At 43.9% G+C, this 72,089-nt stretch overlaps 1 protein-coding gene across 1 annotated transcript; it reads left to right on the forward strand.

Annotated features, from left to right (window-relative positions):
• Positions 1–14,317: 14,317 nt before the first annotated feature.
• On the forward strand, positions 14,318–47,853 carry EBPL (EBP like). Its single transcript, XM_075850062.1, has 4 exons — positions 14,318–14,634; positions 17,892–17,961; positions 39,283–39,421; positions 47,513–47,853. The coding sequence occupies exons 1-4, from the start codon at positions 14,446–14,448 to the stop codon at positions 47,751–47,753; spliced, it is 639 nt and encodes a 212-aa protein (XP_075706177.1). The 5' UTR covers positions 14,318–14,445; the 3' UTR covers positions 47,754–47,853.
• The last annotated feature ends 24,236 nt before the right edge of the window (positions 47,854–72,089 follow it).

Consider the following 72,089-nt stretch of genomic DNA (forward strand, 5'->3'; position numbering starts at 1 on the left):
CAAGAGGAGTGTTCTTAACAAAACCTCCAAACGTCTCCACATGCTCGCTAAATTAATCTGTGTGTATGAGGAGACGTGGAAGCCTGATCACTCAGAAATGAAGAGTGATTCCCGAAATCTTCACTGCCAGTGTTGTGCCAACAATGTGAAGCAGGTTTGTGATTTGCAGACACAACTGGCAGAGAATGCCCAATGTAGAGATCAGCAAATTTGCATGCTGGAATCGCAGGTGATAGACTTGAGAAATCACAGTGATGATATTGATGCACAGCTGACTGGGTCTTATGCTGTGATCAATGTATTTAAGGTTAAGGCAGCATCTACGGATGCCATCATTGCCAAGTTGAATGATGAGCTTGCTACTAGGTCACAATTGGCTGCCAGTATGCAAAACATCATAAAAGATTTCTCAAAAATGTTACCGGCTTTGTCTTTTTCAAGGCCTGATTCTGCTGTAAATTTGCCCTCTACAGGGCAAAAAGGGGGGAGTAGTAAGAGTGATGGATCAGATGTCACAAATCGTGATCCCATCCGGAATCCTGAAGGTAACATTGTTACGAAAGTGTTACGCAGATGTAAGCGTACGATATTTAGAAGTGCGTCCCTAGCCATGCAAAACTTTAAGAGATCATGCACTGCTGACTGCCCTAAGTCCAGCAGAGCATGTACTGTTAAATGTTTTGCATGTGCCGGATCAGGCCACATTGCGAAGTACTGCGGGTCTTTGGGTACTAAGAAATGTGGTCCTGTTAAATGCTTTAAATGTGGTCAGATGGGACATATTGCAAGGAACTGCCACGGCATAGCAACCATGGAAAGCCCAGTGAAATGGCACTAGAAAATGGCCACGTCAGAGCAAAACGTGGGTTTAGACAAAATGGCTGCATAAGAGTCTCCTTACAGCCTTATGTGCTCCGCCACGTGCTCAAGGGTCTAAATGACCAACCACAACTAGGGAGGAGTTTAGGAAGTTGGCCATAAATTCCATGTTCAGTCTGGTGTTATGTCTGTAATGTGTGTTTATGGTCTGTTGTGTTTGTCCCCAGTTGTCCGTTTGTTTTCATTTGTGTTTTTATTTTTTGGTTCTTTCACATATTCTATTGTGGTATATTCCTGGTTATCAGTAATATGTATTTATACTATATGGGTGTTGCCTGTATTTATAATGCATAATTAGAAAACCACTCCAGGAAAACAACTGGAGAATCAACCATTGGATAGTGGTGTATTTGCGCCCAATGTTTTAATTGCTCTCTATTAGGATAACGTTGAAGTTGTTATTATACTGTGAACTCAGGTTGGGCGGTGCGAACAGGTAACATAAGTTCACGGTGTAGTGTTTTATGTTATTCTGTGCACCTAGACCTGGGGGGTTCAGACAGGTAACACAACTTCATCTGAGGCCTAATGCGAGTGCAATTAAATACAGCGAATAACAGTATGGCTGATTCTTTTGTGTTTAACTGGAGTTAGGAAACTTTGGACAGGGGGAGGTAACCCTGGCATTACACCCATATCTTGATTTTAAGATAATGGGTTTGGTAAGACGGGGATATAGTTCTACAAACCTGAGAATTGTGAGGAACCACAAAAACAGTGCTTCATCCACAGCTCCCCTCGGATATCCTGACCTACACCAGTGTTGGGATACCGAGGGGTCCTGTGATATGAAGGCTAATCCAATGCCCTCCTCAAGACATGGGTCAAGGATATTGGTGCTGGTATCTAATGCAGAATGCCACGCGACTAACTGCTCTGAAAGAGGCATACTTCTCCCAGAAGCATACTGTACCCTTAATCCCGTATTAGGCGTTGATGTGTCAGATCAGAAGGGAAGAACTCCGGTGACACCTGAAAAAAGGCTCAACATCCGTCCAGACACCCCTGTGAGACTCCAGACGATTCCTCTTGGGTTTGGCATCGAACGAAGAAATCTCCTGCTAGACTTCAATGAGGAAGAGGATGTCGTGGAGAAACTGAAAGATTCCCAACACCAAGCCACTATTCAGTTGCATGGACGCGGAAGTGTCTTGGTGGGAGAGCTTGTTCGGATATAGTCCCAAGGCCACTTCCTTCTTCAACTTGCTCATCCACCCAGTGATAATCCTTCTCACTCTTGTGGCGATTATGTACGTTGGACTGTTCTGCGTGTACCGACGAATGAAAGGACTGGTTGACCAAATACAACGAGGTCAAGCAGAAAGCCACGAATACATTCGTAGACGGGGGTCTAAGGACATAGTGATACAGTCCTGCGACCCAGAATTGTTTATTTTTATATGTGTATATATATTTGTAAAGTGTAAATCTTAATCAATGGGTCGTACAAAATTTTCAAGGTGTACATATAGACATTCTAGGTGTTGATATGTGTCCGCAACATAGGCATACTCAGTGAGGACGTGCCCGTCCCACAGCGAGTGAGTATGTACATGGAGGCGGGCATATATTTACAGCCTGTAGTCACCTCATTTACATGTGTACCTTGCACGTGTTTATGGAGGGGTAGTGTGAGATGCTGATTGAGCATGAATCTCTATATGTACATATACCTATGGTTGGTGGGGGAATATTTTTGTATGTTTGGTTATTTTTCACTTTGTTTGTATGATTGGGTAGTGTGTAGGTACCCTTAGGGACAGGTAAGGTATTCACACACCCTTGTAGGTATTTGCCACCTCAACCTGAGAACTGGTATAGTCAATATGATGATGGATTGAATGTCAGAGGGGAAATGGAAGGCGATGCTCCACCCCACAGTAGATTCCTGGGTACCAAGACCTCACCTCCTCCTCGGGGATGATAACCTGCCATGATGAAGACCTGGATATTGGCCCATAAAGATTGTTTCATCTTCAATCAAGATGCTGGGAAAAGTTGGAAAAGTAATGGATCACGTACAAAAGGTTGTTGAAAGGCGGGCTAAGCCATTCCAAGGCTGACCATATGAGGGCACAAGTAGCCTTACACGGGTCGGCATGCTAAAATTGGATCGGCCACTGGAAAAACCTGCTGACGCCACTTAAGAGGAAGAAACTCCAAGCAAGAAAGAACAAGAAATCTGCGGTTTATGGACTTTGAGGTTTTCAAATGAGCTTTGAGGCTTCGTTCTATGGACTGTGAGTTTATTTCAACCCCGTTCTATGGACTCTGAAGGTTTCTTCGTTCTATGAACTATGAAGGTTTCATTTCAACTTCGTCTGATGAGCTTCGAGGCTTCGTTCTATGGACTATGAAGGTTTCTTCGTTCTATGGACTATGAAGGTTTCATTTCAACTTCGTCTTATGAGCTTCGAGGCTTCGTTCTATGGACTGTGAGTTTTATCTCAACTTCGTTCTATGGACTAGGAGATTTAATTTCATCTTCATTCTGTGAACTTTGAGGTTTCGTTTCTTTGGACACTAGACTTCAGAGTCAGAGGACTGGCGGGAAGGTGTCCTTGAGGAGATAGCTGATGTCGAATATCTAGGTCTAATAGTATACTTCCTTCCATCTCAGACCATTACCAGTAACCGGGGAGGTTGAGGGGGTTGAGGGGGTAAATAGAACCCCACAAACACTTCCCCAAATTGCATTGTCGAGTCCCCGACAACAGGGGGATTGTAAAGGGAAGTGTCCATATATATGTATATATATATATATATATATATATATATATATATATATATATATATATATACAGTGTATGTGTATATATACATATACACATATATATAATATATGTGTATGTATAGTACATATAATGTATCATGAGCCAGGGCTGTAACAACAACAGCCCTGGTCATGAATACGGTTGGAAGCAGAGCAGGACAATTAGCATGTCCCTGCTTTGTTAGGAAACCATGGAGACAAGGGATAGTTATCCCCTGTCTCCATTTCAAGTCTCCTGCGCGCACGGACTGTCTCGTGCGGGCTCTCATGAGTCGGCTGGTGATACATTATCACCATGCCAACCCATGCTAGCCTGGGGCAAGCGCCACACTCCCCGCTGCGAGCGTACCGACAGGGTTAAATAGCCCTGCGTCGGTACGCTCAGAAGCCGAGCTCAGGAGCCGAAGCCAGCTGAAGACGATCAGCTGAGAGCTGCCTGCCTGCCTCCCACACCACCGACGGCTCACCTCTCTCTCTCCTCCAAAGACCTGGGCTCTTGCTTCTGCTGCTCCACAAAGTCACGCTAAGTATCAAGTGTAGCAGCAGCTACACTTAACCCTGTCTCTCCCTGTCTACTCCTGCTGTAACCCTTGCTTCCCTGAGTTAACCCCTTGATACAGTCCCTACTGTCCCAGAGTTAACCCTTGCTTCCCTGAGTTAACCCCTTGCTCTCTCTGAGTAAGTTAACCCCTTGTTCTCCCTAAGTTAACCCTTGCTTCCCTGAGTCCCTGAGTTAACCCCTTGCTCTCCCTGAGTAAGTTAACCCCTTGTTCTCCCTAAGTTAACCCTTGCTTCCCTGAGTCCCTGAGTTAACCCCTTGCTGTCCCTGAGTTAACCCTTGTTGTCCCAGAGTCCCTAAGTTAACCCTTGCTGTCCCAGAGTCCCTGAGTTAACCCCTTGCTGTCCCAGAGTCCCTGAGTTAACCCTTGTTGTCCCTGAGTTAACCCTTGTTGTCCCTGAGTTAACCCTTGCTGTCCCAGAGTCCCTGAGTTAACCCTTGCTGTCCCAGAGTCCCTGAGTTAACCCTTGCTGTCCCAGAGTCCCTGAGTTAACCCTTGCTGTCTGTTTTACACAGTAACCCATTCCCCTTGTTCCTCCTTATCCCGTATTAACCCTTAGTGTATAGGGAAAGTTATATTAGGAGGGAGTGGGATAGAGATAGAGAGCGTGTGAGAATCACAAGTAACTTATGTGTATTGTGTTGTAACGTAACTGTATTCTGTGTATGTTTAGGTAAGTGGGTGGCGGTATAATATTGTGATACCGTGTTTATACTGAACTGTGATTAGTTACTGTAATATATATATGAGAGTGATTACTGTATGTTAATAAATATAACTTTTATTTACTATACGGTCTTATTCCCTTGAGTAGCCGCTAAAGCAATTAGATCGACGTTCGTATAAGGAAAAGGTAGGGGAACTAGGCATAACCCTAGTGACCCTGATTATAAAGGCGGTAGTAATAGTGGGTGCCACTAACCAGTGAATCCCGCTATTACCCCACCTCCTTTAACACTGCCATAAACTAACTCGAAAGGGGAATACCCTGTAGACGCTTGGGGTACCTCCCGGTCAGCAAACATATAGTAAGGTAAAAGACAATCCCAGTCCTTTCCATCCTGGGCCACCACTTTTCTAAGCATCCCCTTTAAGGTTTTATTGAACCTCTCCACCAACCCGTCTGTTTGGGGACGGTAGACTGATGTACACAAGTGCGTTATTTTCAAAAGTTTACATAACTCTTTTGTAACTTTTGACATGAAGGGTGTCCCTTGGTCTGTGAGTATCTCTTTGGGAATCCCTGTCCGGGTAAACATAGAGAACAACTCTTTGGCAATGGTCTTAGCGGACACCTTCCTTAGTGGGATAGCCTCTGGATAGCGGGTAGGGTAATCAAGGATCACCAGAATATGCTGGTGTCCCCAGGCGGACTTCACCAGAGGTCCTACCAGATCCATTGCAATCCTCTCAAAGGGGGGTTCAATAATCGGTAGAGGCACGATTGTTCCACCACTTGACCCCCTACTTCACTGACTCTATATAGTAGGTCCCTTTCCACGGCAAAATGGGGAAATATTTTCTCAGCCCGGGGTCTTGGGGTACCCCATTTATTACTTTTACATTTTCCCTGGCATGGGTTAATGTAGGGTCTCTGAGTTGAGCAGTGCCAAAGTTATCTCTGGAGACTGGCAAGTCAGGGAGACCAATTTCAGCAGGGTCTTCCTCAACATCTCCTTAAAAAACCTCTAAGGGAGAACTCTCCGTTTCACCCAGGGTCACCCCTACTGCTTGCTCATTGTCAGGCTCTCCCACTGAGATAGTGTCAACCACATTCACATTTATATAGGTCAAACATTTTTCAATCCTTTCCCACATTTGCCCAAACAAAGAAAAGTCTCATCCCACAATTATATTATGCATTAATGTTTTTACAACCCCTACTTCATGGGTTACATTTCCACATGGAGTTTCAAAAGACACCACAGCAGTGGGATAATCTTTTGTATCTCTATGTATGCAGACCACTCCCATCCGCCTGTTTTGCAGTTTTCGGGTGTCCACCAGACTGGCATGGACAAGAGTCACCAGACTACCAGAGTCCAACAGCCTCCACAGAGTGTCCCTCTATCATCAACTGGCAGGTTTGTCGCTCTGTGTTTGGAGAGAACAGGGCAGAGTAGGCGGGTCTAGCAAAGAGTGATGGTCTCCGCCCACTATCACACTCCATAGCCTCATCCACTATGGGACAATTGGCAGCCATATGGCCCAGGCCTTGACAACGCCAGCACACAATGATTTTTACATTCATAGACCTTTTAGGGCTAACTGGCCTTACGGGCCTGGCTAACACCTCTGTCGCAGTCCTTCCTTTACGGGCCCCCTTTAGATTAGGAACAGTCTTACCCAGTTCAGAGGTCTTCTGGTTCCTTGGGGTTGGCCGAGTAACAGAGAAATCCTGGAGATAATCCTCCGTATTCAGGTATCTCTCCACGATGGCGACTAGCTGATCCACATCTTTGGGCTCAGTTTGGCCGACACAGCGTTGTATCCGGATGGGCAGGGCTCTGAAAAATCTGTCCAGGACCACTCTTTCGATGACCTGTCCAGCAGTGATGACATCTGGCGGCAGCCACTTTTTAGCCAGGTGGATTAGGTCGGACATCTGGGACCTTGCTGGTTTATCCAGGTGGAAAGTCCAGGTGTGTACCCACTGGGCTCTAACCGCAGGTGTCACTCCCAAGCGAGACAGAATTTCAGCCTTCAACTTTGGGTATTGCTTGGCCTTTTGCTCATTTAAGTCGAAGTAGGCTTTTTGGGGCTCTCCAGTGAGAAACGGAGCAACTGTATCCACCCACCGATCTGCTGAAAGTCTCTCTCTCTCTGCAGCCCTTTCAAAAATACTGAGGAATGCTTCCACATCATCCTCTGGTGTCATTTTCTGGAGCGAGGCTTGCACTCTCCTTGCAACACCTGCAGCTTCTGCCTGGACTTGAGGTTTTTCAGCCAGCACCTTTATCTGCTCCACCAGATTTTTATTAATCACCTGCTGCTCTCTGAAGGCAGCTTGTGTAGACTCTAGAAGCACACGATTTGTTTCCTTCTGGTTAGTTTTAGTCATTGGCTGCAGTGCATTAGCCTGTTGCGGCTGAACATTTGCTTAGATCAGCTGTTTATCAACTTCCTCCATATCTGCAGTATTTGACTTTTTAACTAGCACAGCCGATTTAACCCAGGACATCAAACTGACAAGATTCTTGTGCCAATGCTGATCTTACTGTGCCCGCATTCTCGCACCATTTGTAAGGGGGCAGCCCACTGGATCGCTGTCTCCTGGGGTAGACAGGCACTTTTGGCACAGTAAGAACAGACTACAGTCCAGTCACAGTGTGGTACTACTGGCCTCAGACAGTTTTATTAGGTAAAAAAGACGTAGCAGAAAACAAATGAATGCATAAAGTAAATCCTAGGCCGTCTGGTCACTAACTAAACATGCAGTTCCTAACTACACAGAGCTGAGTCTAGAGCTCCAACTCCCAAACACAACACCACAGTTGCTTTACTCACATCCAGCTTTCCAAGGAGCCGAGAGAGAGACTGTGAACTCTGCCTCTGTTTTAAAGCACACCTCAGCTGTGCAGGTAATTAGCCACAATGCAATACCTGAAGTGGCTGGTGGAATAGGAACCCTCGCAACTCTCCCTATTCCAACAACCAGGCCCTTTTACACAGGTTTTCCAGAAAACCCTTGAGCAAGGAAAACACATTTTCCTTCTAGCTCAATTCCCTGGCTGTTTTAAAATGTATAGGACAGGAACCTGGGTGACATGTACACTCCGTCCACTACTTTTCCCCTGGTCCTGTCACAGTAGATAACAACAGTGTTTTTTTTAATTTTGAAAAACGATAATTTTTTAGCAAGTTATGAGCAATTTTAGATTTATGCTAATTAGTTTGTTAATGACCAACTGGGCGTGTGTTTACTTTTTACCAACTGGGCGTTATACACAGGAGTGTATCAGACTGACCAATCAGTGACCAATCAGCATCATACACTTCTCATTGTTCCAGCCCAGCTTCTTTCACTGCACAATCATGCTGTAACAATGGGCTGGAACAATGAGAAGTGTATGATGCTGATTGGTCACTGATTGGTCAGCGTCATACACTTCTCTTTACAACGCCCAGTTGGTAAAAAGTAAAAACACGCCCAGTTGGTCATTAACAAACTAATTAGCATGAATCTAAAATTGCTCATAACTTGCTAAAAAATAAAAACCACTGCTGTTATCTACATTACAGCGCTGATCAGATTATGTAGGAGATAGGGCATTTATAATCTGGTGACAGAGCCTCTTTAATACAGGTTAAACACAGGGGCCGGAGGGAACACTTCGGACAGGCCATTTAGTGTTATCTCGGTATTTGGTTACGTTTCTGCATGTCTTGGGATCAGAGAACAAATGCTCCCTTATGTCAGCCTCTCACAGATACACTCACAGATTCGTGTCTACTCACACACCTATTCCTATAACACATACAACTCATAGACAAATGGTGTTCATGGTTCCCAAATAGTCAAAAGAGACAATACCTGGACGGCATCTAAAACAAGAGAGAAGTGCACAGTAAGAAAAACATTTCTTACTCACCGGTTCTGTGTGCAGTTCTCCGTTATCTTAGCTGTCATCCACCTTTGATTGTCGCCTTCGATCTTGTGTTGAGATCCCGGACAGGAGCCCCCGAGTAATATCGCTGCAGAATTTACTTTGTCCGTTAACTTTGGACATGATCTACATTTGTCTATGAGTTCCAAATTAATGAATGCTCTCTCACTGGTGGATCTGAGAGAGGCCGGCCGGCCGGCTGGAGAGACCATGACACGCAACGTCAGTGCTCAAACAGTCTCTGCCCTAGGGGGCAGATCCATCTTTTTTTTTAGGAAAATGAGAGTAGGCGGTACCCTCAACTTGCACATAAACATTCTACATATGGTATCATACAGAATCCCCATCTCCTCTTTAGTATATATCTTTAGCCATAAGAAATACAATGTCATCACGTTTTCTCACGTTGCCTTTGTAACAGCTGAATACAAAGTCACATACCAGAAGACTTACAATAGAATAGCCACCAACCCCCTCCGTAGGCTGTTGTTTCAGCAGATCTGTGAGCAGAAGTGACAACTGTCCATAGCAGTACATATTAAGCACTTTTAGGTTCACACATATAAAGATATTAAAATATTTTTGACAGGGCCATGTCAATAATTCTACAGGGTGGGCCATTTATATGGATACACCTAAATAAAATGGGAATGGTTGGTGATATTAACTTGCTGTTTGTGGCACATTAGTATATGGGAGGGGGGGAACTTTTCAAGCTGGGTGTTGACCATTTTGAAGTCAGCCATTTTGTATCCAACTTTAGTTTTTTTCAATGGGAAGAGGGTCATGTGACACATCAAACTTATCGAGAATTTCACAAGAAAAACAATGGTGTGCTTGGTTTTAACGTTACTTTATTCTTTCATGAGTTATTTACAGGTTTCTGACCACTTATAAAATGTGTTCAAAGTGCTGCCCCATTGTGTTGGATTGTCAATGCAACCCTCTTCTCCCACTCTTCACACTCTTCTCCAGCTCCCCCATAAACATGCACGCTCAGATCTGTCTAGAATGCATGTCTATTTTAGTAGGGACATGAGGATAAGCAACTGCCTGGCACATATACTGCCGCTTATCTTAATGAAAAAAAAGAATCGAATGGGTTAAAAATGAACTGGTCTGATCCTTCCTGTTCCTGATGAGAGATAACGGAGGACTGTTGGGTTGGGTATTCCCATCAAAAACAGGATCCGCTGCAAAAATGCAATATGTGGCAGATTTTATATCGGAATAAGCAAGTGTACACATCCATACTCACTAAAACATTTGTATCCTGAGTCACAGGACATTTGTAACGCCCCAAAAACTGCAACGAAAAACGCCTTTCAATGCAAATCTGTACAAACTCTAGCTCCTTTAGATTAAGTTCACGAGAAAGACCCATGAAGCAAGGTGACTGTTGGCACATATGCACATTCTCGATTTTCCTACTCTATGGGGGGTGTAGAGGTAGAAGTTGCACCTGGGCGCTGATGCGTGAAGGGTGCACAAAGGCAATCTGTCACATGAGAGGAAACTAGTTTTATGAATGGCACATGGTAGGTAGGGGGCTCTCTTATGGTATACTCCCGTGTCAAATAGGTTTTTTCCTTGATTATTGCAAAATTGCAGCAAAAAACATGATTTGAACGCATCATGTGAATTGACCCCAGGAGCTTCCTGTTACGCCTCTTTTTATCACGGTTATAAATTGCATTATAGGGGAGATCAGCTATGTGCTAAGGGTTTGGTTTGAGTCAGTCACAAGATAATCTGACTTGTGTAAACAAAGGCAATGGCGGGCACCGCATGCTTAGTGCAAAATAATGCAGAACAATGTATACAAAATATCCCAAGAGCGGAATGCGACCGTGTGTATAAAGGTCACATGCACACCAATATAAATGCAAAAGTAGACAAAGTTTATTTAAGTCATAAGTACAAAAAACATATATACCTCCCACATAAGACTATCCTAGAGAAGGATAAACCTCTTGTATAAGCGCATCCTGTCACAAAATACAAAAGGTATAAACCTAGCTACTTAGAATATAGTATATATCAATGTACAATCAGCATAACTGCCAACTCCCGAGACAGTCCTGGCAAATTACTGTACCATTTAATTGTATCTGCATCTTCATATACCATGACAGAGCAGAAAACTATCCGCTTCCTGCTCTGCCATTCACTCTTCCTGGAGCGGAATCCCCGGCCAGAGCATCGGCAACAATCAGGCCGGGGATTCCAGCACTCCAGGAGGAGCCCCTAACTTCACTGTCCATATATGGACAGTGACGGCATCAGGGGTTCCTCTAAGAGTGGAATGAGCCTGGCTAGAGCTTTGCCAATGTTATGGCCAGGGAGTCTACTCATAGAGGAAACCCCTGACGACGTCACTGTCTATATATGGACAATGAGGTCCGGGGCTCCTACTGCAGCGGAATCCCCGACCAGAGTGTTGCCGGCGCTCTGACCTGGGATTTTGCTCATAGAGGACACCCCTGATGATGTCACTGTCCATATATGGACAGTGAATTCAGGGTCCCTTCCTAGAGAGAAATCCCTGACCAGAGCGTCGGCAATGCTATGGCTGGGGATTCCCCTCCCAGGGGGAGCCATATCTACAGGAGAGGGGGGCTGTGTGCTATGTGGCACCAGCTGCAGAGGGGGCTGTGTGGCACCAGCTACAGAGGGGGCTTTGTGGCAGTATCTACAGAGGGCACTGTGGCACTATCCACAGAGTGCTCTGTGTCACTATCTAAAAAGGGGATGAGTGTCACTATCTACAGAGGGCACAGTGACACTATCTACAAGGGGGCCATGTGGCATTATCTACAGGAAGCAGTGTGTAGCACTATCTACTGGGGGCAGTGTGGAGCACCAGCTACAAGGGGCACTGAGTCTGGCACTATCTATGCTGGTTTTTACTCTACCAGTAGTGGTCAGCACATATCGCCAAGCCCTAGTGAGACATCACCTGCCTATAAACAACTGGATAACCAGAGAGAGATATTGGCCACCATAGTAGTAGTTGTCAGCCAAACTAGTGCAGAGATTTTTGTCCGTTTATTTGTATGTAGAAATTCTGGAAAGAAAGCCACGACCACTAGCCACGCCTACCAGTTAAGCCACCCCCCCTACGACACACGCACTAAAGACGCCACAACCTAAGTGTCCCTGGAAAAATTTTCAAATGTTGGCAACTTTGCATCCGGTACAGTGTGAGTATATAAAAAAAGCAGCAGACTGTGTGAATAAAGATTAACACATCCCTGTGTTACAAGTGTCCATCTGGTACCCCACATGTATTGACGCTTCTGCAGCTTGCTCAGAGGTCAACACTTAGGCTACCTGCACACGTTGTGTAATTTGTTGCAGAAAAAGCGCATCTAAACCACAGGTAATTCCGCAGGTAAAATCTGCACCAAATAGTGCATTTTTTTATGTGTTTTTAGGTGCGTTTTTTACAATATGATGCGGAAATATGTGAGGCTTTATGCTGCGGATTTTGGTGCATTTTTTTAATAAACTTGTCAGATACAATTCGCAGGCAGAAACGCAATTTGAATTGACATGTGGCAGATTTTAAAATACGCAACACAGGTCAAATGACGTGCGGAAAAATTCTGCAACGTGTACATGAGATTACTTGGAATCTCATTTACTTTGTTGGTACTGAGTTACTACCACAAGAAAATATGCGCAGCAAATCGCATGTAATACACATTATGTGCATTTGGCCTCAGGGTGCATTTATATGAGACTTTTTGGCAGCGTGTTAAAAAAACGCATCAAAAATCGCTGAGATGTTGGCTGTTATTATTTGGCACTTTGGCTGGCTATGAATAATTTGCTCTATATAAACTGAGATGGTGCATCCATACATAATACAGGTTCTTCTCAATGAATTAGAATATCATCAAAAAGTTAATTTATTTCAGTAATTCAATTCAAAAAGTGAAACTCATATATTATATAGATTCATTACACACAGAGTGATCTATTTCCAGCATTTTTTTCATTTAATGTTGAAGATTACGGCTAACAGTTAATGAAAACCCCAAATTTAGTGTCTCAGAAAATTATAATATTAAATAAGCCAAATTTCAAAAATGATTTTTAATACCGAAATGTTGGCCTACTGAAAACTATGTACGGTATTTGCACTCAATACTTGGTCGGGGCTCCGACTCTGCATGAATTACTGCATCAATGCCGCGTGGCATGGAGGCGATCAGCCTGTGGCACTGCTTCGGTGTTATGGAAGCCCAGGTTGTATGATAGCGGCCTTCAGGTCGACTGCATCGTTGGGTCTCTCATCTTCCTCTTGACAATACCCTATATATTCTCTATGGGGTTTAGGTATAGTGAGTTTGCTGGAAAATGAAATCGGCATCTCCATAAAGCTTGTCAGCAGAGGGAAGCATGAAGTAATCTAAAATTTCCTGCTAGACGGCTGCGTTGACTCTGGACTTCATATAACACAGTGGACCAACACCAGCAGATGACATGGCTCCCAAAACCATCACTGACTGTGGAAACTTCACACTGGACCGCAAGACACTTGGATTGATTCCTCTCCACTCTTCCTCCAGACTCTGGGAGCTTGATTTCCAAATGAAATGCAAAATTTATTTTCATCTGAAAACAGGACTTTGGACCACTGAGCAGAAGACCAGTCCTTTTTCTCCTTAGCCCAGGTAAGACGCTTCTGACGTTGTCTCTGGGTCATGAGTGGCTTGACACAAGGTATGCGACAGTTGTAGCCCATGTCCTGGATATTTCTCTGTATGGTGGTTCCTGAAGCACTGACACCAGCCGCAGTCCACTCTTTGTGAATCTCCCCCAGATTCTTAAATGGCCTTTTCTTGACAATCCTTTCAAGACTGCGGCTATCCCTGTTGCTTGTGCACCTTTTTCTACCACACTTTTTCCTTCCTCTCAACTTTCCATTAATATGCTTGGATACAGCACTGTGAACAGACAGCTTCTTTAGCAATGTCCTTATGTGGCTTACCCGCCTTGTGGAGGGTGTCAATGACTGTCTTCTGGACAACTGTCAAGTCAGTGGTCTTCCCCATGATTGTGTAGCCTATTGAACCAAACTCTTGGTCCATTTAAAGGCTTAGGAAACCTTTGCATGTGTTTTGTGTTGAATAGCTGATTAGAGTGTGACCCCATGAGTCTACAATCTTCAACTTTTACACAATATTCTAATTTTCTGAGATACTAAATGTTGTACTGTTAGCCATAATCATCAACATTAAAAGAAAAAATGCTGGAAATAGATCACTCTGTGTGTAATGAATCTATATAATATATGAGTTTCACTTTTTGAATTGAATTACTGAAATATATAAACTTTTTGATGATATTCTAATTCATTGAGAAGAAACTCTATGTGGCAGCCTTGAGGCTTTGCTCTTTACCCCCTCTCTACCACAATCACAGTACAGTGCCGGGAGTGGCCTATGTCCGGGCAGGGTGACTGGGGGAGGATTGCACATGGGGAGATCCTGCAGGCAGCCACTCAAGTCTGGGAGAGGGTTGGGGGATTGTGTTCTCTGTAACGCAGCCCCCTCCCACCACACTATGTTCAAGGCTTTACCTGCTGTGGAGGAGGAAAACAGCAAGATCAGTAGCCATGGCAGCTGCACATGAGGGAGAAGGGGCATCGTTGGTGAGCACAGTCACTGTGTACTCCCTGGCAGCCTGCGCTGCTCAGCTGGCACTGGGTTATGCGTTGGCGCAGCGCCTGGGGAAGAGGTGCTCTGGCACTGACAGGTGGGTGCTGGTCTGGCTCTTCTATGATGCCATTGTGCACTTCACTCTGGTGAGTAGTATTACGTGTGTACAGGACAATACTTGTGTACAGTATAATCTATATATCATGTGTAGAGGTAATATTTGTGTACAGTATAATCTATATATCATATGTAGAGGTAATACATGTGTACAGTATAATCTATATATCATGTGTAGAGGTTATACATGTGTACAGTATAATCTATATATCATGTGTAGAGGTAATACTTGTGTACAGTATAATCTATATATCATGTGTAGAGGTAATACATGTGTACAGTATAATCTGTATATCATGTGTAGAGGTAATATTTGTGTACAGTATAATCTGTATATCATGTGTATAGGTAATACATGTGTACAGTATAATCTATATATCATGTGTATAGGTAATACATGTGTACAGTATAATCTATATATCATGTGTAGAGGTTATACATGTGTACAGTATAATCTATATATCATGTGTAGAGGTAATACTTGTGTACAGTATAATCTATATATCATGTGTAGAGGTAATACATGTGTACAGTATAATCTGTATATCATGTGTAGAGGTAATATTTGTGTACAGTATAATCTGTATATCATGTGTAGAGGTAATACATGTATGTACAGTATAATCTATAAATCATGTGTAGAGGTTGTACATATGTACAGTATAATCTATATATTATGTGTACAGGTAATACATGTGTACAGCATAATCCATATATCATGTGTATAGGTAATACATGTGTACAGTATAATCCATATATCATGTGTACAGGTAATACATGTGTACAGTATAATCTATATATCATGTGTACAGGTAATACATGTGTACAGTATAATCTATATATCATGTGTAGAGGTAATACATGTGTACAGTATAATCTATATATCATGTGTAGAGGTAATACTTGTGTACAGTATAATCTATATATCATGTGTAGAGGTAATATTTGTGTACAGTATAATCTATATATCATATGTAGAGGTAATACATGTGTACAGTATAATCTATATATCATGTGTAGAGGTTATACATGTGTACAGTATAATCTATATATCATGTGTAGAGGTAATACTTGTGTACAGTATAATCTATATATCATGTGTAGAGGTAATACATGTGTACAGTATAATCTGTATATCATGTGTAGAGGTAATATTTGTGTACAGTATAATCTGTATATCATGTGTAGAGGTAATACATGTATGTACAGTATAATCTATAAATCATGTGTAGAGGTTGTACATATGTACAGTATAATCTATATATTATGTGTACAGGTAATACATGTGTACAGCATAATCCATATATCATGTGTATAGGTAATACATGTGTACAGTATAATCCATATATCATGTGTACAGGTAATACATGTGTACAGTATAATCTATATATCATGTGTACAGGTAATACATGTGTACAGTATAATCTATATATCATGTGTAGAGGTAATACATGTGTACAGTATAATCTATATATCATGTGTAGAGGTAATACTTGTGTACAGTATAATCTATATATCATGTGCACAGGTAATACATGTGTACAGTATAATCCATATATCATGTGTATAGGTAATACATGTGTACAGTATAATCTATATATCATGTGTAGAGGTAATACATGTGTACAGTATAATCCATATATCATGTGTACAGGTAATACACGTGTACAGTATAATCTATATATCATGTGTAGAGGTAATACATGTGTACGGTATAATCTATATATCATGTGTACAGGTAATACATGTGTACAGCATAATCCATATATCATGTGTAGAGGTATTACATGTATACAGTATAATCCATATATCATGTGTAGAGGTAATACATGTGTACAGTATAATCCATATATCATGTGTATAGGTAATACATGTGTACAGTATAATCTATATATCATGTGTAGAGGTAATACATGTGTACAGTATAATCTATATATCATGTGTAGAGGTAATACATGTGTAAAGTATAATCTATATATCATGTGTAGACGTAATACATGTGTACAGTATGATCTATATATTATGTGTAGAAGTAATACATGTGTACAGTATAATCTATATATCATGTGTAGAGGTAATACATGTGTAAAGTATAATCTATATATTATGTGTAGAAGTAATACATGTGTACAGTATAATTTATATATCATGTGTAGACGTAATACATGTGTACAGTACAATCTACGGTATATATCATGTGTAGAGATAATACATATGTACAGTATAATCTATATATTATGTGTAGAGGTAATACATGTGTACAGTATAATCTACATATCATGTGTAGAGGTAATACATGTGTACAGTATAATCTATATATTATGTGTAGAGGTAATACATGTGTACAGTATAATCTATATATTATGTGTAGAGGTAATACATGTGTACAGTATAATCTATATATTATGTGTAGAGGTAATACATGTGTATAACCTATAGATCATTTGTAGAGGTAATACATGTGTACAATATAATCCATATATCATGTGTACAGTATAATCTATATATCATGTGTACAGTATAATCTATATATCATGTGTACAGGTAATACATGTGTACAATATAATCCATATATGATGTGTACAGGTAATACATGTGTACAGTATAATCTATATATAATGTGTAGAGGTAATCCATGTGTACGGTATAATCTGTATATCATGTGTAGAGGTAATACATGTGTACAGTATAATCTATATATCATGTACAGAGGTTAGATGGATAAATAGGGGGAATCTCATTTAAATTAGATAGACCGATCGATCAATAGATATCTGCAGCTCTGTACAGTTGGGATATGTATATAGAGCCACATGTCAATTGCTCTTGTTTCATCACTGTATTAGTTTTTATTTATCTTCCTTACGTTTAGTCCCGGAACCAAGACTGCTGCGATACAGTTGTGTGTATTTATTTACACGTGTGCGTCCATACAGGGAGACTATGGATCTACTGTATAAATTGAAGTCTTTGTATGCAGAAAGTCTGTAGGCAGTGACGTGTGTGTTACCAAACACAGTCATATTATGGTGGCACAGTGGTAGAATGTGGGCATCGCTGTCACTAGAAATGCACTGGGCAGGTCAGTGCTTGTGTTGCAGTCGGTTCTTCTGACCCTAAAAATGATATTCATTCATGTTCAAATGTTGAGCTGACAAGCCGCAGGGATGTAGATATAAATGTTGTAAGTAGCTCTTTTATGGGATGTTTTTTTTCGGTTTAGGGCAGTAGAGAATTGTAATGTATGTACAACACTAATCCGCATATAACTTGTCTGTACTTCCAGGAGGGCCCCTTCGTTTACCTTTCCCTAGTGGGGACAGTTGCCACGTCTGATGGGGCTTTGGCTTCTCTTTGTAAGTATTAATCTAGGTAATGCATGCCACATTTATCACACCCATCCAACTAGTTGTATCAGATAGAGCCAGCAGGAATAGATAGGGGAGGACACTAGGGAGTCAGACGGCTTATTGTCCACTCTGGATTAAATTTTAATATGGCCTTTTGTCAAACATGTAAGAATTGCATTGCTCATTCTTAGTATAAATCCAATGCACATATCTATGGGCAGTGGCGGATTAAGTAGACCATAGGCCCTGGGCTATTACCCAAACTTGGGCCCCTCTTCTCCACCGTCACCCAGCCGCGCCGTAACTATTGCTTACACTACCTTTTTGCGCAAGCATTAACAAATGGGTGTTACGATTCCCCTTTCACAGGGTTGTGTCCCTACACACTAACAGTGTCACACTGTATAGGGACACATCCTCCTGACAAGGGGAATGGTAGCACCAATTTTTCTATCAGTCCTGAACGGCACAAAGACTTTATGTGGAATACAAGGATTTCCTATAATAAACATGTCAGGCGAGGGGACAGATTCTCTACAAATCCAGTGACTCACAGGTGACAACTTCTCAGATGCTAGTAGTTTTTTTTCCTGTTTTTTTCTCCATCCGGTCCAGACGACTTCTCCCGGCCATGACCCATTTCTGCAGCCCCTAAATATCATATCATCATGCACTGCGCCCCTGAATATAATTGTGTCACACACTGTAAAGTAAAGCACCACATACACAGTGCCTCCTGTAAATAGCGCCAACCCCCCATGTAGATAGCACCACACCCCCACTGTAGATAGCGCCACACACACCTGTAGATAGCGACACACACACACACCTCTAGATAGCGCCACACCCCCTATAGATAGCTACACACACACACACACACACACACACACACACCTATAGATAGCGCCACCCGCCCTATAGATAGCGCCACACACAGCCCCCTGTAGATAGCATCACACAGCCTCTATAGATAGAGCCACACAGCCCACTATAGATAGAGCCACACAGCCCCCTATAGACAGAGCCACACAGCACTCCTCCCTTGTATATAGTGTCACACAGCGCTCTCTTCCTTATCTATAGTTCCACACAGCGCCCCCCTTGTATATAGTGCTACACAGCGTCGCTACACTGCAGCCCTGGGATGACATTTTATCCCATATGACTGCTGCAGTCTGAGATTGGCTGCAGCGGTCACATGGGGTGAAACGTCATCCCAGGAGGCCGGCCCGGACGAAGAAACAGAATTCTGGGCAAGTATAAGATTTTTATTTTTTCTAAATTGCGTTTTTACATAACATCTGTTATTTGTTGCGGGTTTTACCTCCCCATTGAATTAAATGGGGAAGACCCAAAAAACAAATAAGCAGTGTTTTTTTTCCACTTATCATTTACGCAGCGTATGGATGAGAATTGTCCACATCTAATCTACTCTGCTGCTACTGTATTAGGGCTTGTCCAGACTTAACGGAATTGCTGCGTATTTTCCCCCCGGAAAATACACAGAATACAGTAGTGGCAAAGTGAGTGAGATTTAACAAATCTCATCCAGACGCTGCGTAAAATCTCCAACCAGAAATGTTGTCCTGCGGTGCATATTTTTCGTGCCGCAGCATGTCAATTCCTGCTGCGGATAGTGGGCTGAATTGCTGCGTTTTTCAGAGGAAACGTCACCATCCTACAACATTGTGAAAAATGCAGCAAAATACGCACCATTTTCTGCAGCGGAATTTCTGCTAGTTTCTGCGGAATTGCTACAGAAATAAATATATTATATATACACACACACTATATATATATATATATATATATAGAAGATCCAAACATAGGAGCAGCACTGTGTCAATAGCCAGAAACGGTTGGTGCTAGCTTCAAAATATCAAGGAGTGACGAGCTCCTCATGCATATATCCAAGAAAAAGAGACTGGAAGCAGCACTCAGCAAAAAAATGTGAATTTATTCACCCAACACAGCAACGTTTCACTTCCTCCATGCTTGAAAATGCTTCCATGGAGGAAGTGAAACGTTGCTGTGTTGGGTGAATAAATTCACATTTTTTTGCTGAGTGCTGCTTCCAGTCTCTTTTTCTTGGATATATATATATATATATATACACACACATACATACACTATATATACACATACATACACTATATATATATATATATATATATATACATACACACACACTATATATATATATATACATACATACATACACACACTATATATACACATACACACACTATATATACATACATACATACAGTGAAGGAAATAAGTATTTGATCCCTTGCTGATTTTGTAAGTTTGCCCACTGTCAAAGACATGAACAGTCTAGAATTTTTATGCTAGGTTAATTTTACCAGTGAGAGATAGATTATTTAAAAAAACAAACAGAAAATCACATTGTCAAAATTATATATATTTATTTGCATCGTGCACAGAGAAATAAGTATTTGATCCCTTTGGCAAACCAGACTTAATACTTGGTGGCAAAACCTTTGTTGGCAAGCACAGCAGTCAGACGTTTTTTGTAGTTGATGATGAGGTTTGCACACATGTTAGATGGAATTTTGGCCCACTCCTCTTTGCAGATCATCTGTAAATCATTAAGATTTCGAGGCTGTCGCTTGGCAACTCGGATCTTCAGCTCCCTCCATAAGTTTTCGATGGGATTAAGGTCTGGAGACTGGCTAGGCCACTCCATGACCTTAATGTGCTTCTTTTTAAGCCACTCCTTTGTTGCCTTGGCTGTATGTTTCGGGTCATTGTCATGCTGGAAGACCCAGCCACGAGCCATTTTTAATGTCCTGGTGGAGGGAAGGAGGTTGTCACTCAGGATTTGATGGTACATGGCTCCATCCATTCTCCCATTGATGCGGTGAAGTAGTCCTGTGCCCTTAGCAGAGAAACACCCCCAAAACATAATGTTTCCACCTCCATGCTTGACAGTGGGGACGGTATTCTTTGGGTCATAGGCAGCATTTCTCTTCCTCCAAACACGGCGAGTAGAGTTAATGCCAAAGAGCTCAATTTTAGTCTCATCTAACCACAGCACCTTCTCCCAATCACTCTCAGAATCATCCAAATGTTCATTTGCAAACTTCAGACGGGCCTGTACATGTGCCTTCTTGAGCAGGGGGACCTTGCAGGCACTGCAGGATTTTAATCCATTACGGCGTAATGTGTTACCAATGGTTTTCTTGGTGACTGTGGTCCCAGCTGCCTTGAGATCATTAACAAGTTCCCCCCGTGTAGTTTTCGGCTGAGCTCTCACCTTCCTCAGGATCAAGGATACCCCACGAGGTGAGATTTTGCATGGAGCCCCAGATCGATGTCGATTGACAGTCGTTTTGTATGTCTTCCATTTTCTTACTATTGCACCAACAGTTGTCTCCTTCTCACCCAGCGTCTTACTTATGGTTTTGTAGCCCATTCCAGCCTTGTGCAGGTCTATGATCTTGTCCCTGACATCCTTAGAAAGCTCTTTGGTCTTGCCCATGTTGTAGAGGTTAGAATAAGACTGATTAATTGAGTCTGTGGACAGGAGTCTTTTATACAGGTGACCATTTAAGACAGCTGTCTTTAATGCAGGCACCAAGTTGATTTGGAGCATGTAACTGGTCTGGAGGAGGCTGAACTCTTAATGGTTGGTAGGGGATCAAATACATATTTCTCTGTGCACAATGCAAATAAATATATATAATTTTGACAATGTTATTTTTTTTATTTTTTTTTATATAATCTATCTCTCACTGGTAAAATTAACCTAGCCTAAAAATTCTAGACTGTTCATGTCTTTGACAGTGGGCAAACTTACAAAATCAGCAAGGGATCAAATACTTATTTCCTTCACTGTACATACATACACACACTATATATACATACACACATACACACACTATATATACATACACACATACACACACTATATATACATACATACATACATACATACATACATACACACTATATATACATACATACACACACTATATATACACATACACACACACTATATATATATATATATATATATATATATATATATATATATATATATATACACACTATATATACATACACACATACTCACACACACACTATATATACATACATACACACACTATATATACACACACACACACACACACACACTATATATACATTAATACATACATACATACATATTTTTTTTTATTTTTTTTATATAATCTATCTCTCACTGGTAAAATTAACCTAGCCTAAAAATTCTAGACTGTTCATGTCTTTGACAGTGGGCAAACTTACAAAATCAGCAAGGGATCAAATACTTATTTCCTCCACTGTACATACATACATACATACATACATGCATACATACATACATACATACATACATACATACATACATACACTATATATATACACATAAATACACACACATGTACCCATCACAGACACACATGAATATGCACATTATACACATATAAAGTACACATTGTAAACACATATGCACTTACCTTTTATGTAGGATATTTGTGAAGGGCGTTCAGCAGCTTGATGGCCCGACAGTGCCGCAGACAGTCTCCCCTCCCCTCCCTCCCGTCCCGACTGGTAACAGCATCAGCAGCAGGAGGAAGAGAGGTGTGTAGAGCATGGAAGGGGGGCTGGAGGGGGAGCTTCTAAAGCAGCACAGGGAGATGTAAGATCACAGCACAGACCACGGCTGCTAATAGCTGGGAGTCAGACAGAAGCTCACCTCGCCTCATGACAGGTGCGGCCCTGGCACCTGGGCCCCCTCCGGTGCTAGCGACGCCACCGGGCATGAGGGGGTCCGTGCGGTCATGTGCAGTTCAGGCGGCCATTAGCCCCCTGGGAGCCTTAACCGCCCCAATGATGATCTGCCACTGTCTAAGGGTGCCAAATGTGGCTCCTTTATGTATCCATGACCCCGACCACAATATGGTTATGGTGTGGCGGTATCATTCAGTAACAGTATGGGGGTATTATTCAGTCACTATGTGGTTATAGTGTGGCGGTAATATTCAGTAACAGTATGGGGGTATTATTCAGTCACTGTGGTTATGGTATGGTGGTATTATTCAGTAACAGTAAGGGGGTATTATTCAGTCACTGTGTGATTATGGTGTGGCAGTATTATTCAGTCACTATGTGATTATGGTGTGGTGGTATTATTCAGTAACAGTGTAATGACGGGGTAGGAGACAGACAGGTGAGCCCTAATCTACCCGCCACTCAGTCCCTGCCTACTTGCACGGCCCGTTCTAGGTGACGGCGTACAACTGGGCGACGGTCCCTACGCTCAATATCTGCACGACAGACAAACAGACAAGGGTACACAGAAGCTAAGGGAAATGGGGCAGTTGCCCACGGCAACACCGTGAGCAACAGGAGTAGTGAACGAGCCGAGTCAAACCAGGAGTGTACGAGGTACCAAATGCAGAGCAGGAGCGTAGTGAGTAAAGCCAGGGTCAAAATGAAGCAAGGTCAATAATAATAGCAGGAGCAGCAGAGCCAGGAAAAACAGGAAAATCACAGGCAAAGGACAAGCAACAACTGAAGGTATAAATAGACCGAGGGCGGGAGCTAGAACCGTCTGGCCAGGCCGCGATAGGCTCTCCCACAGCTCAGCCTCCCAGCCTGAGTGGTGACAGATGGAGTCACCCTATCAGACCTAGGCACAAATGCAGACTGATTAACCACGGGCGTCGACACAGAAGCTGTGTCTGGCAGATCCTTTACAGTACCCCCCCTTTTATGAGGGGCCACTGGACCCTTTCTAGGTGGACCTGGATTATTGGGGAACCGAAGATGGAACCTCCTGAGCAATACCCCAGCGTGAACATCCCGGGCGGGTACCCAAGTCCTCTCCTCAGGCCCGTATCCTCTCCAATGGACCAGGTACTGGAGGGAGCCTTGGACCATCCTGCTATCCACAATCTTGGCCACCTCGAATTCTACCCCTTCAGGGATGGGAACAGGGACCGGAGGTTTCCTCGAGGTAGCCAAGGACGGGGAGCAGCGTTTCAGGAGGGAGGCATGAAACACGTCGTCTATTCGAAAAGACAGGGGTAACTCCAGTTGGAAGGAGACAGGGTTAAGGACCTCAATGACCTTGTACGGCCCTATATACCGGGGAGCACATTTTTTGGACGGGACTTTAAGGCGCAAATTTTTTGAAGGCCGAGAAGAAGGACAGGTCAATCTCCAACTTTTTACAGAAAGCTCTCCAAAAGAATGAAACAAATTGTACCCCTCTGTCAGAAACAATATTGACAGGAACCCCATGGAGACGCAGGATGTGTTTGACAAACAAGGTAGCTAACGTCTTAGCATTGGATAGTTTCTTGAGGGGCACAAAGTGGCACATCTTACTGAAGCGGTCTGCTACAACCCACACCACCGACTTGCCTTGGAATGGAGGCAGATCGGTGATAAAATCCATGGAGATATGGGTCCAAGGTCTCTGGGGAATGGGCAAAGAACATAGTAAGCCCGCTGGACGGGACCTGGGAGTCTTGGACCTAGCACAAATTTCACAAGCGGCGATGTAGGCCTTAACGTCTTTAGGCAACCCAGGCCACCAATAGTTTCTGGCAATGAGGTGCTTGGTACCCAGGATGCCTGGATGGCCAGATAGTGCAGAGTCATGATTTTCCCTGAGTACCCTTAGCCGGAATTGCAGGGGAACAAACAGCTTGTTCTCAGGAAGGTTCCCGGGAGCTGAACCTTGATCAGCCGCAATTTCGGAGACTAAGTCAGAATCAACAGAGGAAATGATTATACCTGGGGGCAAAACACAAGCAGGATCTTCCTCCGAAGGAGGGCTGGCCATGAAGCTACGCGACAGTGCATCAGCTTTGATATTTTTAGACCCAGCCCTATAGGTGACCAAAAAGTTGAATCTAGTAAAAAACAACGCCCATCGAGCTTGTCTCGGGTTTAGCCTCCGGGCAGATTCTAGGAAAACCAGATTCTTGTGGTCGGTAAGGACCGTTACCTGGTGCCTAGCCCCCTCCAAGAAGTGGCGCCACTCTTCAAATGCCCATTTAATGGCTAAGAGTTTGCGGTTGCCAATGTCATAGTTACTCTCAGTGGGCGAGAACTTCCTGGAGAAGTAGGCACAGGGACGGAGATGGGTGAGGGACCTGGTACCCTGGGACAAGACAGCATCCACTCCCACCTCGGAGGCGTCAACCTCCACGATGAATGGCTCCATTTGGTTAGGCTGAATCAGCACTGGGGCCGAGATAAAGCACTTCTTAAGGGCCTCAAAAGCCTGAACCGCGTCCGGAGGCCAGTGGAGGAGATCAGCACCCTTGCGAGTAAGGTCCGTAAGAGGCTTAGCAATGACCGAGAAGTTAGCAATAAATCTCCTGTAATAATTAGCAAACCCCAGGAAGCACTGTAACGCCTTCAGGGAGGCAGGTTAGACCCATTCAGCCACAGCCTGAACCTTGGCCGGGTCCATGCGGAATTCATTAGGAGTGAGGATTTGACCCAAAAATGGTATCTCCTGCACCCCAAACACACATTTTTCGATTTTAGCAAAGAGTTTGTTTTCCCGAAGGCCCTGGAGCACCTTCCTGACATGCTCAATGTGGGAGGACCAGTCCTTGGAAAACACAAGTATGTCATCAAGGTACACTACAAGAAATACCCCCAGGTAGTCTCTTAAAATCTCATTTATGAAATTCTGGAAGACCGCGGGAGCATTACACAACCCAAAGGGCATGACGAGGTATTCAAAATGGCCTTCGGGCATGTTAAACGCAGTCTTCCACTCATCCCTCTCTGATGCGGATAAGGTTATAAGCCCCCCGAAGATCAAACTTAGAGAACCATTGGGCCCCCTGAACCTGATTGAAGAGATCAGGAATCAAAGGAAGGGGTTACTGGTTCCTTACAGTGACCTTATTCAAGTTTCGGTAATCGATGCAAGGCCTAAGACCACCATCCTTCTTCCCTACGAACGAGAAGCCAGCACCTACTGGAGAAGTAGAGGGTCGAATGTAACCCTTGGCCAGGCTTTCCTGGATATATTCTCTCATGGCTTCACGTTCGGGACAAGAGAGATTAAATATCCTACCCTTAGGGAGCTTAGCTCCTGGTACCAAATCGATTGCGCAATTGTATTCTCTGTGAGGAGGTAACTCTTCGGAGGCCTTTTTAGAAAAACATCAGCGAAGTCCTGAATAAACTCAGGTAGAGTGTTCACCTCCTCCGCCATGCATTCATTACCCCATTTGGTAAGATCCCCAGTATTACAGTTAAACGTGGGATTATGTAACTGCAACCAGGGAAGCAGGGGCGTAGCTAGAGGCTCATGGGCCCCGATGCAAAAATTCTTACTGGGCCCCCCCCCCTGCAAACTTCTCATGGCCGACGGTCCGCAGCTTTCAGCTGCATCGCTGGGTCTCCTAAGTGACCCAACAATGCAGCACTAGCAGCCGGGGGCGTCACTAAGGCTGGGTTCACACACCCTATTTACGGACGTAATTCGGGCGTTTTAGCAGTGAATTACGTCCGAAAATGCGGCTCAAAAGCGTCGGCAAACTTCTGCCCATTCATTTGAATGGGTCTTACAATGTTCTGTGCCGACGGTCATTTTTTTTTTACGCGCCTCTGTCAAAAGGTTCCTGTCACTTCTTCAGACGTAAATGGAGCCGTTTTCCATGGACTCCATAGAAAAACAGCTCCAATTACGTCCGTAATGGACGCAGCAAAAGACGCCTGCACATGCCATTACGGCTGAAATTACGGTGCTGTTTTCTCCTGGAAACAGCACCGTAATTTCAGCCGTAACAGACGCTGCCGTGTGAACATACCCTCAGGGCTTAAAATGTCAGGGAAATAGCCCCAATACATGTGTGTCCGCCCCAAAAAAAGTGTGTATATGAGACAGCATAGCATATCTATAGCACTACGACCCTATAAACTATGGATAGGATTAGATACAGTATCACACATGATAGGATTAGATACAGTGGCTGAGCAGACAGTATCACACATGATAGGATTAGATACAGTGGCTGGGCAGACAGTATCACACATGATAGGATTAGATACAGTGGCTGAGCAGACAGTATCACACATGATAGGATTAGATACAGTGGCCCAGCAGACAGTATCACACATGATAGGATTAGATACAGTGGCTCAGCAGACAGTACCACACATGATAGGATTAGATACAGTGGCTCAGAAGGCAGTATCACACATGATAGGATTAGATACAGTGGCTCAGCAGACAGTATCACACATGATAGGATTAGATACAGGGTCCAGCAGACAGTATCACACATGATTGGATTAGATACACAGCTCAGCAGACAGTATCACACATGATTGGATTAGATATAGGGCCCAGCAGACAGTATCACACATGATCGGATTAGATACACGGCCCAGCTCGCTGACATTGCGGCTCCAGCGCTGGACCCAGGATAGGTAAGAATAATAATTTTGCTTCTTTATGTGTTACTGATTATTTTTGTGTGTTTGTGTTTTTTTTACAGGTTCGGTTGTTGGACTTCGGATTCGAGGACTTCAATGACGGCGTTTTTTTTATTCTCAATAAAATGGTTAATGAGGGTTGTTTTTTTATTTCAATGAAATTATTTTTCTATGTGCTTGTATCTTTTTAAACTTTATTATCACCGCCTTAGTAATGGCCGCTGGCTGTTTGATAACCTCCATTACTAAGGCGAGGCTTAATGTTAGCCGGTGCAGAGGCTACACTAACCCCCATTATTACCCCGGTACCCACCGCCACCAGGAGCACTGGGAAGAGCCGGGTACGAACCAGTACCCGACCATCTGTAGTGACGGGCAGGCAACGGGGTGGCCGCAGGCTGGTAGTATTAGGCTGGGAAAGGCCAAAAACAGTGGCCCTTCCCACCCTTGTAATGCTGCCTGCTGCTGCTGTGTTGCATCTAGTTGGTTATGAAAATTGGGGGGGACCCCACATCGTTCTTTCCAATTATGTTTTATTTTATCTTTTTTTAAATGACGTGGGGTCCCCCCCATTTTTCATAACCAGCCAGATACAATAAAGCAGCAGCAGCCTAGCATCACCAGGGTGGGAAGGGCCACTGTTTTTGGCCTTTCCCCTCCTGATAATACCAGCCTGCGGCCACCCCAGTGGCCGACCATCACTACAGATGGTCAAGTACTGGATCGTACCCGGCTCTTCCCAGCACCCCTGGTGGCGGTGGGTACCGGGGTAATAAAGGGGGTTAGTGTTAGCCTCTGCACCGGCTAACACTAAGCCCCGCCTTAGCAATGGATGCTGTCAATCAGCCGGCGGCCATTACTAAGGCGGTAGTAATATAGTTTAAAAAAAACCACAAAGACATATAAAAAATATTTTATTGAAATAAAAAAATACCCCACACAACCCTCATTAACCATTTTATTGATAACAAAAAAAAAAGCCGTCATCGAAGTAGTCCTGGAATCCGCCGTAGTCCAACGACCGAACCTGTAAGAAAACACACAAAAAATGATTAGTAACACGTGTGTTAGGCTTAGATACAGGGCCCATGTGTGATACTGTCTGTGAGACCCTGTATCTAAGCCTACCACAACGTAGGCTTAGATACAGGGTCCAGCAGACAGTAATCTTATACAGTATAAGATTACTGTGTGCTGGGGCCCTGTATCTAAACCGACAGTGTGTTAGGCTTAGATACAGGGCCCATGTGTGATACTGTCTGTGGGACCCTGTATCTAAGCCTACCACAACGTAGGCTTAGATACAGGGTCCAGCAGACAGTAATCTTATACAGTATAAGATTACTGTGTGCTGGGGCCCTGTATCTAAACCGACAGTGTGGTTGGCTTAGATACAGGGTCCCACAGACAGGATCACACATGGGCCATGTATCTAAGCCTACCATGTGATTGTCTTAGATACAGGGCCCAGCAAACAGGATCACACAATCTGTGATCCTGTCTCATGGGCCCTCTAAGCCTGCTACATCGTAGGCTTAAAGGGGTTGTCCAGTCCCTAAACATTGATGGCCTTTCCTCAGGATAGGCCATGAATAGCTGATGTGTCTGGGTCCGACTTCCGGGACTTTCCTGGTTCCGGATCGCAGCGGAGGTCCTGACGTCACAGCGCTATGTACCGCGCACAACATCGAGAGGACAGAACTTCTGCCGCGGCTGAAGAGGAAGGTAAGATTAGTTGCCCTGACTGGCGGGGTCCGACTCCCGGGAAACGCCAATCAGCTGTTTTGAAGGGGCCGCAGCACTCGTACGAGAGCTGCTTCCCCTTCATTTCACTACTCGCCCACACTGTGAATCGCCGACACCGATTCACAGTGTGACCGGAATGAAGGGGAGCAGCTCTCGTACGAGTGCTGCAGCCCCTTCAAAACAGCTGATTGGCGGGTCCCGGGAGTCGGACCCCGCCAGTCAGAGCAACTAATCTTACCTTCCTCTTCAGCCGCGGCAGAAGTTCTGTCCTCTCGATGTTGTGCGCGGTACATAGCGCTGTGACGTCAGGACCTCCGCTGCGATCCGGAACCAGGAAGGTAAGGTCAGTCTGTTACTATAGTAACAGGGGCCCGCGGCCCGAGTTACTATAGTAACTTTTTATTGATGTGGTGCGGGGGGCTGTGGGCCCCCCTGGCTTCGGGGCCCGGTCGCAATTGCGACCCCTATAGCTACGCCAGTGTAGATATGAGATAGATAGATAGATAGATAGATAGATAGATAGATAGATAGATAGATAGATAGATAGATAGATAGATAGATAGATAGATAGATAGATAGATAGATAGATAGATAGATAGATAGATAGATAGATACTTTGTCTGTTATGCTAAACTGTCAGCCCTGAGGTGTGACTGCTCAGCATGACAGACATACATACACACAGTGAAGGGGTTAAGAGCTGGATTACTAGTTGCTACTTACATCTGCTGTGGAGTCAGCAGCTCGTACTGCAGGGGAGCAGCAGACACGCACACCATCTTCTTGCTGTAGCCATTCCTTTCCCTCTGTACAGGTCACGAGGAAGAGGGAAACAGCAAGAAGTGAGCTGATTGGGTGGACAGTACAGTGGGCGGGGCTGGGTCTCGTAAGATGAGTGGATTCATCTATCATTCATTTTCCACCCTCTTGTTCCCCCTCCACGCAATGACTCTCTGACAGCTGAGCTGCCACCAATGCTTTAAGCTACATTACTGGGTCTCTTTTGTACCACAGCAGGGACCCAGCAATGTAGAGCAATCATTGCAGCGCTAGTGTGGTGAGGGGGGCCTGCGGGCCCCCCTAGCTACGGGGCCCGGTCGCAGTTGCGACCGCTGCGACCCCTATAGCTACGCCACTGCAGGGAAGGCCTAAAACCAAATTGGACGATAATCCCTGCATCACCAATATAGAGCACTGCTCCAAATGAATGGAGCCAACCCTGAGTTCAAATACAGGGGTATGCTGCGTAAAATAACCATTAGCAAGTAGAGTGGAGTCGATGCCCACTACCAGGACAGGTTTAGGCAAATCAATCAATGGCATAGCTAGAGACATCGCAAATTCCACAGACATAATATTAGCAGAAGACCCTGAATCCACGAAGGCACTGCCGGTAGCAGACCTACCCTCAAAAGAGACCTGAAAGGGAAGCAAGATCTTATTAGGTTTCATATTTACGGGAAATACCTGTGCGCCCAAGTGACCTCCCCGATAATCACTTAGGCGCGTAAGTTCTTCCGGCTGCTTATTCTTACGCCTAGGACAGTTGTTCACTTGATGCTTGTCATCCCCACAGTAGAAGCAGAGACCATCCTTCCTGCGGAGCTCTCTACGTTGTTAGGGAGACACGGAGGCCCCGAGTTGCATTGGTTCACCCGAGTTTTCCATGGAAGAACGAAGCAACGGAACCTCGGGAGCCATAATGGGGGAGCCAGAGGAGAAAGCACAAAAACGTTCAAGTCGTCGATCCCTGAGACGTCGGTCAAGATGTGCCGGTAAAGCCATAACCTGATCTAGAGAGTCAGAAGAGGGATAGCTAACTAACAGGTCTTTCAGGGCGTTCGACAGACCCAATCTAAACTGGCACCTCAAGGCAGAGTCATTCCACCGAGAAGCTAGACACCACTTCCTAAAGTCAGAGCAGTACTCCTCAACGGGTCTCTTACCCTGACGTATGGTCACCAGCTGACTCTCGGCAAAGGCAGTCTTGTCAGTCTCGTCATATATGAGCCCGAGAGCAGAAAAAAAAAATCAACGGAGGAAAGTTCAGGGGCGTCAGGAGCCAAGGAGAAGGCCCATTCTTGGGGGCCGTCCTGGAGCCGGGACATAATTATACCCACTCACTGGCTCTCAGAACCTGAGGAGTGGGGCCTTAGACGGAAATAGAGCCTACAACTCTCCCGAAAGGAGAAAAAGTCTTCCGGTCCCCTGAGTACCGGTCAGGCAACTTGAGGTGGGGTTCAAGAGGTGAGGTGGGGGGCACTACCAGGGTGGCATCACGCTGGTTGTCCCTCTGAGCCAGGGCTTGGACCTGTAGGGAGAGACCCTGCATTTGCTGAGCCAGGGTCTCAAGGGGGTCCATAGTTGAGTCAGGGACCAGGGTAGAAAAGGTATATGGGCCTGTGATTATGTAATGACGGTGTAGGAGACAGACAGGTGAGCCCTAATCTACCCGCCACTCAGTCTCTGCCTACTTGACGGCCCGTCCTAGGCGACGGCGTACAACTGGGCAACGGTCCCTACGCTCAATATGTGCACGACAGACAAACAGACAAGGGTACACAGAAGCTAAGGGAAATGGGGCAGTTGCCCACGGCAACACCATGAGCAACAGGAGTAGTGAATGAGCCGAGTCAAACCAGGAGTGTACGAGGTACCAAATGCAGAGCAGGAGCGTAGTCAGTAAAGCCAGGGTCAAAATGAAGCAGAGGTCAATAATAATAGCAGGAGCAGGAGAGCCAGGAAAAACAGGAAAATCACAGGCAAAGGACAAGCAACAACTGAAGGTATAAATAGACCGAGGGCGGGAGCTAGAACCGTCTGGCCAGGCCGCGATAGGCTCTCCCACTCCTCAGCCTCCCAGCCTGAGTGATGGAGTCACTCTATCAGACCTAGGCACAGATGCAGACTGATTAACCACGGGCGTCGACACAGAAGCTGTGTCTGGCAGATCCTTTACAAACAGTATGTGGGTATTATTCAGTCACTATGTGGTTATGGTGTGGCGGTATTATTCATTAACAGTATGGGGGTATTATTCAGTCACTATGTGGTTTTGGTGTGGCGGTATTATTCATTAATAGTATGGGGTATTATTCAGTCACTATGTGGTTATGGTGTGGCGGTATTATTCAGTAACAGTATGGGGGTATTTTTCAGTGACTATGTGGTAAGGTGTGGCGGTATTATTCAGTAACTGTAAGGGGGTATTCAGTCACTATGTGGTTATGGTATGGTGGTATTATTCAGTAAAAGTATGGGGGTATTATTCAGTCACTGTGTGGTTATGGTGTGGCGGCATTATTCAGTAACAGTATGGGGGTATTATACAGTCACTATGTGGTTATGGTGTGGCAGTATTATTCCGTAACAGTATAGGGGTATTATTCAGTCACTATGTGGTTATGGTGTGGTGGTATTATTCAATAACAGTATGGGGGTATTATTCAGTCACTATGTGGTTATATGTGATTGGCTGCAGTGGTCACATGGGATGAATCCTCATCCTAAGAGGCCAGACTGGACGAAGAAGCACAGAAGTATAAGATTTTTATTTTTTTTCTGACTTGCGTTTTTTTGAGGTGGAATCCTGCAACACATAAGCAGCGATTATGCAAATAAAATTGACATGCTACGGATTGAAAAAAACTAATTTCTGAGTGTTTTTTCCACTTATCATTTACGCAGTGTGTAAATGAGATTGGTTCATATCTCGTCCACTCTGTTGTTACTGTATTATGTTGCGGATTTTCTGCAACCAAATACGTTGCGGAGAATCCGCAGTATTTATGCTACGTGTAAACTTACCCTAAGGGCGGGTTCACACGTGGCGGAATTTCACTTAAATTCCGCTGCGGACACTCCGCAGCGTTAATCCGCAGCGGTGCCGTTTGTCCATTGACTTACACTTTAATTTAGCAGTGTTCGTTTAGACGAGGCGTAAAATTCCGCTGCGGAGCATAGGCTGCGGAGCGGAATTTGGTGTCCGCAGCATGCTCTGTCTGTTGCGGAGCAGTGGCGGACTCATGGCGGAATTTCTCCATTGACTTCAATGGAGAGTCAAAATTCCGCAATGAAGTCCGCAGATCTTATGTGTGCTGCGGAGCGTATTGGTTTTGCTACCATGACATTTCTTCATTCTGGCTGGACCTATGTATTTCTAGGTCTACAGCCAGACTGAGGAAGTCAATGGGGCTCCCGTAATGACGGGAGCGTTGCTAGGAAACGTCTGTAAATAGTCACTGTCCAGGGTGCTGAAAGAGTTAAGCGATCGGCAGTAACTGTTTCTGCACCCGGGACAGTGACTAGCGATCTCAATATACATGTATCTGTAAAAAAACATATAAGTTCATACTTACCGAGAACTCCCTGCGTCTGTCTCCAGTCCGGCCTCCCAGGATGACGTTTCAGTGTAAGTGACGGCTGCAGCCAATCACAGGCCAAGCACAGGCTGCAGCGGTCACATGGACTGCCGCGTCATCCAGGGAGGTAGGGCTGGATGCCGAAAGAGGGACACGTCACCAAGACAACGGCCGGTAAGTATGAAATTCTTTTACTTTCACTAGGGAAAGTGCTGTCCCTTCTCTCTATCCTGCACTGATAGGGAGAAGGGAAGCACTTTTCCCGCAGTCCGCAGCAGCTAGTCCGCATCAATTTTCTGCACATTTTGTGCAGATCCGCAGCAGAATCTGCAACGCAGATTCTGTGCGGCATTGATGCGGACAGTTGCGGAGGAAATCCGCCACTTGTGGTCATGCCCTAAGAGTCAGCTCTCCACGGCAACTTTTGGTCATGTGACGTGGAAAATGTTGCAGATTACAGCAACTGTTGCCCAACCTTAATGTTTTGATATGGAAGAACATTTTCAGGACTATCGTTACAAGTTGATACAAGTTGTCTGCAACTTTTTCCCCCAATAGGCTTGCACGACACCCCACAGTAACCCACAATTTTACAGCGACCACCGTGTGACCAAAACTCTCCATGGTGCCCTAGTCTTAGGTTAATGGTACATGAACACTTTGATTTGCTTTTTTTTTTGCCTAAAATTTCGCCTTGTTTCGTTTTGCTTCCATAAATATTCACCATTAGAATATGTCACTAAACAGTACCAAAATTTATAGGAAGTGCCGAACTGAATAGAAGGCCCCCAAAATCTATCACTCTGGTCATCACCGCTAGCAAGACATAAAACACTCCATGATTTTATTGACTGTAGTCCAAAGCAAACCAGCTCTGTACACAATTATCCACAGAAAAGAAACCATGAAGCCTCCCATACACATTCAGGGTGGAGATCAATCATCTGATGAGGTCAGTAGAGACATGTGACCGCATGTCTTGGTCAAAGATAGCCCCCCCGCTTCCTCTGTTCAGCGACGTTGGATACGCTGCTATACTGCCATGCTGCAGACCTTGTTTTTCTTCTTCCTCAACCAGAAGTATCTGGCACGCCGGCATCCTGGGCAGATTAAACATTGCAATTTAAGCCAGTACTAGCACCGCTACCAGTCACCGCAACCAGGACCGCCACTGTTATTGCTGGGGTACTACTGCCATATGCTGTCACATTCTGACTCCCTGTAGCTGTCTGTAGTCTCTAGTATTGGTCCGCTGGCTCTCCTCAGGATCTTCACCTTTAATACCACCAATAGTCTAGATGCCTGTATGCTGAGCCTGGTAAAGGTATCTGCACTCCAGCTTTGCCTCTCCTGTCTCCGTCTTTTTTTAAAATATTTTTTATTTATCATCGAGTCCGCATGGCTGCATTTTCACATCCTTGTGAAAGGATCCAGGATCCTAGGAGCTCTTCAAAACCAGGAGGGGTGAGATCGTTCCTGTGAATATCATCAGTACAGTCAGTAAAACGTCAGTACTGCTGATTAATTCTCCTCAAACTGGATTTTTTTTTATATATTTTTTCTGTTTGTGCTTTATACTTAGTGGAAAGTGATCTGTTCTACTTGTGGCTCTGGTCAGATTATATTTGGTACGAATATGCCTCCAAAGAAACATCAAAAGGATAATGCCCAAGCAAGCAAAAGATACAGTGGGGGCTCTGGAGGCAAAACTGCGCCTTCTCTAATAGATAAGTTCCTCTCCTCCCCTACCCCTGTGACCTCCAGAGGAAAACAGTAACCTGGAAGAGCATGATACTATAGCAGGAGAGGAGTCAGAAACTGCACATGGAGAGGGCGAAAGTTATTGCCTGTTGTTTGCGTCTCCAACCATGAAGGCAATTCTCCAAGCTCTTAAAAACCTGGAGGGGTCCATGGCGGGGCAAACTGTCCAAATAGAAGGAGTACAGGTGGATACGAGTCTTATCAAACATGACCTGTCTAAAATAAGAGAGAGGCTGGAGGAAGCAGAGAAAATGGTCTCTTCTCTTGAGGACACGGTGACCATTTTAAAATCTAAGGTTGCCAATTTGGAGAGAGATGTAAAAGATTCTTTATATATAGTGCATTAAAATGGCATATCAGTGGAAAATTTCAATTTTCATTTTGCACCATCCGCTGCGCATTAGCTCCTTTGCACACTATGACTTAATAGCACGTCGTGTTGCGGGGGTTGATGTAAGGAGCTGGCTCATGTGCTGAGCCCGCTCCGTTCGTTGCGGGTGTCAGCTGTGTATTACAGCTGGACAGCTGTGTATTACTATGGACAGGAACAGCAATTGCGCTGTTACAGAAGCTTGTAAAAATTACAATATACTGCAATACAATAGATCCAATGATCGCTGGTTCAAGTCCCCTAGGGTGACTAATAAAATGTGTCAAAAAAAGTTATAGTTATTAGTAGTGAAAAAAACTATATTAGAAGTTCAAAAGATCCTCCTTGTCCCATTTTTCTTCTAAAGTAATGTAAAAAAAGAAACAAAATTAGTATCGCTACGTCCGTAAAAGTCCGAACTATTACAATATACCATTATTTAACTCGCACGGTGAACGCTGTAAAGAGTAAGGAATTTAAGATGCCAAAATCGTTGTTTTTTTGGTCACCTCATCTCTCAAAAACGTCATCAAAAAAAGTCATCAAAAAGTTGTATGTACAAAATAATTGTACCAATAAAAACTACAGCTCGTCCCACAAAAAATAAGCCCTCACACTGCCCAATCAACCAAAAAAAAAAAGTTCTGGCGCTCAGAATGTGGTGAAACAAAACATTTTTTTAACAAAGTTTTTTCTTTGTAAAAGTTGTAAAATAAAAAAACTATATATATAAGTTTGGTATCACATTAATCGTATTGAGCCACAGATTAAAGGTAAGTTGTCGTTTTTACCGCACGGTGAAAGCCGTAAAAACGAAACCCAAAAAACAATGGAGGAATCACAGTTTTTTCCAATTTCAGCCCGCAGAGAAATTTTTTTCAGTTTTCCAGTACATTATATGGTAATTTAAATGGTGTCAATAGAAACTACAACTCCTCCCGCAAAAAAATAAGCCCTCACACCACTCTATTTATAGAAAAATAAAAATGTTATAGCTCTGGCTTCGTAAGTCTGGACTGAGCTCGCGAGCCCACCCTGGTGGTCACTGTGGAGCAGGATGGCCGTATGTGCAGACATCTCTTGAGAGAAGGGCGTCGACTGGATGGAAGGAGTTCGTGGTCTTCGACCACGGACGTTACCGTTTGTTCAGAAAAAAAGTTGATTTTCATTTTCACGGCCTAATTCCACTAAATTCTGCAAAAAAACTGTGGGGTTAAAATGCTAACTATATGCCTAGAAAAATTCCTTGGGGGACGTAGTTTCCAAAATGGTGTCACTTTTGGGGGGTTTCCACTGTTTTGGTCCTTCCAGGGAGTGGCAAACGCGACATAGCACTGAAAATCATTGAGCAAAATCTGCGCTCCAAAATCCAAATGGCGCTCCTTCCCTTCTGAGCCCTGCCGTAGGTCCAAACAGCAGTTTATTACCACATATGGGGTATTGCCACAATCGGGGAAAAATTGCTTTACAAATGTTGGGGTTCTTTTTTTCCTTTATTTCTTGTAAAAATTAAAAATGCCTGTTTTTTCAGAAAAAAGGTATATTTTAATTTTCACTGCCTAATTCCACTAAATTCTGCATAAAACCTGTGCGGTCAAAATTCTAAATATACCCCTAGAAAAAATTCTTGAGGGGTGTCGTTTCCAAAATGGGGTCACTTTTGGGGAGTTTCAACTTTTTGGGCACCACAAGACCTCTTCAAACCTGACACGGTGCCTAAAATATATTCCCCAAAAAAAGGAGGTCCCACAATCCTCTAGGTGCTCCTTTGCAACTGAGGCCTGTGTTTCAGTCCATTACCACACCAGGGCCACATGGGGCCATAGTGGGATATGGGATATTTCTAAAAACTGCAGAATTTAGCCAATAAATACTGAGTTGCAATTCTCGGGTAAAATCTTCTGTGGTACAAAATATATATATATATTTCTTTAATTTCTGTGAAACACCTAAAGGGTTAAGAAACTTTCTGAATGCTGTTTTGAATACTTTGAGGGGTGCAGTTTTTAAAATGGGATGATCTATGGGAGTTTTCTAATATATAAAGCCCTCAAAACCACTTCAGAACTGAACTGGCCCCTGTAAAAATAGCCTTTTGAAATTTTCTTGAAAATGTGAGAAATTGCTGCTAAAGTTCTAAGCCTTGTAACGGCCTAGAAAAATAAAAGGACATAAAAAAAAAAAAGCAAACATAAAGTAGGCATATGGGAAATGTTAACTAGTAACTATTTTGTGTGGTATTACTGTCTGTCTTACAAGCAGATACATTTAAATTTAGAAAAATGCTCATTGTTTTTCACAAATAAATTGTGAATTTATCGACCAATTTTTTTCACTAATATAAAGTCCAATATGTCACGAGAAAACTTTCTCAGAATCGCTTGGCTAGGTAAAAGCATTCCAAAGTTATTACCACATAAAGTGATACATATCCGATTTAAAGAAAAATCTGCTGTGTCCTGAAGGCCAAAACAGGCTGTGTCCTGAAGGGGTTAAAGAGAATCTATCACCAGTTTATTAATTCCCTTTTTCCTAACTAATCTAATAGGCGCTTTGCTGCTGATAAGTACAGTGTGATTTGTTTTAAAAAAATAAATAATTATTTTAAAAGTTATGAGCTTTTTTCTAAGTATGTAAATGAGCCTTTATTAGACAAGTGGGCGTCAACAACAGCGATTCTTGTGAGGTGGCGCTACTGACAGCCTCTGACCCTGTCCTATCAGCATGAAGCTGCTTCACACAATGTGAGAGACTGAGGCTGGAGGGAAGGGGGATCACTACAGACATATCTCTGGCTGTGGACCACCTAGAACAGCAGTTCTGGTGGCATATGAAAGAGGAGATTCTAATTTTCATATGACACCAGATCTAGCTGTGACACACCGGAGATATCGTCAGTTGAAAACACAGTCGGGAGCCAGAAATATTATTATTTTTCTTTGGCAAACCCCTTTAAGGACATGTCTGCTTTATATTACCCATTTACATATCCCTATAGAGGCATGTTGACCTGGTAGATGACATGTCCATGATCTTGACCCTTTAATAGACTCTATTCACACTGTGTGGATGATGCATGGATGAGATATACGCTGAAAGAATCTCCTGGGGTATATGCCGAACGTATATATCCCCAATGTATGGAATATACTACATTCGTCACTTATTGACCCTCATTGTAAATATACTGCGCGGGCAATTACGCTTTTCAATACAGTGAAATAAATAATGTTGACACACACTGCCCGAATGTACGTAAATCTTACGACACTCTTTTGTTATAAGTTAGGCCCATTATAGTCTATAAGCACATTCTGCTAATGTCAGGAGCAATTTGAATAGAGCCTACGACAAACATACAAGTTATTGCCATCTTTTGGCCAGGAGTTAACTCATGTGTATGGCTGACGTCAGACCAAATTACATCAGTCATATGATAACCGCATATATTAACGGGTTGTGGTCTCCAGTCAGAGCCAGTTCACATCGAATTATTCCTGATGATCTGTATTTTTAGATTGTATTATTAGTATTAATCCCTTGTGCTATTGTATGCTATATGTATGTATCACCTATAATCTGCAAAACTAGTTTCTCTTGTCATGTGAGGTTTTTCTTGCTTGACAGGGAAGGAATATGGAAAAGCAGATGAGCTCTGGCTCCATTCAGACCCCACAGTTGTATCACTGGAGATCCTCACAGTTGTTGTAGATGGGCTCTTGGCTATAGTGTTGACGTATGCCATCATAAAGGATAAGTACTACAGGTGAGTGCCATCACGCAGTATAAATCACCTGTGCATATAAAGTATTCTATGATTTACACGTTCATGCAGATACAAGATGTGTGCGTGGAAGTTGAACTTTTGCCCCATCTAGTGGTGGGAATTGGATAGTACAAAATATATTTCTTGTAAATGCAGTCTAGTGTAAATGCATTTGAAAATAATAGAAAAAAATATGCTTTTTTTACATTTCAGCTGATTTTTTATGATAACAATATAGTTTTACCTTAAAATAGACCTGTTATTTATATCGTCATTGTCTACTGTAATTTTTTATATATTGCATGTCTATTTTAGGGTAATTGGGTCAGGATTAGCGTTAAACAATGATTGGCGGTGAGGAACATTTTTTTGGGGGTTGGTATTTTATGTGTACTTATTATTTTTTTAATGTTTTTTTGCACTTTATATAACTTTTATTATTAAGATCTGTCCCTCAAATGTCAGAAAAGACCTTTGGGGGAGCTTTATTTTTTTTCTTCTTTTACACCTTTTTCTTCCACTGTAAGTGGGGCTGCGCAACAGGGGAAATGAGCCCTCTTATAGTGACTATTGTCACTAACAGAGCTGTGCTGGGTCTAGTTAGACCCAGCAGCAGCCTGCCACTAACGTCACTTGGCAATCATGTGAGCAATCACATGATCACCAGGACCAATAGAGGCAGCGGCGCTGCAGCTCCCTCTATTCATGTACACAGTGCTCATTGTGCGCTGTGTGCAAGAGAACAGAGAAGATAGGAGCAGCGAAAGCTCTCCTCAGGGGACCCGACATTCAGCCAGCCCAATTGCTCAGGCAGCCAGCCAGCCAGTTTTAAGGACCCCGACCGCAGATGTTTATTTACAGCCGGCAGTCGGGAACCGGTTAAAGGATTAGAAATTAGGATTAGAAGTATTTGGCTGTTGCCTTCTAGAGTGCGTGTTGTGTGTGGTATTGCAGCTCAGCACTATGGACGCAGGGCCGCCATCAGGAATTTCAGGGCCCCCTACAGCTAAATTTTCTGGGCCCCCCTACCGTGGCACCGCCTGTTAACGGTACTCCGTCCAGAACTATATCATGGTACCCAGGGCCGCCATCAGGGGGGGTATTAGGGGTACTGATGTGAGAGGCCCGGCCAAACCTAATTGAAAGGAGGGCCCGGCAAACTGCCGCGACTTGCCTTTGGTAGAAAAAAAACAGGCCCCTGCAATGGGGCCCATTTTTTTCACCAAAAGAATGTCGTGAGCTGCGGGCCCCCCTTTCAATTAGGTTTGGCCGGGCCTCTCACATCAGTACCCCTAATACCCCCCCTGATGGCGGCCCTGGGTAGCATGGGGGTCGTCATGGGGGCCGTCAAAGACCGCCGCTCGTGCGACCGATCGCGTGCACCCGCAAACTCCCGCGCATGCGCACCCGCGACCGCCTGGAACTGCCCACCGAATTTTGAGGCAGATTTTGACCTGCCCACACTATCTTGCCGCGTTTCTTGCCCACGGCGATTGAGGACAGCAGACAAAAAACGCAGGGAAAAATGCATTTTCTGCCTCCTATTGATTTCGATGGGAGGTCAGAGGCAGAACCGCGGCAAGAAAGGACGTGCTGCTTTTTCTTTTTTCCGCGACTGGCTCCCATTGATTTAAGATTAAATCAATGGGAGGCGGTTTTGGAAGTTGTTTGGTGCTGATTCTGACGCAGTGTCCGAGTCAATATCAAGGGCCAAAAACTCTGTGAACTGGGCCTTATTGTTAGGGCTTATTCAGATGAACGTGTAATACATCCGTGCAACGCGCGTGATTTTCACGCGCCTCCCACGGACCTATGTTACTCTATGGGGCCGTGCAGACTGTCAGTGATTTTCACGCAGCGTGTGTCCGTTACGTAAAACTCACGACATGTCCTATATTTGTGCATTGTTCGAGCATCACGCACCCATTGAAGTCAATGGGTGCGTGAAAATCACGCCCAGCACTTCCGCAGCAGTATAAACTATGAATGAAAACAGAAATGCACCACGTGCTACAAACATACAAACAGAGTGTCATAATGATGGCGGCTGCGCGAAAATCACGCAGCCGCGCATCATACGCTGCTGACACACGGAGCTGTTATGGACCTTTTGCATGCGCAAAACGCCACGTTTTTGCGCGCGCAAATAGCACACGCTTGTGTGAATCCGGCCTTAGGGTAGGAACACACTCGGCATGAACGCTGCGGATTTTATGCAGCACATTTTATTGTGGATAATCCGCAGCGTATTACAGTCGCAGCAGAGTGGATGAGATTAGAACAAATCTCATCCACACGCTGCAAAAATGGACCTGCCGTGTGGCTTTTGGCTTTTTAAGCCGCAGCGTGTCAATTTATTCTGTGGGATCGCTGCTCCTCTGTTGCGGAAATGCTGCGGTTCTGCCGCAAAAATCACAAATGAGAAAAAATAAAAAGGCACTTTTTTAAATTTATAAAAAAGTTTAGACTTGCTCCGGCCGTAGTCCTGGTGACGCGATCCTCTATTCTTAGTGCAGCTCGGCCTCCTGTCATGACGTTTCATCCCATGTGACCGCTGCAGCGGTCACATGGTCTACAGCGTCATCCCAGGAGGCGGGGCTACGTTCAGAAGAGAGAGATGCGTCGCCAGGACTACGGCTGGGGCAAGTCTAAACTTTTTTTTCCCTGCAGGATTCCCGCAGCGGACACGCCTCCCGAAACCTTCGCCACTATTTGGTGCGGTTTTGCTGGCAGAATTCCCTGCGGCTACCGGGGTGGATAAGATGTATTGTTTTACTCAGCATATCCGCCTAGTGTGTTCCTTATGTTTTCGCTCCTGGAGCTGCTGCCGGTCTCTAAATAGGCAGTTGGTCCAGTAGAATTTGGAATTATTTTTTTTTGTGAACCAGCTTAAAAAAATACAAAACTTTTGTGTTCGGGCCTATTCACATAACCGTTCGCTTCCGTTCCGGGGTTCCGTCTGAGGTTTCCGTCGGGTGAACCCCGCAACGGAAAGTGAAAGTGACAGCACAGCTTCCGTTTCCGTCAACATTAGCGCAGTCGACTACGCTATTGATTCCGTCCGAAAACCAGCCAGAATGGTGACGAACGGAAACCATTAGCGATGTTTCCGTCACCATTGAGATCAATGGTGACTGAAACGGAAGCTGTGCTGTCACTTTCCGTTGCGGGGTTCACCCGATGGAAACCTCAGACGGAACCCCGGAATGGAAGCGAACGGTGATGTGAACAGGCCCTAACACAAAAGTTTTGTATTTTTTTAAGCTGGTTCACAAAAAAAAATAATTCCAAATTCTACTGGACCAACGGCCTATTTAAAGACCGGCAGCAGCTCCAGGAGCGACATCATAAGGGACACACTAGGCGGATATGCTGAGTAAAACTACACAGCTTATCCGCCCAGGTAGCCGCAGGGAATTCTGCCAGCAAAACCGCACCAAATAGTGGCGCAGGTTTCGGGAGGCGTGTCCGCTGCGGGAATCCTGCAGGGAAAAAAAAGTTTAGACTTGCCCCGGCCGTGGTTTAGGTGACTCTCTCTTCTGAACGTAGCCCCGCCTCCTGGGATGACGCTGTAGACCATGTGACCGCTGCAGCAGTCACATGGGATGAAACGTCATGACAGGAGGCGGGGCTGCGCTAAGAATAGAGGATCGCGTCACCAGGACTACGGCCGGGGTAAGTCTAAACTTTATCAATTTAAAAAAGTACCTTCTTTTTTTTTTCTCATGTGTGATTTTTGCGGCAGAACCGCAGCATTTCCGCAACAGAGGGATCCCACAGAATACATTGACACGCTGCTGCTTAAAAAGCCAAAAGCCACACTGCAGGTCCATTTTTTTTTGCAGCGTGTGGATGAGATTTGTTCAAATCTCATCCACTCTGCTGCGTCTGTAATACGCTACGGATTTTCCACAATAAAATGTGTTGCATAAAATCCGCAGTGTTCATGCCTAGTGTGTTCCTACCCTAAGGCCGGATTCACACAAGCGTGTGCTTTTTGCGCGCGCAAAAAACGTGGCATTTTGCGCATGCAAAAGGTCCATAACAGCTCCGTGTGTCAGCAGCGTATGATGCGCGGTTGCGTGATTTTCGCGCAGCCGCCATCATTATGACACTCTGTTTGTATGTTTGTAGCACGTGGTGCTTTTCTGTTTTCATTCATAGTTTATACTGCTGCGGAAGTGTTGGGCGTGATTTTCACGCACCCATTGACTTCAATGGGTGCGTGATGCGCGAACAATGCACAAATATAGGACATGTCGTGAGTTTTACGCAGCGGACACACGGACACACGCTGCGTGAAAATCACTGACAGTCTGCACGGCCCCATAGAGTAACATAGGTCCGTGCGAGGCGCGTGAAAATCACTGACAGTCTGCACGGCCCCATAGAGTAACATAGGTCCGTGCGAGGCGCGTGAAAATCACGCGCGTTGCACGGATGTATTACACGTTCATCTGAATAAGCCCTAACAATAAGGCCCAGTTCACAGAGTTCTTGGGCCTTGATATTGACTCGGACACTGCGTCAGAATCAGCACCAAAAAACTTCCAAAACCGCCTACCATTGATTTAATCTGAAATCAATGGGAGCCAGTCGCGGAAAAAAGAAAAAGCAGCACGTCCTTTCTTGCCGCGGTTCCGCCTCTGACCTCCCATCGAAATCAATGGGAGGCAGAAAATGCATTTTTCGCGGCGTTTTTTGCCTGCTGTCCTCAATCGCAGCGGGCAAAAAACGCAGCAAAAAAACGCGGCAAGATAGTGTGGGCAGGTCAAAATCTGCCTCAAAATTCTTTAAGGAATTTTGAGGCAGATTTTTTTTCTGCCTGCAAAATACTTTGTGTGAACAGGGCCATACATAAACAGCACTTTGACACACTTTACTCACCGTGTCAGAAGAGCTGCTGCTCCCACTCCAGTCCCCTTCAGGTGAGGTCCTTCAGGCGAGTTCTTCCAGTCCAGGTCTTCGGTCCAGACGTCCAGTCCTTCACCTCCAGCCAGGCTCCAGGTAAGTTGGGTCCATGTGTGTCCGCGGGTGCGCGCGCTTCGTTCGCGGGTGCGCGCGCGCTGCGTTCGCGGGTGCGCGCGCGGCCGATCGCAAGTGCGCGCGCGGCCGATCGCGGGTGCGCGCGTGCTGTCGAGGCTGCGAGCGTGCGTGCTGTTGCTTCTGCGAGCGCCCGTGCTGTCGCGGTTGCGCGCTTTTGCCGAGTGCGTGCTCGGACGGTCGCGAGTTTGCGGGTGCGAGTCATCGGTCGGCGGTGTTTGACGGCCCCCATGAGAGGGGGGGCCCGCAGCTCACGACATTCATTTGGTGAAAAAAACGGGCCCGTTTGCAGGGGCCCGTTTTTTTCTACCAAAGACAAGTCGCAGCAGTGGCCGGACCCCCCTTTCAATTAGGTTTGGCCGGGCCCCTCACACCACTACCCCTAATACCCCCCTGATGGCGGCCCTGTATGGACGTGCATGGGCTGAGCTGCAATACAACACACAACCTGTAAAAAGTTGTGCAGTTTTTGGAAGAAAACAGCCATGTTTTTCTAATCCTGTACAACCCCTTTAAACGGGCTGTACATGACTATGACGAAGCGCCCATGGCTCTTCATTGACCCCATCTCAGTTTTTTTTCTACGTGACAATGCTTTCTGGTCTAAGGGTTATGTTGGGAATTGCAGCTCAGTCTGGAACATCATGGTCTTTCTCATGGCAACAACAACTGTAACCAAACACTTCTGAGAAGTGGAGATCAGTCTTTCATATTGCTGTGGAGGGATTTGGGCCCACTCTTCCTTGCAATATGACTTTCATTAAAGGGGTTGTCTCATGGCAGAAATTTATGGAATATCCACAGGATATGCCATAAATGTCTGATAGATGCGTATTCCCCCCTGACCCTGTCCATGCCTGGTGAGGCGACTGCTGCCAGCTTCATCCAGGCGGTGAAGATGGTCGGGATTCGGGAAACAGCCAAACTCACTGAGCAACGCAGTTTCTGTAACTCCCATAGAAGTGAATGAGAGTTACGGAAACAGTGCAGCGCAGCGAGTTACACTGTTTTCGTAAATTGGAACCCGCATATCCTGCAGATATGCCATAAATGTCTGCCATGAAACAACCCCATTAAGCCATAGTGGAGGGCTTTTAAGCATTTTGTTGAAGTTCCTGCTGCTAAAGGGTGGCACAATCTTAAATTTGGGGGGATTTTCTTTTCATACAGGGTAACTTTTTCCGTACATCATTTAGAGACTGTATTTTGTGTTTCCTCAGATTGTCTTTGTCTAATATTATGTTTTTAAAAAAAATATTAAACCATGGTGATAAATATACAAAAATCAGCAAGGGGGCAATATTTTTCACGGCACTGCATAGAGCAATTCCATAATATCAAAATCAAAACTGCTCCTTTGGTCAATGGCCAATACCTGTGTTCTGCTTAGAAATTAGAAGGGTGTGATGAGAAATTGGAATTTCATGCTGTTGTGCAAGTTTATCATTGGATCGCTCCCATGTAAAGAGAATTATTCCATTACTAAGTCAGGGAATCGCTGTTCATGCAGTTTAATGATGTTTAAAGGGAACCTGCACTGTATAACAGAGATTGGTACATTCACCCGCAGCAGATTTGTTGAAGAAATTTCAGTAAATGCCCCATACAACTGAATGGAACTGGCAAAAATCCATGCACCTGCTACAGAGACAACCCTATTCAGATAAATGGAACTGATTTTCATTTGTAGAAATTTCTTAAACAAATCTGCCGCGTATAAATTCACCTTTAGGGCTAGTCCACACGTGGCGTTAATACTGCGGATTTTCCACAACGTACTTCGTGAAAAATCCGCAGCATAATACAGCAGAAAAGAAGTGGATGAGATTTCAAGAAATGTCATCCACACGCTGTGTATGTGATATACGGAGATATCGCACACAAATTGACCTGCGGTGCGGTTTTTTTACTGTAGCATGTCAATTGTGGTTGCAAAATCGCCTGTATTTTGTTGCGGGTTTTCCCCATTGAATTCAATGGGGATCTAAAATCCGCAACAAACAATCAAGTGTTGCGACATTTGCGGCGGAATCACAGTGATTACGCCATAAAAATCGCAACTTAAAAAAGAATACACCTTATACTTACCTATGACGTTCTGCAGGCCGGCCTCCTGGGATGACGTTTCATCCCATGTGACTGCTACAGCCAATCACAGGCTGTAGCGGCGGTCACATGGGATGAAACATCATCACAAGAGGCCGGCCTGGATGTCATCAGAGGGCCGGCCTCCTGGGATGACGTTTCATCCCATGTGACTGCGGCTGCAGCGGTCTCCTGGGATGAAACCAATGGTGCAGTTTTCCGCAGCGGACATTCAGGGTGAAAAACTGCACCACAATTTGGTGCGGTTTTTCCCCCAGAATTCCCTGCGGCACCCAGGGCAGATACGCGGTGTGCTTTTATGCAGCGTATCCGCCCTGTGTGAACTTAGCCTTACTGTGCAGCACATACATAAACATTACGGAAGAAATAATGATATTCAGAAAGGTGCTCTATGGCTTTTCTGTGATGTCATCCTTAAATTACATTTTAATTCACAAAATGAAAATAGATTATTACTATAATTTTTTTTTAGAAATGGGGTGGGGCTCTGACAACCAGCTATTCATTTGCATGATAAAGAGGGTGCTTGTCACCATTAAAGGGCCAGGTACAGATATATGATTAAAAGGGATGTCGCAGGAGAGGCATAGATGGCATAACGCTAGAACTATTGTGTCACTGCTGATTGCTACAACAAAATGCCAGCAGCACTAGACTAATACATTTACCACTGTCTCCTGTCGGCTCTGCTCAGCTTGGAAGACCACATCTTCAGCTATTGACTATAATGAGCTGACCTAGCAAATCGGAGCCGACAGGAGATGAAATGGCATGATACCTTCCTAGCGTCGCTGTGATCGGAAGGTCAGCTTCCTGCTGAACAGACATTGATGGCATATACTAGTGGTGTACCACAGATATCTATCCTGAGAGAGCCCTTTAAAGTAGCAGTGTACTAAATGTTTCTTTCATTGTAGTAACATGGATCTTCTTGTTTTTCAGGCATTTCATACAAATAACTCTTTGTGTATGTGAGTTATATGGAGGATGGATGACGTTTTGCCCGGACTGGTTAATTGGAAGTCCTAATCTTAACACCTCTAACTTTCTATATATGTGGGTTTATTTAGTGTTCTTCAATGGTATATGGGTTGTGATTCCTGGCCTTTTACTATGGCAGTCCTGGCTGGAGCTTAAAAAACTTCATGTCGGCAAAAGACCAACTGGAAAAAAGTCACGATAAGAATATAGTGGAATTCATGTTAATTATTGTGACATTGATTCATTCCTTGTGACATATTGCTTCCTTCTTGTTAATTGATGTAATTTTATATTTTTATAAACAATTTCATTTAATACAATTGTTTCCACCTTTTGTGTAATTTTATTTAATTGTTATGTCTTATTATTTTAGGGGACAGTATCTATTAGCAAGTTAGAGACAAGGTTTTATTTATTGGCAGCTGATTGCAGAAAATCCAGCTACACCTTGAGAGTGCTGATACTTCCTACTGGGATAGAGGAAGAAAGAGCTGGCCCATTTACATGCTGGGCTCTGAGCTGTTCACAAGCTGCAGCTACCACACACTGTGAAATACAGATGCATTTTCATGGGGCTAAGAATAGTTCCAATACACATTTCAGGCTTGGCTATTACCTGAATTAGTGATGCCGTGAGAGCGTTCGGGAGCAACATTCTATACTCTGTTTTGTTACAGCCACCACCTCTCCTGCCCCTTATAGTAGTCTATGTAAATCTTCATAGCATCTGCTCTCTCTCACTGGTACCCATATTTATTACAGAGTCCCTTTTTAGAGGCAGCCCATATTTATCAACAGGTGCTGTAAATCCGGAATCCCTCACATTGAATATAGTTGACCAAAGAGACCACTTTGTGATGATTTCTGTAGATTGCATTAAGGGAAGAGCACAGTTCCTGGATCATATGGGCAGTACACTATGAATGCAATGATATACTATAGTTTGTATTTTTCTTTTGTGTAGAAATTAGTACTTGCTATTGACTACATGGAGGCAGTATAATAAAAAGGATCACCTTCTAGTATTGATCTCACAATAAAGCACCTGCTTGTGTTTATCTCGCAATAGCAAATTCTCACATGACCATTAACTGGGAGCCACGTTTAGACATGGCAGAAATACCACAGATTTGAATGTGGATTCCGCAATGCAAATCTGTGGCAACGTACAGTACAATACACGTGGATGGGTTTTTAAAAAACAAGCAAACAACCATACGTAGTGTAAAAACTCTGCACGGAAATATGAGCATGCTGCGGATTTTAAAATTCGCAGTATTCTCATTCTTCTGCGGAAATCTTTTAACGCAGATTTCAACCTTTCAATCTATAGAGTGAAATCTGCAGAAAAATGTGGATTTTGCTGAGGGTTTGCGGCAAAATCGATGGCTGATTTCATCTATGTCTGGGCATAATCTTACTGCTTTCAGATCCTGGGAACATCTGTGAAATTTTTTATGTGTGTTTGAAGAGGGGCATTAAATGTCAATTATTTTGCCACTGCTAAGATTGAAAAAATAATGCAGGCAAGAAAAAAAGGGAAAAAAACACAATAAATGCATTTCTAAATATACTTTATTAAATAAAAATCACAAAACAGTAAATAACATAGACATATTTGGAAATCCCTAAAACCATGAGAACCCTTACAGTAAAGTTAATACATTACTTATGTTGATTGGCATAAAAAAATATGGCAAAATTGCTATTTTTCTGCATTTTCTACATTCTCAGTATTCGCTGAGCCTAACTGCTATCATGTCTTCTATACACTGCATACATACAGAAGATAATATCCTGCTCTCCTATCTCTATCTATCACATATTTATATGTATATACATGTATATATATTTTTATATATATATATATATATATATATATATATATATATATATATAATCTGCAGAAGCATGGATAACATCATATAGCAGTAATGTGCAGTGCAACTTAGAATCCAGCACTGGGGTAGGACCTTTACACTTACCATGAGACTGTCTCATCTCTCCATATGTGCCTTCCTCCTGCTCCCTCTCCCTTCTCCATAGACTCTATGTGCAGCGTGTCTGTGTCTCACTCTGCTCCTTCCTCCTGTCCTTGCCCCTCTCGATAGACCTCTATGGGCAGCATGTATATGTCTCTCTCTTTCTCTGCTCCTTCCTTCTGCCCCCTCCCATCTTTATAGACTTCTATGGATAGCATGTCTGTGTCTCACTCTGCCCTCTCCTCCTGCTGCCCTCTCCACAGACTTCCATTTGCAGCGTGTCTGTCTTCCTCTCCTTGCTTCCTTCTCCTGTGCCCCTCTCCATAGTCGTCTGTGTCTCTCTGCTCTCTTCTCCTGCCACATCCTCCACTCTTCATAGACTTCTATTGGCAGGCAGTGTTCTGTGTCTCTTTCACTCTGCTCCCCCTCCCCTCTCCTAGACTGTTATGGGCAGGCAGTGAAGAGACACGCCCCCACTTAGTGCAGTCCGTTTCTTCTGCTCTGTAACTTGGGATGAATTTTGCTTAAAAACGGGGTGGACAGCAGATTGTAGGAAGGGAGACACAAAGTGGCAGGAACCTTACACGGAATTTGCAAAGATAAAACAACTAAATTTTAGCAGTAAATAAATTACAAAGTTGATCTATATCAGGTATATCACATTAGCATAATGTAATGGCAGGGGGTAGGGAGACGGACAAGTGAGCCCTAATCTACCCGCCACTCTGTCCCTGCCTACTTGCAACGACCCGCCCTAGGCGACGGGGTACAACTGGGCGGCGGTCCCCGCGCTCAGTAAGTGCACGACAAACACGACAAACATACAAAGGAACACAAGCAAGAAAAAGGGGCCGTTGCCCACGGCAACACCGTGAGCAACCAGAGTGGTGAACGAGCCGAGTCAAGCCAGGAGTGTGCGAGGTACAAAACGAAAAGCAGAAGAGTAGTCGGTAAGCCAGGGTCTGTATGGAGCAGGATCAAAAATAGCAGGAGCTGTAGCTGGGCCAGGAAACCACAAGGAAAGAATCACAAGCACCGAGGGACAGGAAGTGCAGGCTTAAATAGACCGAGGGCGGGAGCTAGCTGAGTCTGGCCAGGTTACGATAGGTTCTCCCACTCCTAAGCCTGCCAGCCTGAATGGTGGAAGCAGGAGTCAGTCTCAGGGATGTATTCTCAGGTGCTGACTGATTAGTTCTGGGAGTTAACCCCGAAGCTGTGCCTGGCAGATCCTTTACACATAAATTAGCATAAGTTGTTTGAAAAGTTAGCGAACATTTTCAGCAGCAAATGGGTTAAATTACAAACCTTGCAGCATGCGGCTGCTTCTTTCCCTACTAATGTCAGTGTACAGCGTGCTGGGTGGGTGAAAATGTCTAGGGGCAAAAGGGTGCCTATTGTGACTCACGGTAAATAAATACACCTGGAGCCGGGCCTGCTCCTGATAAATAGTTCATTACTTCTAATGGCAATCTGGAACCTGCGGGGGCTGTTACAACTGAGGTCACTTCACATTTCAGAATTCAATGGTCTGTTTTGTGAATTTGTGTGGCCTAGAACTTTACAGCTGAGCTGTTGCTGACCCTAGGCATTTCCACTAATTGAATTCCATTCTACTGGTAAATCATTGTCTATGGAGATGTATTGCAATATTGATTTTATGTACTTGTTAACAAAGTTGTCCACATACTTTTAGCCAAGTAGTTTGTTTTTGTACAAACTCGGAAGGTTAAGGCCAGAGTCAGATGGCTGTACAGCCACATTTTAACGTCACAATTACACCCTGAAGACCTGAAACTCTGCGGTCCCAATAAACTAATCTTAAATTACCGTCATGGGTAGAAGGAGTGGGCACTACTGTGCTGGAGTTTCCACAATACTTTCACAACACATAATCACATCAGTGGTTCCATAGCCATCTTCGGGTGGTGCTCAGCTTTGCAGTATATCATCAGCGTCAAGACAATAGTAGAAAAAGAAAACAAGCGGCACTCACCCAGATGCAATTAAACGTCCTTTATTACGGCATAACACAGGGACTGTGGAGGGAGGACGGACGGACGGACAGCTTGGGTTACAGACTGTTTCACGCTCAAAGGCGCTTCTGACCTCTTACCTCTAAATCTTAAATTACCATAAAATTTTTTAGGGAATTGTCATCCAGGCATTAGATTGGTAATACAGATGCAAAAATGTGGCCATATTAACCCCTTGGCGCAGAATCACATAAATACACAGCATAGAATCCAGCCATTAGCGCATTCCGCCGCGCATGTTCGTGAAGGAGATCTAGCAAGCACAGAAGCTATGCCCGCACAATCGCCGCGGGAGCCCGGCTGTGACTGACAGCCAGGCTCCAGCTGCAGCAGCTAGGATTGGAGAAGCCTCCAATCCTGGCCGTTTAACAACTTAAATGCCGTGGTCAATACCGACCAAAACATTTAAGTTGTTTGACATAGGGAGGGAGCTCTCTCTGTCACCAATCGGCGGCCCGTGAATACAATCGCCGACAGGTTGCCATGGCCTAATAAAGGCCCCTAGGCCTGCCCTGGCTGTATGCCTATCAGGCTGTGCCAGAGGCCTGGCCTAATAGATTGCCTGTCAGTTTTAGGCCTTATTCACACAAACGTGTTTAACGTCCGTGATACACGCATGAAAATCACGCGCGTCGCACGGACCTATGTTAGTCAATGGGGCCGTTCAGACAGTCCGTGATTTTCACGCAGCGTATGTCCGCTGCGTAAAACTCACGACATGTCCTATACTTGGCCGTTTTTCGCGCATCACGCACCCATTGAAGTCAATGGGTGCGTGAAAATCGCGCACGGCACACGGACGCACTTCCGTGTGTCACGCGTGTTTTGCGCAACAGTAGATTCAGAAATGAAGGAAAAAATATTAGCACTTCCTTCATTTCTTTTTCTAAACATCAAAACCGCATGTCATAAGGATGGCATATACGTGAAAGTCACGCAACCACGCACCATTTACTGATGACACACGGAACTGCAAAAAATGCCGCATTTTACGCGCGCAAAACGCACACGTTCGTGTGAATAAGGCCTAACACTGACAGGCAATGATGCTTTGGTATACTAAGTATAACAAAGCAATATATAAGCGATCAGAAGATCGCATGGTAAAGTCCCTTATTGGGACTAATAAAAAAAAATTAAAACAGTTTAATAAAGTTTATTAAAAATGTAAAAAAAGATTACAGTAAAAATTTAAATAAAACCACTTTTTTCCATAAAAAGTGGTTTTATTTACTAGAACTGCAAAAAAAACACAAAACACACACACATATTGTATCAACCCCAATCGTAACGACCCAAGTAATAAAGTTAACTCATTAATTAAACTGCTGGATGAATGCGGTACAAGAAAACACACAAAAACGACGGCGAAAAAAAATATATTTTCCATTCCGCCACCAAAAAATGTAATAAAAGGTAATCAATAAGTCCCATGTACACCAAAATAATCCCAATGAAAACCACATCTCGCCCGCAAAAAACTCATATGGCGACATCGACTGGAATAATAAAAAGTTACGGCTCTTGAAATGCAGCGATGCAAAAACAAACAATTTTTGTTTAAACATTTTTTAATTGTGCAAAAGTAGTAAAACATAAAAAAACAATACATATTTGATATCTCCGTAATCGTACTGACCCATAGAATAAAGTTAACATGTTATTTACACCGCATAGTAAACGGCGTAAATTTAGAACATGAAAAACAATGCTGGAATAGCTGTTTTGTTTTTTTTGTTTTTTTTTCATATTCAAATTTTTTTATTGAGTTTCAATACACACAAATACAAGACATAGTGGAGGGAAGGCCTCCACACAGTAAAAGAGAACAACAAACAAGGCCAAGGACCAAAGCAAAAATCCCCAAAAAAATGTGCATCACATCTCAATACAAAGGATATTATTCAGTATACAACAGCAGCATGAATGAGCCTAGAAGCAAAACATAAGAAGGTACAATGAGGCCACTGAGTTCAATCGGAGAAGGAGAGGCACATAACCCTAGACAGGGGAAGAGAAAGAATAGAAGAAGGCCACAAGAAAGGGGGGAATAGGAGGGAGGGGAAGGGAGGAGAGAAAACATGGGTAGCCTGGACTCCAGTTTCGGGGTATTATGAGTGAAAGCAGCAGCGAGCAAGAACCGCAGTACACTTCACAGGGGCGTAGTCCGACTCAAGTTACAGCCGTTAGGTAAGAAGAGGAAGAAAGGAACGCTATCCATGGAGACCACGTAGACGTGTATTTTACAACAGCTGCCGGGGAATGAGCGAATGAGCCACCAGGTGTTCCATTCGCTGTATCAAGGCAACCTCCCGAAACCACTCATCTAATGTTCGGGGTATTGCCGTTTTCCACCTACGCGGGATCACTGACTTTGCCGCCTGAAGGAGATGTCTAGTTAGGGAACTTTTATAAACGTGTAATTGCATCGGGAACATAAATAAAAGAGCCGCTTCAGTAGAATTGGGGACAGAGACTCCAGTAACCTCTAATTTTAATTTAAGTACTGCATCCCAAAAACTCCTCAACGAAGGGCAACTCCACCAAACATGAGACAAGGAACCTCCCACAGCACCACAACGCCAACAATTGTCAGGCACAGACGGATACCATTTATGAAGAGCAGCTGGGACCCGGTACCATCTAGAGACAATTTTGTAACTAGTTTCCTGGTCCCTAATGGCTATAGAGGCTTTCTGAGAAAGGGAGAAACACTGCTTCCATTGTGCATCAGTAAATGTAGTATGTAATTCCCTCTCCCAGGCCCCGCAGAAGGAAGGGAGTTGGTGGGATCGCTGTAAAAGGAGTAATTTATATAATGTGGCAATGGCTTGGATGGAAACACATAAGTGTTCAAAGTCAGTCAACAACCGGTGAAGATGGGCGCGTCGATTAACAGCTCCATAAAAATGCTTTAACTGGGCAGATTCATACATACGGCGAGTAGAGGGCATAGCATCGGGGGAGATAGAGGTTAAAGGGAGAAGAGAGGAAGCAGAGAGGACCTGGGCAAAATACATGACCTACCTAGGAAGGAGCGACCAGCCCTACCAGCAGGAAAGGCTGGATTATCCGTAATAGGAGTTAAAGGACCCAGTGGGTCTATAAGCGAACTTCTCGGCCCTAAAGACCGCAACGTCAAGAGGGTATGGTAAACAACACATGAGGCTTGAGTCGGTCTATTCCCAGACAGGGTCCACGGCATTGTAGATAGGGTACTGGGACAGAGTTGTTGAGCCAAACGGACCCACAGTTTTGATTCGTGATTGTGAAAAAAATCTAAAACACGCGCATGAGTTGATGCCAAATAATAGAGCCGACAGTCCGGCAGACCAACCCCACCCGCATCTCTGGAACGAGTCAGAAGAGCTCGACTCAAACGCGGACGACCTGTCGGCCAAATGAAGGAGCCAAAGCACTGCTGAAGTCGCAACCAATAAGAAGATGGGATAGAGATGGGGATCGTCTGCAGGAGAAAAAGTAATCGGGGAAGGAGAGACATTTTAATAATATTAATATGGCCAAACCAGGAAAATTCAGTCTTATGCCAGGAATTAAGATCAGTGCGAAACTTGGCCAGTAGGGGAATGAAATTATTTGTAAACAGTTGTGTGACGTCACTACTTATACGGGCACCCAAATATGTTATACCTCTGGAGGGCCAAGAGAAAGGGAAAATTACTTTTGAGAAGCGACACTAACGGGACCGGGAGAGAAACATTCAACGCTTCAGATTTAGAGAAGTTGATCTTGAAGTTAGACCATGTTCCAAAACGGGACAACTCGGACATCAATGAGGGGAGAGAGACATGAGGGTCTGTGAGATAAACCAATAAGTCATCAGCAAATGCAGAGCACTTGTATTCCATCCCTCCAATGGTAATACCCTTAATATCCGAGTTGTTCCGAATGGAGGCCATGAGATGTTCCATGACCAGGACATACAACAGGGGGGATAGGGGGCAGCCCTGTCGTGTGCCATTGTGAATAGGGAAAGGTGCCGAGAGGGAGCCATTTATTTTTATTTGGGCCGAAGGCGAGCGATACAGTGCCATAATTTTAGCCTGGAGAGAGGGTCCTATGCCTACATGTTGAAGGGTTTGGCAAAGGGCAGGCAACGATATTCTATCAAACGCCTTTTCGGCATCTAGGGATAGGATAATGAGCGGGATGTGGTGAGTCTGGGCGTGATGAATAACATCAAAAGTTTTAAGGGTCTTGTCACGGGCCTCCCGACCAGGCACAAACCTCACCTGGTCCGAATGGACTAGACTAGGCAGGTATTTTTTCAATCTATTGGCGAGCAATTTGGCGTAAATTTTTAGGTCTACATTAAGTAAGGAGATAGGACGATAACTGGAACAGAGTTGAGGATCTTTACCCGGCATAGGGATAACCGCGACATGGCCCAAAGTGGAGCTAGGAGGAAACAGGACCTCCGGGGAAATAGAATTAAAAGCTTGTAGCAGAAGCGGTAGCAAACGGTCAGCCAACGCTTTGTAAAACTCGGCAGTATAGCCATCCGGGCCAGGACTCTTCCCCCCAGGAAGGTCGGTTATAACCGCAAGGAGCTCCGGGGAGGTGAAGTCCATATCAAGTTCCTCAGCTATCTCCCTGGACAACGGTGTGAAGGGAGAGGAGAAAGAATCCCGACCCGGCGGATGGGAGGGGGCGGGAGGATCAAGGTTATAGAGATCAGAGAAAAAACTATGGAAGCAATCCGCTATCTCTGGGGTCGTGTGAACAACCTGGCCAGAGGGAGATTTAGTGTTTGGTATGTGTGACTGGGCAATCCTAGCCTTTAAAGCTCTGGCCAACATGCGTCCGCTCTTGTTGCCAAACTCATAGAACTTACTACGACAAACTTGAAGAGCACGCTGCTGGGCCGAGTCCAACAGCCGTCTGGCATCCTGTCGGGCAACCTGTAACTCCCGCAAAATCGGAAGAGAAAGCGCACGCTTGTGAGCCAGTTCAAGGGAGCTAATTCTTTGGAGAGCAGTTTTAAGGGAGTGAGCTCTTTCTCTTTTAAGGCGCGCCTCGTGTTTTATAAGGACCCCCCTGAGGACACATTTAAGGGCTTCCCAACGAACCAAGGGAGACATGTCATCCGGGGCGTGATTAAGCGTGAAATGCTCTGTCCGTTTGAAGCAAATCCGCATGGCACACCCCATCCAGGAGCAGCGACTCGTTAAGTCTCCAAGTCCAGGGGCCCTTAGTGAGGAAGGGAGATGTAAGGTACAATACACCGGGGCATGGTCAGACCAAAGGATACTGCCAATGGACGTAGATGCGACCCAGGGGAGAGCATGTTGCTGAAGAAAAATTTAATCCAAGCGACTGTAGGTGCCATGCGGATGGGAATAAAAACTATAATCCTTATCAGTGGGATGTTGAAGGCGCCAAGCATCACAAAGTTGAAGCTGTAAGAGAGCACGTCTCGCCCGCCTAATAGCACCATATGCAACACTAGAGCGACCAGTAGAGTTATCCACCGCGGATCCAAAGTAAGGTTAAAGTCTCCGCACAGCACCACAGTCCCCCGGACCACCGGAAGGGCGGTATCTATAAGTTGAAGAAAGAAAGGCACCTGACAGTGGTTAGGAGCATAAGCATTAATCACCGTGAATTCCCTCCCACCAATATTAAGCACTAAGATTATGTATCTAGCATTGGGGTCTACAACAGAATTGACAACCTGATGGGGGAGGGACTTGTGGAGAGCAATGGCAACTCCACACGATCTGGAAAGGGGATTATTATTGAAATGCCAAGTAGTGTAAAATTTATGCTTAATGGTAGGGGAATGTCCTTCCTTAAAGTGTGTTTCCTGGAAGCATGCGATGTGTACCTTACGCTTGTGTAGATGGTGTAGGATTTGCGCCCGCTTTTCAGGAACATTCAGCCCCTTCACATTGAAGAAGGCAATAGTAAGGTCAGCCATGGATGCAGACTAAACGGCTCGCTGAGGTGTGCCGGAAAACACACAAAGGGCAGGAGTCCAGGATCGCCATGAGGAAAGAAGGGAAAGGAAACCAGCTAGAAGTAAAAAACAGAGCATTAGAGAAAAACACAGACAAAATTTCAAACAAAAAAGGCAATAAGAAAACAACTGCCGCACAAGCTAAACGCACAAATGCGGAAGACCAAAAATTTGGTCCAATACCTACAGGGGGAAGGTGACAACTACGCATAAGAGTTATCCGCACTCCCCAGCATACAATAATATAAGTATGAACAGCTTAACATATGCGCACTTTAAATAAAGAGAGAGGACGGCATTGTAAGGCATCTGAAGACAATACTCAAAACAACAGGCAATCTCGATATCAAACAGCAAATAAGTAAAAGGAGGAATTACAGGAGCTGAAAAAACAATCATAGCAAACAAAATGGCATAACATAAGACCCAGAATATACTTGACACCAACAAGGCAATCCAGATCATCACGCCGAACGGGCAGTCTCCATAGGCGGAGTAGGGTCACGTTCTTGCCGGCGTCTAGAACGTCTGCGGGGTCCGCGTGGAGGGCCACCCACAGCAGCAGGTAAAGGCCCAGAGAGCGGGCGTCCCGCCCGCGATCCTCCTCCAGCAGAGGATAACAGCGAGGGCCACTCTGGTAGTGAAACATGAGGAAGGTCCAAGTCCCACAAGAAACCAGGCAAGTCGGTCGGGGATCGTACTGTATAGGTACGACCATCTTGTCTGACCATCAGGGCAAAAGGGAAGCCCCACCTGTAGATGATGCCACGGCTCCTGAGTACCTCCAAAAGGGGTTTGAGAGCAGATCTTTGCGCCAGCGTATGTCGAGACAGATCCAGCAAAATACGTAACTGCGTGCCTTGGTGAAGAATGATAGGCTGCCGTCGGATTTTTTGTAGGATAGAGTCCTTGATGGCGTAAAAATGGATTCGGCAAATGACATCCCTCGGATGCGGATCATCAACACTCACCGAACGGAGAGCTCTATGTGCCCAGTCAATCTCTATATGGGTATTCGGCGGACGGCCCAATAAATTATTGAAGATGGTAGACAGGGTCGAAGACAGATCAGACGCAGGAATGGATTCAGGCAATCCCCGAACACGTAAGTTGTTCCTCCGGTTACGGTTTTCAATATCATCGAGATGTTGCTGCAAAGTGAACAACTGAGCCGAGTGCTGCTGGATAGTAGATTGTATATTTGCAATAGTGGCATTATCAGCAACCCGGTCCTGAGTAAGGGTGTCCACCCTCGCAGAAAGTGAGGAAAGTTCAGCACGGAACTGGGTAAACTCCAGCTTACATTCTTCCGCAATCTGTCTGGCAAAGGAAGTCATATCAGCCCTAGTGGGCAACAATTGAACTAGCTGGCGGATGTCTGAAAGAGTCGCCGATCTATTTTCACACACAGACCCAGACGACGGGTCTGTAAGACTTAATCCAAGGACTGCCGGAATATCCGCCGGAGCATGGGCACAATACAGGCCAGGAGAAGGAAATGGGTGAAATGGAGGACATGGCAACGGGTGTGAAATGCAGGCAAAGTCCCGGAATGTGGGAGAGACCCCATAGGCAGGGACGGGGTGATGGTCATTGGTATATTGGGGGGGCTGCTCCATGAGGAGCCAGAGGACCAAGAGGGGGAGGCCCCCACCAGCACAGGGCCCCGAGGAGGGAGGGGGAGATCTGGATCTATCGGCCCCGCAGGCTGAACAGTGAACCGGGTGGTATGAGGCTCAGGGCCTCGGTACTCACTGTGCCTCCCAGATGGATCCTCCAGCTGTGTACCTGCAGGCGAGTCATCTGTGGCGTCTCTCACTCCAGGGGATGCCAGAGCAGGCGGTAGCAGCCCGCAGTCAGGGCCAGGAGGTAGAGGGCCCGCAGGCAGCGCCGGAGGAGGGTGGAGTCCCGACATCTGCAGTCCAGCCGGAGAGCGCCGGTGGCCATCTTGAGAGACCACGTGGTCCGGTTGTAGGAGAGCGGCAGCCGCCGCGGACGAAGCCCCAGAGGCCTCCCAGCCAGACAGGGGATCCGGCACCTCCCGGGCCAGAGCTCTCCCAACAGGAGAGACTGTGAGGAGGGCCGTGCTCTCCTGAGCAGGCCCACATCCGAGCACCACAGAGTCCCGGCGGCCATCTTGGGTGACGGCAGGCGCGGTCGGTCGGGCCGCAGGATCAGCTACAGCCTGAGGAGGAGACACGGAGCCAGAGGCCTCCAGCAGCTGCACCCGGGAGGGTAAGTGGACGTCGCCTGGTGTCGTCTCCAGAAGCCCAGGACACTGGGGCAGTGGAGATCGAGAGGTCGGGCGGCCATCTTGACCCCGGACCGAGGCCCGCAGCTGCATCTGGGGCTGTCGCCCGAAATAGGCCCCAATCTCACGCTGGGGCGATGAGGGGCAGGTAGGGGCTGCTGCCTTTGTTTTTTTAGATGCCTTCCCCATTACAGGGAGCAGATGTCAGCCGCTGATAGTAGCGCTGGGTGAGGAGCTGGAGGGAGCACGTCTTCACTCTCCTATAGCTGGCCACACCCCCTCATAGCTGTTTTTTTTAATTCCTTCCCTAAAAAAATTAATAAAAGATAAGCAATATAATATATACACCCAAAAATTGTGCAATTGAAAAATACAACTCGTCTCGCAAAAAACAAGCCCTCATATGGCTATCCCGACATAAGAATAAAAAAGTTATGACTCTTGGAAGGCAGGGAGGAAAAAACGAAAAAGAATGCTTGGTCCTTCAAGAGGCTCTGACACCACATTATAAGTGTCCTATCTCCTACATAATCTGATCGGCGCTGTAATGTAGATAACAACACAGTGGTTTTTATTTTGAAAAACGATCATTTTTTAGCACGTTATGAGCAATTTTATATTTATGCTAATTAGTTTCTTAATAGACAACTAGGCGTTTTTTACCTTTTGACCAAGTGGGCGTTGTAAAGAGAAGTGTATGACGCTGACCAATCAGTGACCAATCAGCATCATACACTTCTCTCCATTCATGTTCATTTGTACTCATCACAGCATGATCTCGTGAGATCACGCTGTACTGTCACATATACCCACATTAACTTTGCTTACATTAACTTACTGACATTGCCTCCAGCCAGGACGCGATGCCTATTCAGACTCCCGACACTTCGGTAAAGTTTGTGTGGGACTTAATCACAGTACAGCGTGATCTCGCTAGATCACGCTGTGAATGATAGCACAGCGTGCTGTGTGAGTAAGTCCCACAAAAACTTTACCGAAGTGTCGGGAGTGTGAATAGACATCACATCCTGGCTGGAGGCAATGTCTATTCACTCTCAAGAAGCTTCAGTAAAGTTAATGTGGGTATATGTGACAGCACAGCGTGATCTGTGCTGAGTACAAATGGACATGAATGAAAAGAAGTGTATGACGCTGATTGGTCACTGATTGGTCAGCGTCATACACTTCTCTTTACAATGCCCACTTGGTCAAAAGGTAAAAAACGCCCAGTTGTCTATTAAGAAACGAATTAAAAACCACAAAAAAGGCCATACTTACTAGGTAGGTGGGTGGGTGAAAACCCGTTCCCATCAGGACGCAGACGGGTCAAAGAATGCTGAAGAAGGAGTGTGCATTAAATAGTGATAGCCCCTCCCACTAGTCTTGAGGGGAGTGGCAAACTAAGTGCTCAAAGGTGTGCAATAAATGAGTGTCAGTGTAGTGCTAGGGTGTGAATGGATGGTAAAAAATAAATATGTATGTATGAAAGTGTCAGAACTGTAATAATGTAATAAAAATAAATAAATAAATAAAATAAATGTGATGAATAGGGGTCAGTGCTGTGAATAGTACATGGGGTGTCAGTACTATGTGTAATACGTGGAGGGATAATGTGCTGGTCGTCAGGCATGGCGTAACTTGCCGAATAACAGCCTATTTGTAACGCCGCTAGTGTTAGCTAAAGCGGGCTGCTCTGCATTCCAAACCAAACGCCAGCACATCATGCCCTCCCAGCATATAAGACCCGGCTGCGTCCTGAAAAAAAGTGTAGTATACGTAGTAAGAAATATCCATGAAACATGGGGTATTAGTTGTTATTTTGGCCAAAATACGCAAAGCTCGCAACCCAACGTCAAGGGTCCCCAGTGCCTTGCGAGTCCCTAACCAGAACTTTACGTTCCTAATTTAAAAACACAAACAGAAAAAATGGGACATTGATATCATCAAAAACCACAAAAAAGGCCATACTTACTAGGTAGGTGGGTGGGTGAAAACCCGTTCCCATCAGGACGCAGACGGGTCAAAGAATGCTGAAGAAGGAGTGTGCATTAAATAGTGATAGCCCCTCCCACTAGTCTTGAGGGGAGTGGCAAACTAAGTGCTCAAAGGTGTGCAATAAATGAGTGTCAGTGTAGTGCTAGGGTGTGAATGGATGGTAAAAAATAAATATGTATGAATGAAAGTGTCAGAACTGTAATAATGTAATAAAAATAAATAAATAAATAAAATAAATGTGATGAATAGGGGTCAGTGCTGTGAATAGTACATGGGGTGTCAGTACTATGTGTAATACGTGGAGGGATAATGTGCTGGTCGTCAGGCATGGCGTAACTTGCCGAATAACAGCCTATTTGTAACGCCGCTAGTGTTAGCTAAAGCGGGCTGCTCTGCATTCCAAACCAAACGCCAGCACATCATGCCCTCCCAGCATATAAGACCCGGCTGCGTCCTGAAAAAAAGTGTAGTATACGTAGTAAGAAATATCCATGAAACATGGGGTATTAGTTGTTATTTTGGCCAAAATACGCAAAGCTCGCAACCCAACGTCAAGGGTCCCCAGTGCCTTGCGAGTCCCTAACCAGAACTTTACGTTCCTAATTTAAAAACACAAACAGAAAAAATGGGACATTGATATCATCAAAAACCACAAAAAAGGCCATACTTACTAGGTAGGTGGGTGGGTGAAAACCCGTTCCCATCAGGACGCAGACGGGTCAAAGAATGCTGAAGAAGGAGTGTGCATTAAATAGTGATAGCCCCTCCCACTAGTCTTGAGGGGAGTGGCAAACTAAGTGCTCAAAGGTGTGCAATAAATGAGTGTCAGTGTAGTGCTAGGGTGTGAATGGATGGTAAAAAATAAATATGTATGTATGAAAGTGTCAGAACTGTAATAATGTAATAAAAATAAATAAATAAATAAAATAAATGTGATGAATAGGGGTCAGTGCTGTGAATAGTACATGGGGTGTCAGTACTATGTGTAATACGTGGAGGGATAATGTGCTGGTCGTCAGGCATGGCGTAACTTGCCGAATAACAGCCTATTTGTAACGCCGCTAGTGTTAGCTAAAGCGGGCTGCTCTGCATTCCAAACCAAACGCCAGCACATCATGCCCTCCCAGCATATAAGACCCGGCTGCGTCCTGAAAAAAAGTGTAGTATACGTAGTAAGAAATATCCATGAAACATGGGGTATTAGTTGTTATTTTGGCCAAAATACGCAAAGCTCGCAACCCAACGTCAAGGGTCCCCAGTGCCTTGCGAGTCCCTAACCAGAACTTTACGTTCCTAATTTAAAAACACAAACAGAAAAAATGGGACATTGATATCATCAAAAACCACAAAAAAGGCCATACTTACTAGGTAGGTGGGTGGGTGAAAACCCGTTCCCATCAGGACGCAGACGGGTCAAAGAATGCTGAAGAAGGAGTGTGCATTAAATAGTGATAGCCCCTCCCACTAGTCTTGAGGGGAGTGGCAAACTAAGTGCTCAAAGGTGTGCAATAAATGAGTGTCAGTGTAGTGCTAGGGTGTGAATGGATGGTAAAAAATAAATATGTATGTATGAAAGTGTCAGAACTGTAATAATGTAATAAAAATAAATAAATAAATAAAATAAATGTGATGAATAGGGGTCAGTGCTGTGAATAGTACATGGGGTGTCAGTACTATGTGTAATACGTGGAGGGATAATGTGCTGGTCGTCAGGCATGGCGTAACTTGCCGAATAACAGCCTATTTGTAACGCCGCTAGTGTTAGCTAAAGCGGGCTGCTCTGCATTCCAAACCAAACGCCAGCACATCATGCCCTCCCAGCATATAAGACCCGGCTGCGTCCTGAAAAAAAGTGTAGTATACGTAGTAAGAAATATCCATGAAACATGGGGTATTAGTTGTTATTTTGGCCAAAATACGCAAAGCTCGCAACCCAACGTCAAGGGTCCCCAGTGCCTTGCGAGTCCCTAACCAGAACTTTACGTTCCTAATTTAAAAACACAAACAGAAAAAATGGGACATTGATATCATCAAAAACCACAAAAAAGGCCATACTTACTAGGTAGGTGGGTGGGTGAAAACCCGTTCCCATCAGGACGCAGACGGGTCAAAGAATGCTGAAGAAGGAGTGTGCATTAAATAGTGATAGCCCCTCCCACTAGTCTTGAGGGGAGTGGCAAACTAAGTGCTCAAAGGTGTGCAATAAATGAGTGTCAGTGTAGTGCTAGGGTGTGAATGGATGGTAAAAAATAAATATGTATGTATGAAAGTGTCAGAACTGTAATAATGTAATAAAAATAAATAAATAAATAAAATAAATGTGATGAATAGGGGTCAGTGCTGTGAATAGTACATGGGGTGTCAGTACTATGTGTAATACGTGGAGGGATAATGTGCTGGTCGTCAGGCATGGCGTAACTTGCCGAATAACAGCCTATTTGTAACGCCGCTAGTGTTAGCTAAAGCGGGCTGCTCTGCATTCCAAACCAAACGCCAGCACATCATGCCCTCCCAGCATATAAGACCCGGCTGCGTCCTGAAAAAAAGTGTAGTATACGTAGTAAGAAATATCCATGAAACATGGGGTATTAGTTGTTATTTTGGCCAAAATACGCAAAGCTCGCAACCCAACGTCAAGGGTCCCCAGTGCCTTGCGAGTCCCTAACCAGAATTAGCATAAATCTAAAATTGCTCATAACTTACTAAAAAAATGATTGTTTTTCAAAATAAAAACCACTGTTGTTACCTACATTACAGCGCCCATCAGATTATGTAGGAGATAGGGCACTTATTGTTTGGTGACAGAGCCTCTTTAAGGCCGAAATATACCTGGTCCTTAAGGGGTTAAAGCCATGTAAAACTGTCTCATACTGGCAATACGGCACTTCAAAGTAATGAAACCGCTTCAACTAGTGTTCATGATAAGATGGGGCAATAAAATATACACAGCGGATTATCTATTAGTGCCTTCATTATTCAAAGAAAAATAATATAAAAAAAACAAAATACAAATTCACACATGTATTTCTTATAAACGAATTGTTAAAACAAGAAAACAAAAAAGGTCAATGAGAGATCCATTGACGGATCCTATTTTCTTAGGCTATCATTCATCAGTTCCATCATGATATTTTTTTTTTCTCACAGGATTTGTCTTAATTCATTTCTTTTTTTATCCTTTGGGTCAATGAATGGCTATTTGTCATAGGTTTTAAAAACATTTTGATCAGTTGTAGAGTAAAACCAGGTATAGATCCAAAATTCAAGTATAAATCCTTTACGAGTATTTACGACTCTGTTTTGTACAGAGATGTAATCGGGCTTCTATAGAGGTGCCTGAGCCCTCTAATGTACCCTCATATGCCCCCGATTTTATAGAGAGGCATAAAGAGTTTCTTTTCTAATGTATTCTGTTTGAAGCTGACAAAAAAAAATGGCATGCCCATGAGATGCACTATAAACAGAGATATTCCCCCGCAGTATTCCCCAATATCTCCGTACACGTGTAATCCAAAGGAGCTTGTACAGCAGTGCAGAAACTGTGCGGCTCCATTCTAAAGAACCGTACAACTCAAGCCCTAAATATATCACATTAGAAAAAAGCGGGAACAGATCCCAGAGAGTGAAGAGGGATAAATAAAGCTCCCAAAGGAAACCTTTATCTTTCTCCCCTCCCTGGGGTCCATTCCCTCATTATCAGTAGACCCCGCCAATCACTAGACGGAGTTGCAGCAGCGGTTGGAACATCATGTGCTACTTCATATCTTTAGCTTTTGCTGTGCAGCTGCATGAGAACAGGAACGACCCGGGACTGCGGGGATCGGCAAGGGCAAATTTATTACAATTATTTTGTCTTCATATTTTAAACATAGAAAAACGTATTTACACTTCCTGGAAAACCCCTTTAATGTTCTAATATTAAATGAAAACTGGTAAAAACGACAGTCATGCTGATGTCATTGGTTTCTAATATAATAATAGGCATCTGCTGGATGTAGTTGCACCCTATCGTGTATGATCTCATAGTACTGTATGGCCACAGCTCATGTCTAAATTGCACAAACAATGAGGCTTGTCACATGGTCACAATGCAGGTAGATGACAAATAGGCATAACTAGGACAATGCGTTGATGGATATAAAAATAGTCATAGAAAATCACACAATATTACAGCTATGATTAATATATGTTATTTATACATGAAGCCTTCCTAACAAGAGGATTTGGTACCGTAATCTTAAAGACCAGAACTAGAAGAACCAGAAGAAAAAAACCCTAGTTGAAAAGCTGTCATATCTGCATATTTGTATTGATCACTTTTCTTTGGGTTATCTACCGTTACCGACAAATATTATACAGTTTTCTATGACAGTTCAATAATCCAAAATATCTGATTATGTGGAGCCAACCAGTTCCCATTAATGCTGCATTAAAGGAATTTTACTGTAATTATGACACAAATATACAAAACACATTCAAATGTAAGTATAAAATGGCAGTTAAACAATGTAGAAGGATTCAGAATAACATGGGAAACTCTCACAGTAGTTAGAAATATTTGGCCGCAATGAAAAATGAATGTAATTCTACTATAAGATATAGGGAGACAGAAAGAAACTATTTGCGAGGATTTACATATGTGACATTCGATAAGAAACAAGTGGAAGTTTTATTATTACATAACATAACCTGCTCTAACTCATTTATATTCTGGCGTGCACAGGGGAGTTCCTACTCATTGTGTAATGAAAACCAAAACTGTTGAAAAAAATTTCAGAAGTTTGTTGGCAACTGGTCTGGTAGGACATGTATTGCAATTGCTCCATACCCAACAATGATTCAAGAGGATGTCCGCTAAACACGTTGTGATCCTGCGTATGCAAATGCAACATGCAATATAAAATTTGATTAATTCACAATTTATTATCTATTTATTATAATTTTTTTAATACCTTTTAGTCCAGCCCTACTCCTCTACTCACACTCCATTGCACACTGACAGATACGGCTACCCCTGCAGCAAATGCACTGCCCAGGCTTGGGTAAAACAGTTTCTGTAATAACATCAACTTATAATATTGCCACCTACATGACCAGAATGTGCGATAAACAGGGCTGAATTAAGGACTGCGAAGGCCCTTGCGAAAAACCTTGCGTGAGGGCGCTTCCCCTCTTCTTGGAAGAAAACTAGAGAAGATGGTGGAGGCCCCTAGATGGTGGAGGCCTTGTGGTTAGACAGCCAGCTGTGTAATGCTGGTAATACACATAAGATAGCTACCTCCCAGATTCCCTTATAAACATGCACGCTCCGGTTAACCAAGGAGTCATATTTATTTCAATGGTAGAGGGGCAAAATTTACGTCAAGACACCTGTGTCAACTATTTAAACAGAAAATGGAGTAGACTACAGCATCTTCATTGCAAAAGGTTCCCCTTTTTTCATTCTAATTAATTACAGGTGAATACGTTTTGGCCCAAACAAGTGAGCCTTCCTCAAGTCTAACGTCATACAGTGCAATCCCCAATTTTATACAAATCATAACCAATCATAGCATCGCTCCAGTTAGTCAATTAGCGAATGGAATCTCTTAAAAAATATTCATATCCATAAACGTCAAATAAAACATCAAAACGTGAAAACACTATGTCCATACATACGTATTTCATCTAGTGGGTTGCGTAACCGGCGATCAACCCAAATGTCCTCGCGATAGTTGTTTGTAAATTGTGATTATTATGATATGATCAAAAGAAATTGCGCAGACCCTAGTAGCTGGCAGGGATGGATTATATACGAAAAACAGATAATGTGCAGGAGCACAATTAATCCCAATTTCCCAGCTGCTATTAGATTGTTGAATTGATTAAAACGTAACTTTTAATATTTTAATTTGGAAATAAAGCGCAGCAGAGAGTGAAAAGGACGTACAACATTGAAGTAGGTTAAAATGCTTCCAAGTCGATTAGCGTAACGTTTGAGATCCAATGTGTCTTGGGATCTCATATGAGTAGTGTGGCAGGCACAGCCAGCAGCTGCAGACTGCTAGAGAGCCTCTTTGTCACACTAAGTAGTATACAATAGCTTGTGCCGACTTGTATTATTTAAAAGAGCGCTAGCCCCCCCGACATGTTTCGCTGCTTCAGCAGCGTCCTCAGGGGATAAATTAGACTTAGTGTGACCAAGAGGCTCTCTAGCAGTCTGCAGCTGCTGACTGTGCCTGTCACACTACTCATATCAGATCCCAACACACATTGGATCTCAAACGTTACGCTAATCGACTTGGAAGCATTTTAACCTACTTCAATGTTGTACGTCCTTTTCACTCTCTGCTGCGCTTTATTTCCAAATTAAAATATTAAAAGTTACGTTTTAATCAATTCAACAATCTAATAGCAGCTGGGAAATTGGGATTAATTGTGCTCCTGCACATTATCTGTTTTTCGTATTATGATATGATCACTCATTCTGATTTTATGTTTTTTTTAGGTGTTGATTACACTTTGGTGAATGGAACAAGGACTACAATGTACAAAAAGCCCTGAAAATGGAGATCAATGTAGTATTCTAACTCCATTGTCCCTTGGACCCCTATCTGCTTATAGAACGTATACTATGCTTATAAACGCTCTTTGTGAATACTATGCTTGAAAAGCCCAGGTTAGACACAATCCCACATATGCTTATTTTTATCTAAATAGTTACTTTTATGGCTGGATTAGCGTTTGTCTCTGAGGTGGGGCAGATGGAATTTCTGGGAACTGGGTAATAGTGGGATTCAATAGCGATAATCAGTTGAGAATCTATTTGATAAGAGAGCAACCTGAACGGACCCGTGATAGGGCAATTTAAAAGTTTAAATATGAGTAAATACGGGGGTAGATGGTGTTATTTATTAACAACTGTACGTAATAATCCCCTATATACGCATGCACAATCCATTTTTAAGCATCATCAGTCACCTAGTAATGGTAAAATGTTACATATTTCTGCAGTACATGTTGTACCCGAGCATGCGCAGATCCTTAGAAATTATGTGTGGCTCTCCATGGAAACAGGAGACGCTAGACATGTGAAGGAAGGAGGGGAAAGTGCTGGGCAGGCACAATGGGGATCTACGGATGCTATGTATATTATGGGCTTGACATTGTTTGTACAGATGTATTCTTTGGCGATCCAAACATATTTTAGAAGTTGGTATTATATGGATTATATAGATGTATTTTATATGTTATACTATATACTCTTTTACAGTATTTAACCCCTAATGACCGCCGATACGCATCTACACGGCGGCCACTAATGGGCTTTATTCTGATGCAATAGCCTTTTCACGGCGCTGCATCAGAATAAATAAACAGAGCAGGGAGCCGTTAAATGTCCCCGCTCTCAGCTACCAGAGGTAGCTGAGGGCTGGGGGCATCCCTGCTAGAACGGGTGAGATCGATATTAGTATAGATCTCACCCATTTAACCCCTCAGATGCGGCGCTCAATAGCGAGCGCCACATCTGAGTTGTTTTGGAGAGAGGGATGGAGTTCCCTCTCATCCCACTGACACCCGGCGATAAGATCGCTGAGTGTCTGTGTCCTAATAAAGGCCCCCAGGTCTGCCTGTAGTGAATGCCTGCTAGGTCATGCCAGAGGCATGGCCTAGCAGATGCATGCCCGTTTTAAACGGACAGGCAGTAATACACTGCAATACAGAAGTATTGCAGTGTATTATAAAAGCGATCGGATGATCGCATATTAAAGTCCCCTAGTGGGACTAGTAAAAAAAATAAAAAAAGTTTAATAAAGTTAATTAAAAAAATAAGAAAAAAATAAAAAACCCACTTTTTCTCCTTACAAAATACTTTACTATTAAAAAAATAAAAAGATAAAGCAAAAAAGTTACACATATTTGGTATCGCCGCGTCCGTAACGACCCCAACTATAAAGCTATTACATTATTTAACCCAAACGGTGAACGCGGTAAAAAATAAAATAAAAAACAATGGAAAAATTGCTGTTTTCTGTGAATCCTAACTTAACCCCTTCAGGACCCAGCCTGTTTTGGCCTTCAGGACCCAGCCAATTTTTTCAAATCTGACATGTGTTACTTTATGTGGTAATAACGTTGGAATGCTTTTACCTATCCAAGCGATTCAGAGATTGTTTTCTCGTGACATGTCGTACTTTATGTTAGTGAAAAAATTTTGTCGATAATTTTGGTATTTATTTCTGAAAAACACCACAATTTAGAAAAAATGTGCAAAAATTAGCATTTTTCTAAATTTAAACGTATCTGCGTGTAAAACAGATAGTAATACCACACAAAATATTTACTAGTTAACATCTCCCATATGTCTACTTTATGTTTGCATCATTTTTTGAACGTCCTTTTATTTTTCTAGGACGTTACAAGGCTTAGAACTTTAGCAGCAATTTCTCATATTTTAAAGAAAATTTCAAAAGGCTATTTTTTCATGGACCAGTTCAGTTCTGAGGTGGCTTTGAGGGCCTTATATATTAGAAAATCCCCAGAAGTCACCACATTTTGAAAACTGCACCCCTCAAGGTATTTGAATCAGCATTCACAAAGTGTTTTAACCCTTTAGGCGTTTCACAGGAATTAAAGAAAAGTAGAGGTGAAATGTACAAATTTTATTTTTTTTGCCGAAATTCATTTCTAATACATTTTTTTTTGTAACACAGAAGGTTTTACCAGAGAAATGCAACTCAATATTTATTGCCCAGATTCTGCAGTTTTTAGAAATATCACACATGTGGCCCTAGTATGATAATGGACTGAAGCACTGGCCTCAGGAGCAAAGGAGCACCCAGTGGATTTTGGGCCTCCTTTTTTTTAGAATATATTTTAGGCACCTTGTCAGGTTTGAAGAGGTCTTGTGGTGCCAAAACAGTGGAAACACCCCAAAAGTTAACCATTTTAGAAACTACACCCCTCAAGGAATTTATCTAGGTGTAAGGTTAGCATTTTGACCGCACAGGTTTTTCTCTAAATTTATCAGAATTAGTCTGTAAAAATGAAAATCTACTTTTTACTGAAAAAACATAGACATTTTTTATATTTACAAGAAATAGTAAAGAAAATGCACCCCAACATATGTAAAGCAATGTCTCCCGATTACGGCAATATCCCATATGTGGTAATAGACTGCTGATTGGACCCACAGCAGGGCTCAGAAGGGAAGGAGTGGCATTTGGATTTTGGAGCACGGATTTTGCTGGATTGGTTTTCGGTGCCATGCCGCGTTTGCAACGCCCTGGAGAGACCAAAACAGGGGAAACCCCCCAAAAGTGACCCCATTTTGGAAACTACACCTATCAAGGAATTTATCTAGGGGTATAGTTAGCATTTTGACCACTCAGGTTTTTTGCAGAATTTAGTGGAATTAGGCAGTGAAAATGAAAATCAACTTTTTTTCTGAAAAAGCATAGAAATGTTTAATTTTTACAAGGAATAAAGGAAAAAAGAACAACAACATTTGTAAAGCATTTTCTCCTGATTACGGCAATACCCCATATGTGGTAATAAACTGCTGATTGGACCCATGGCAGCGCTCAGAAAGGAAATAGCGCCATTTGGATTTTGGAGCACGGATTTTGCTGGATTGGTTTTCGGTGCCATGCCGCCTTTGCAACGCCCTGGAGGGACCAAAACAGGGGAAACCCCCCAAGTTACCCCATTTTGGAAACACCCCTCAAGGAATTTTTCTAGGGGTATAGCGAGCATTTCGACTCCACGGGTCTTTTGCAGAATTTATTAGAATTAGGCGGAGAAAATTAATATCACATTTTTTTTCCACTAAAATGTTGCATTTTCTCATTTTCACAAGGGATAAAGGAGAAATAAACAGCCAATTTTTGTAAAGCTATTTCTCCCGGGTACGGAAATACCCCACATGTGGTCATACATTTTTTTCATTAGAAATGAATTAACCCTTTCAGGACTGATTCATTTTTTGCTTTCTTATTTTCGTTTTTCACTATCCGCCTTCCAAGAGCCATAACTTTTTTCTTTTTCCGTCAGTAGAGTGATGTGAGGGCTTATTTCTTGCGGGAGGAATTGCAGTTTCTATTGATACCATTTAAAGTGCCATAAAAAGTACTAAGAAACTAAAAAAAAAATAGGAAAATAAAGGAATATAGGAAAAAAATCTGATTCCATTTTTTGGGGTTTTCGTTTTTACAGCTTTCGCCGTGCGGTAAAAACGAAAACTACAGCGAAGTTTTTTACGGTGTTCACCGTGCGAGTTAAATAATGGTATATTGTAATAGTTCGGCCTTTTACGGAC

Source organism: Rhinoderma darwinii, chromosome 2 (assembly GCF_050947455.1).
Source record: "Rhinoderma darwinii isolate aRhiDar2 chromosome 2, aRhiDar2.hap1, whole genome shotgun sequence".
NCBI classification, from domain to species: Eukaryota; Metazoa; Chordata; class Amphibia; order Anura; family Rhinodermatidae; genus Rhinoderma; species Rhinoderma darwinii.

Coding starts and splice junctions, on each gene's coding strand:
- EBPL (XM_075850062.1), top strand. CDS start 14,446: ATGGCAGCTGCACATGAGGGAGAAGGGGCATCGTTGGTGAGCACAGTC. Junction 14,635..17,891: donor CCATTGTGCACTTCACTCTG/GTGAGTAGTATT, acceptor CTGTACTTCCAG/GAGGGCCCCTTCGTTTACCT. Junction 39,422..47,512: donor ATAAAGGATAAGTACTACAG/GTGAGTGCCATC, acceptor CTTGTTTTTCAG/GCATTTCATACAAATAACTC.